The 72,089-nt window shown below is 44.5% G+C and overlaps 1 pseudogene; it reads left to right on the plus strand.

Moving 5' to 3' along the window:
- Positions 1–6,459: 6,459 nt before the first annotated feature.
- Positions 6,460–36,954, plus strand: LOC143383225 (PHD finger protein 23 pseudogene; annotated as a pseudogene).
- The last annotated feature ends 35,135 nt before the right edge of the window (positions 36,955–72,089 follow it).

Consider the following 72,089-nt stretch of genomic DNA (forward strand, 5'->3'; position numbering starts at 1 on the left):
TATGAGGAGGGAGGGAAGACTTTGGAATATTCAGTCTGCTCCACTCATGATAGATCAGTCTTTTAAGTCATTGATTTGCTGCTCGGCCAGGTCCTGTGGGAAAGGAGGCTGGAGAGGCAGTAGAGTCTGTTTCTACATAAGCCTTCAAGATGAGTCCTGCCAGAGCAAGACAGAGAACAGGGGACGCAGCAGAAAACCCACTGGGGAGAGTGGAGCAGGTTGCCCGCCATGGCTTTGGGAAGAGAGGAGCTGAGATGGGCTTGGAGATCCTGGGACCTGGGACTATTGGCCAGTATCTGCATCAATGTGCCAGCTCCTCCCTCTCCCAGAGAGCAAGTCAGGCTGGTAAAAACATGGTTGGGGAAGGGTCCCTGCAGGTAAACAGGCCAGCTGTACCAGGGGCAGTTCTTGCTGATAGGCCTGCTTGGCCCAACCATCACCAGACACAGGACTTCAGACCAAGGCCAGCAGGGGTCCTAGGACTTCAAGTCAGGGCCTCGGAGGTGGGCTGAGCTCTGGGCAGCCAGCAGAACAGGTTCTTCCTGATGTGCCTGAAAACCTCATCCAGCCCAGTCACTGAGGCCCTGAAAACTACTTTAACTCACTTCAAGCTTCAGGCTTTATTTGAGATAAGTTGTTCAATGGGGAGGAAGTGGAGGGAAAGGTGGTGATGGGAATTTCTACAAATTCACAGAATGGCTGGGTGAGCATGGTTCCCCTGGGCTAGTGGGAGACCACACTTCTTTCTACCAACCCTCACCCCATCTCTTCAGAGGACCTGGCAGAGGGACATTCATTATAGCATCCCAGCTTCCTTGGTGACACTGACCAAGAAGTCAACAATGTCTCCATCAGCAGCCAAGGAACACCAAGGTGCCTCTCTTAAACAATTGTGGCAAACCTGGGGTGAGAAAGTCACCTCTCCCCACCGTCCGGACCATGTAACCAAGAATCTGCCCCCTGCCCCCAGCCCCAAACTGCAGCAGACAAATCAACTCAAGCATGAGTTCAGGAGGAAAATGTATAATAGATTTCAAAGCCCAACTTAGGACTCCTGGATTTCACATAGATGATCCTAGCACAGGACAAAAGCAGAGAGAAAACAACTCAACTCCATAACTTTGCCGATGGAGAAACTGAGGCTTTGGATTCATGAAGGTATTATTAACTTTCCTCAGATATTAACTTTCCTCATAATGAAAAAATAAAGTAAAAACTTGTCTCTGGGACAGATACTATGCTAGGACCAGGGCAGTTGCCAGCTCCTACTGTACCTTTGAAAGAGCAAACAAAAAGGACCAGATGGATACAGATGGGACAGGATGCATGGCTTGGTAGGCAGAGCTGGGCTGGATCTCAGCCCCCATTTGCCCCTCAGCCAGTCCACGTGTGCAGAGTGTGACAAGCACAACCATGCATGGCAGGCCTGCTTAGTACTGTCCTTATGGAGTAGACACTATCTATGACATAAATTAATAGGAAAAAATAGGATTAGACAGAGTAGCTTACCCAGTTTTACATAACTGATGTCCATACAAGTCTCCAGGATCTGTGGTCTGAGACAGGATAGCACAGTGGTCATCTCCAATTCCCCCTTTTGCTATGAAATTTACCAAGTGGGTTTCTTGATTTAGGAGCAGCTGTACTTGGCAAGCCCCTGACCAGAAGCACAGGACCAGGGCTGGGAAAGAGAACTGGCTGAAGCAAGCACCGCCATGTTGGCCATTGCCAACTGGTCACCCTCCTCAGTTGTAGTCCCCGTCCAGCAAAAAGGCCACTGAACCGGGGTCACTCTGGTGAATTTGGGTTGGCACGAAATAATCAGACACATCCAAAATGTACCTTCTTCACGGGCAACTCAGGATGGCTTCTCTGCCTCAGGTGTAAGCTCCCACAAGGGAGGCAAGAGAAAAACTCAGGAAGCAGGCAAGAGAGAAGGCAAGGGCATGTTCTGAATCCCAATTTATTGAAGGGAGCCATTCGATGGAATATTATATCCAAAAAAGGGCCAGGGGCAGTATTACACCAATCAGGTGGGTGGAACTCATCCCCATCCGGTGACGCCCGATCCCAGAGCTGCCCCTCTCCTAGCCCAGAAGAGGTGAGTCCACATGCATCCCAGCGGGTGCAGTGCCACCTCAGTCCCTCTTTACTCAAGACTCAAAGATGTGTGCATAACTCCTGTTCAGGTGGCCTCTGACACTCAGTCCCCATAAGGCAAAGGCCACCCCATCCCACAGCCACATTCTAGGTTCCACACCCAAGAACCCCCTCGTGACTCTCTGCATAGCCAGGCTTTCTCACTGCCAGGTAACTGCCAAGGGAAGCTGGCCCGCTGCCTTCCCTGACACCCGGGAACTGACCCGTTACCCCTGGAGGAACCAAACTGTCCTCACTGCCCTATCACGCAACTCTCCATGCCGCTAAGCCTTAGCCCGTGCTCTCGCCTCTGCCTGTCACCCTTTGTCTCTAGGTCCTCCTTTACTTGCCTGGGTTCCCTGCATCCTCTGAGACCCAGCACAGGAAGTGCCCCTCTGGAAAACCCACCCTGATATCCCTCCTTGTGCTCTCAGTGCCTGCACTGCCGGACAAATGTCTTTTCCTTCATAAACCAATAAAAGGAAGGTACCATTTTCTATTTTATTAACAGGAAGAAGCACATATAGCTCTTGTGTTCCCCATGCTGTAGAGTAGGTGCTCAATAAACATGTTGAATGAATGAGTGAATGAGTACATGAATAGGAATGCTTACTAAGCACACAGTGAGGAAGGGGTTTGGTGATTTGTAATGTGCTAACTCATTGATGAGAATAGCTACAGCCAGCAGTGGGTGCTCAATAAAACTTAGTTTGAATACATCTAACAGGCCAGCTGGGACTCCCAGATGGTGGAGGACATCCTGATGGCACTTCCAGCCATCTGGACTGTGAACACTAATGGCACATCCATCAATTCAGCCATGTCTCTGGGCCTCAGCCCAGGGGAGTTCAAGCACCCACAGCCTATGGTCCTGCAAGAGTAATGACGAGGGAGGAAGAGTGATAAAAAGAGGACAATGAGATCACTAAGCAGCCCTTGAGCCATGTGCCAGGGCTATGGGAAGTCCCTTGTTTTAGTCAGCTTTTTTGACACTGTGACCAAAAGACCTGACAAGAAAGCTTCTTGGGCTCCCAGTTTCAGGGGTCTCAGTGCATAAATGGCCAGCTCCTTAGCTGTGGGCCCAGGTGAGGCAGAATATCATGGCAGAAGGGTGTGATGGAGGAAGGAAGCTCAGGTCATGGCAATCAGGAAGCAGAGAGCGAGCTGCGCTGACCAGGGATGCACTATGTACCCTAAAGGCACACCCTCTGTGACCCACTCCTCCAGCAATACCCTACCTGCCCCTGTTACCACCCAGTTAATCCCTGTCAGGGATGAACACTGCTGGAACTTCAGACAGGGCCAGCAGGAAAGTGCTCCCCCAAATCTGCAGGGTTTATCAGAAACCAACAGCATGTGCCGAAGGCCAGGGTTGGGAGAAAGAGCTGTTTTTCTCCCAGTGACTTCCAGGTACTTCTGAGAGGGGCCATTATAATGATCCATAACTGGAGGGACCCTCAGGGACACTGGCTCCTCTTAAGGACAAAAATATTAAGCCATCAGTCTAATTTAAACATCTTCCCATCAAGAATCTCGCATTGGAGGTGAAGAATTGTGAGTCCACATCATCCACAGCTTAAGGACTGTGGACAAGGAGCCCCAGGAAAGGGTCGCTGATGGAGGTGCTCAGGGAGGCTCTTAGGTGAAGTGCATGATTGGCAGAGGGACTGCAAGAAGGATGCCACAACCCTGTCATCAGGGGCCCTGAGCTGCAGCCCCACTCCAGGGAAAGGTGGCAAGGAGGCAAGAGTTCCTTCTCTTATGCTCTGGTCACCCAATGGCCTGGTGGTGCTGGTGCCGAACTCCATGGTGCTGGCTCCTTTGCATTCACTTCCTCCCACATCTGAGATTTTTTTGGACCCCAATTCTCATCTTCACACAAGGAAGCGGCCACTTCAGAGACCAGCACCTGAGCTAAGGGAGGCTAATACTTGCCCTAAATCACACACCTTGGGGATCAGCATTTGAACCCTTGCATTTGTCCCCAAGGCTCATTATCTTTCCTTGGCCTCACACCAGCTCTTCACCCTGATGATTCTCTGCCCCTGGTGGTGGAGCCTCATCGCTCCAGCCCAGGGTGAGTGGAGAGACTGCAAATCACCAAGCATTTTGTCACTCCATCCCATTGTCATCCATCGACCTGTTTTTGTTTCCTCTATGAGGCCCCAACATCTGCATTGGGCACCAGGAGGGGAAGAGAGATGCTGGAATCTCAGAGGCAACTCCAGATTGTTGATAGGTTCAAGAATCCTCACCCCTGATTCTTGGAGCAGTACTGTGAGTTTTCTGAGAACGGCATGTCTGTGCCATCAAGAAACAAGCTCAGAAAGAGGTCAAGGGCAGCGTGCTTTCTCCACAACTGTAGAAGCTGAGCCTGGAGGTGATGCAGATGAGACTGAGGTCACGACCAGTGGAACTGGGTCCCAACCTATTTTTCTTGCTTCCTCTACTGCCACTCAAATTTGGAATGTTTTGTTGCTACTGTCATAGACTGAACTCTGTCCCCTCCAAATCCGCATTTGAAATCCTAATCCCTAATATATTTGGGAACAGGGCTTTTAAGGGGGCAGCTGAGTTTAAATAAGGTCAGAAAGGCGGGGCCTTATCTAATAGGAATGGGGTCCTTATGAAAAAAAAAGAGACACCGAGCTCATTCTCTAGCTCACTCGCTCTCTCTGTCTCTCTCCACATAAACAGAGGAAAAGCCACGTGAGGACACAGTGCAAAGATAGTCATGTATGAGCCAAGAAGAGAGACTTTGCCAGAACCCTGATCGCACCTTGATCTTGGCCTTCCAGCCTCCAGAACTCTGAGAAATTTAAATGTCGGTTGTTTCAGTCACCTGATCTGTTGTGTGGCATCTTGCTGCGGCAGCCACAGCTAGTTAATAGATCTGCTTTCAAGGATGGCTCTTCCGTTGGCTGCTGGGGTCTTTTACATCCCTCATCTCTGTTTCCCTGGATCATGGCCAGCTTCCCTTACCGACTCGTCTTGCTGATGAGGCTCTTACTAACACCTGGTCTCACCTCCCAGGGGTCCTCTCTGCTTTGAGGATCAGTTCTGGAGCTGAGGGAAGGAGGCGGCCTAAGGCAGCCTCAGGTCTGGCTGCTTGTGGCAGGAGCAGGAAAATCTCTCATGAAGAGCAAGAATGTTAAGTGGGACCCAGGACACTTATAGCCAGAGTGGTGCAGTGAGGCTGGTCTCAGACTGCAGTGACATTGCCACCAAGGTGAGACCACCTCCTATTGCAGTAGTCGACACACCCAGGGATCATGGGCCTCCTGGTATCTTCTAGGCCACATGATCTAATGGAAATAGCATGAACCTGAAAGTCTGCTCTGAGTTCAAATTCTGATTTGGTCACTTGCTGAGAGACCAGTAGTCAACAGGGCTATTCACCAACAACTTGGCACTTTCCCTCCAGGGATGCGGTAGGATTGATCCTCCTACCTCCTGGGCGTTGACCAGGGTTCTATGTCTCTCCTCAGTTAGTGAAAGGAGAACTTTAAGGGTCAATGCTTGAATTACCACATTTTTTTTCCTACCTGGAATGGTAATTGTCAAAGATGGCAGCTGCTACCTTAGCCTGAGTTCCGAAATGAAGAAAATGAAGAGCAGAGCCTAGGGCTGTCCCATAACAGATATACAGAGCAAACAATAAATAAACATTTGTGAAATGCAACTATTTTTCTTAGGCACACCTGCATGGAGCACATGTAATAAATCTTAACAGATTGACAGCTCCATCCCTAGAAGGAGTGTTCCTAGTGACTACAAATCTCCACGGAACCCCAACCTCAGAATTTCCAGCCTGGCTTTTGAGCACCTTAACAATGCAAATAGCCCTTCAGCGCTGTTAGAACATAGATCTCAATGAATGATTTCCAATAACACAGTGCTTGCCAGGAAAGGAAACATCCACCCTGTTGCCTATGCATAATATAGGTTAATATTTCAGGATGCATTAAATGTGTAAATGTTTAGAGTGTGGCAAAGTTCCGGTCGTGAGCTGGGTCACTCTGCAGAAAAGTCAAGATGCTGAAGGGAAGGGAGTATTTTTAGACTTGGACCCAACTTGACACTACCCGTAAGTGCTTTATGTCAGTGGGCACCGTGCACAGTCCTGCTACTGACTTGCCAGGCAGGAAATAATATGTTGGTTTCAGACAGATGTTCCCAACCCTTAGTGGAAGCAGATGACTTCAAGATGGGCTGGCTGCTCTGTGGCTTCTTTGGAGACAGTTGAAATTAAGATGGTATCTGGGGCGTGACAAAGCACCAAATCTGCCAAAGATGTGCCGAAATCACTAAGGAACGGAGATGGGTCAGATTGGCCACATACTGAAATCAAAGGCATGTGCAGGAAACCGGAACGTGTTGTTGGCCTTTGGAGGAGACGAGATGATCAAGGCAAGCTGGGGAAGAGAAGAAAATGCTACCGGGCAGTACCCTGCAAATAAATGTGGAATTGAACCATATGAAATTGGTGATATTTGACCAAAAATGTGGCCCTTTGATATGGTTCAATTTATATATATATATATATATATATATATATATATATATATATATATATCTCCACATCTCGATCAGCACCCCCTGCCACATTAGGGCCAAGCAGCCACCAAGGAATTTTTTTAATATGTGACCATGGTCCATGACACAGAACACCAGCCATGTAAACTGTGGAGTTTCTATGATAGAATTAAACCCAAGTATTTTTGCCACACTAGGAAGAACTAAAAAAATATAGAAAGTATATTTGTACCTCCTGAGCATAGACCAATTAAAACCCCCACCCAGCTGGCTGACCTCAGCAGTTGGTGGCAATTTATACCACCCTGGTCCCAGCACCTTAGCAATGAGGTAGGGAGCACAGAAGCCCCCCACTCCCAACCAAACTGCTCGTGTTTGAGTCCTGAGAGTTTTTTCTTTGTTTGTTTGTTTATTTGTTTGTTTTGGTACTGGGAATTTAACCCATGAGTGCTTAACCACTGAGATACATCTCCAGCCCATTTTATATTTTATTTAGAGACAGGGTCTCACTAAGTTGCTTAGGGCCTTGCTAACTTGCTGAGGCTGGTTTTGAACTTGCAATCCTCCTGCCTCAACCTTCCAAGCCACTGGGATTAAGCTGTAGCGTGTTTATTACTGCCCATCCCCCTCCCCCCAAACAAAGTCCCTATCTTAATTCCTTGAACCTGTGAATATTACCTCATGTGGCAAAAGAGTGACAATTACACCTTCTAAAGCCAAAGAGTGATCAAGAGCCTCGAAAAAAGGAGCTCATTCTGGATTATTTAGAAAGTCCCTAAATCCAACTCAACTATTTTCATAAGAGATAGACGCAGAGAAGACACCACCCATGAACAGACACAGGCAATGTGACCCAAAGGCAGAGACAGAGTGACACAGTCACGAGCCAAGGTGGGCTGGCACCCCCCAGCAGCTCACAGAGGCTAGGGTCAGGTGCCCCTCAGTGCCTTCGGAAGGAACCCAGCCCTGCCTACACCTGTGTTTCAGACCTCTGTCCTCCAGAATTGTGGGAAAATAAATGCTGCTGTTTTAAATCACCAAGTTTTGTGATCATTTGTTACAGCAGTCATCAGAAACAAATATATAAACCCTCTGCCTCCGTTTCCTCGCCTGTAAGATAATAGTAACCTCATAAGGAAACGCACATGAAGGGCTTTAATGAGATACTAGTACACACTAAGCTCTCAGGAAATGGAAGATGCAATAAGCTAAATGCAGCAAACAGGGAATCACATGCAACCTGAGCAAATGGAGATGATGGCCCACTGTGTCTGCCCCTGAAGCCTAAGAGATGCAGCAGGTGGGGTGGCCCTTGTAGAAGGCCTGTCCCCCTCACCCCAGTGGTGGCCCCTCAAGTCACTACTGGGAGTTAAGAGTCTGAGGTAACTTTCAAACCACCACCAGAAAAACTGCTTTGGTTTAAAAAATATATATGAAATTATTCTGAAAGAGTTCGTTTTCTTTACAGAACTGTGTTGGACACAATTTAAGCAATTGAAAACCTGGCATTTTGAGCTTGTTCAACCACTGGAAAAAGTATCTTTCAAAAAGATAGTTTTTTAAAAAATGGGACACAGGGGAAGAAAATGGTTATTAAAAATGCTTAAGAGCCTTCCTGAACTTCAAATGGGCTCTTCACAACAATAATACTGATGATTTAAGGGAAAAATGAATCAAGACTCTATTGATTAAACGTTCCTTAAATTATATGTGGGTTTTAAAATGTGTGACAGTATGCAAAGCACGTTGGAGGTAAAATGTTGGGGGAAAAAAAATCACTCCAGACATTTAAAGAATTTGGAGTGTAGCTGCTTCCCAGCTCCAGCCCCAGGAGCCTGGGAAGGGAGTAGAAGGACCCTGAACTCACCCATGACCCAGGCCAGTAGTCCAGTCCCAGAGCCCTGGATGCTAAGTAGTGGTATCTGTTTCTTGCTGTCCTGGCTCTGGCCTCCCTAACCCCCACCCTGGCTCTGCCTCCACACCCTCAGCATGTGGTCCATTCCAGAAACACTACCTGAGCACCTACTGGGTCCACACCCTGCACTCGGGTGGGTGGGAAATGCAGCGCACAGTCTAAGGCGGCCACAGATGTGAGAAGACTCAGGGGATCAAGAGCCAGGACATGAAGGAGCACAGGATGGCACCTCCCCTCCAGGGAGATGGGCTGGGGGCTTCCTAGAGGAAAGAAAATCTCCCAGGAGACTGAAGGCCCAGTCAGCAATGCAAGATGCAGAGAGGATGTAACAGGAGAGAAAAATTCAGAAAGGAGTTGGGGATACGGCACCTGCAAGGCCCGACGGCCAGAGGCAAGGGGCATTCAGGACTATAAATGAGTACAGGAAGCCCATCTCTGGGCCTCCCCTCTGGGCCACCTGCTCATCCTCCTCCTCTCAGTGACCTCTACTCCTGATTCTGCTCTCACTGTGACTTTAGAGCCTCTTGGATTCTTGAGTTGGAGACTCCTCCTGCCTCCTCTCCCCTGGAATCCTATTGGCAGCCCCATCCCTCACTTGACCTGCAGGGGGCTCTGGGAGACATGATGTTCTGGGGTTCACATGGAAACTTCTCAGAATGGAGGACAAGAGAGCATGTCCCCAGCAACCTGGCCCTCCCTGGTTGGTTCCATTGTGGCTGCTTCTAGCATATTGCTCTTCGTACTCCAAGCTGGGTCCATACACAGGTCGTGTCCATTTTCCCCACCTCTCCATTCCTCCAACCCATGCCCAGCTGGGGCCTCTCCCCACAATCTCTGTACCTCCTGCAACCTGACCGATGTAAGCATCAAAGGAGGCAGACAGCCTGAGCACAAATCACTGGGAGCTGCTAGGAGGTAAGGTAGACGCCTGGGGACAGGGTCTCCCATCCTCCATGGGACTCACTCTGAGTAAGAACCACCCTTCTTTGTCCCTGGAAGCAGTCTCTGGTGGGTCAGGAGCATCCTGGTGCAAGGTGTCTGCAGTTCCCTCTCTCAAGGGCAATGCACCATGCATGGCCTGGATCCCACTTTAACCTCTCCAATTGTGAGTCACACAAGAGCACAGGCCCTAACATGTGGTGCTTAATCGATGCAATGAAGGAACATAGGAACACACGCCTGTCCTGATTACTATGCAATTGGCTCATTCATTATTGCCTCAAAGCTCAGCGTGACCTGGAAGAACAGAGACTCTTCCAAAGCAAATGCCCCAAAGCTACACAGCATCAAGAAGCAAAACAAGAACCCAGGGCTCTGGGCTCCCCCCAACACACACACCCCATCTCTGGGCCTCACGTTCCCTATTTCACTGCTGACTCTCCACCTATAATCACAGCACCCAGCAAGGCACAGAGAGGGAGAAATAGAAGGAAAAAAGATTAGCAGAGAAGAAAAAGTTCCCAGCACTTGAGAAGTTGGCTACCGGTACTCAAGAATTATATATTTGGTTTTAAGATATCGTTCCCCCCTCTTCTCTTTCCACAAAGTGGTACATGGCCCATTTATATATTTAATTAGAATGGATTAAAATTAATAACATCTTGAGTGGTTCCTGACCCTTCTTGAGATAATTGGAGACACCCTGGGGTGATAGGAAACCAGGAGGAAGAATTGCTGATCTAACCAACCACGGCCGAACTTTCTCATGTGTGTGTAATCAGTGCATCTCCTAATCACCCTCTGTACATTTTCTAACAAAGACAGGTAGCCTTCTGATTTGGAATCATGTCCTGTTCCCTGGGCGCCAGGGCTGAAGGCATGCCCTGGGCAGGCAAACGGACTGAAATCTGCACTGTCTGCATTCGCCCCGCCTGCATGCTCTCCTGGACATTTGAACAGGTTTTTTTAGACAGATTTGTATTGCGTTATATGCCTCCATGTGTACAGATATAAAAGAACATTATCGAGTCCCCCTTATGTGCCAAGGACTGGGCTAAACATAGTCACACCCGTTGACTCATTCATTTTTCTATAACAATGCCCTGGGGGCAGGAGGGGACAGTGTTACCCTCTCCCATTGGACAGTAAAGGGAACCAGAGGAGGGACCAGGAGCTGAATGTAGGATCAAAACCCAGCCCTTGGGGGGTCAAGGACCCCCTAGGCGTTGCTGTAAGAGCACTGTCATCCCTTTAGCCAACTCATGGGATCACTAATGCTCTTCACTGACACTGGTTCCCAGCACAGCAACCTACTGGCCTCATACCAGGCACGGGAAGGGGCTCCCACATTGTCAGATCAACCCTGTGCTCTCAGACCCAAGGAATGAAGGATCAAGAGCTGAAGTCATGAACATTCCAAATAGAAAGTAGAACCAGTACCTGATTCAGATCCTGCCCTGCCACCTCCTGGGCGGGAGAGAGATGTGTGACCTTGGATAAGCCATTGGAAGAGCACCAAGTGACCTCTTCTACACACGTAAAATGAGCAGATTAATACCTGTCGTCTGGGCTTGAATGATAACAACACAGCCATCCTTGAGTGAGAGCCTGAGATAGTCACTGTTCCTCCAATGACGAATTCGAGGTTCGGGGTCATACAGTCACACTGAGAAACCTATCTGCATCCATGACTCCTCTTGACCGCTCACAGTGCAGGGACATCAGATCTCCAGGTGCACAGTGAGGACAATGATTCTTAAATAAGGAAGGAAAGCACTTACCTTTTTTCTTGGGGGTCATTATCAGAGGCCAATTCTGGGGCTCTCTCCTTTTCTATTTGGGCAAAATGACCTCATCATCCTGAAATCTGCCTCTCCCTCCTGCCGCCCATCGCTCGGAGGGCAGGTGAACACACATACTTTGGGGCAGGGGCAGCCTTTCTGGGTCAAATTAGGTCAGGCCAGATCAGCCGGTGCTGGAGCTGCCACGGAGTTAGGTAATCAACTCAAGGCTGGTTCAGCCTGGAGCCATTTAATTTTGGGGAGGCGAGATTTAGCTGACTTGAAAGAAGGGGGAAGCAAGCTTGCAGAAAGAGATTGATTTCAGCGAAACACAAATTCATACTCACTAAATGCCTTAACACTTCGGAATCAATTAAAATGAGATGGGAAAAAAGGCACAGAGAAATAGAGGGTGACAGCAGGTCCCACTGCAAGGAAAAAAAAAAAAAAAAAAAGAGGGCAGAAAGGAAAGAGGCTTCCTTGGGAGCAGAAGAGAAGGACCCTAATCCAGGGACACCCCTCAGGAAGGAGGGGGATATTCTGGGGCCCTGAGCGGTTTCCTTTTGCTGGTGAAGGGGATGGTTGAGCAATGGAATCTGACTATGGGTCAGAGGCTTTCAAAATTCAGTGTCAGAATCAGCTGTGCAGGCAGCAAACTAAACACATAGATTCTGGGCACACTTCCTTGGGTTTCAATTCTTTAAGTCTGTGGGAGACCTGCAAATCTGCCCATCCAACCATCCCCAGGATCCAAGGCAGGCGGTCTGGGATCACACTGAGAAGCAAGGACAAGACCACAGATTTTATGTTGGGGCCCTCCTTCCTGCCCCTGGGCACCATGGCAACAGCAATTACCGATATTGCTCTTCCCTGGGATTGCGGCAGGAAACCTGGAGACAGGCAGCAAAAATACCCCCCTTGCATTAGCCTCTCCAGAATAGATAAGACCTTTGGGGTATATATTTAAGAAGAAAATTCAAAAGAACCTTGGAGTTGAAGCCTTGGGACTCCATCAGATTTTGGGGATGGACTGACCACTTCCCCCCAGGAATGGCTCAGCAGGGCTGGACCTCTTTGGTAGACCATTTGGCAGTTTCCTACAAAACTAAATGTAGCCATCATATCCTTTGATTTTTACCCAAAGGAGTTGAAAATGTATATGCACACAAAAACCTGTACACAGATGTTTACAGCAACTTTATTTATAAGTGCCAAAACTTTGAAACCACCAGGATGTCCTTCAGTAGGTGAATGGATAAATAAACCGTGGTATATCCAGACAATGGAATTTTATTCAACACTAAAAAGAAATGAGCTATCAAGCCATGAAAAGATAGGGAGGGAACTTAAACACGTATTGCTAAGTGGAAGAAGCCAATCTAAAAAGGCTACATGCTGCATAATTCCCACTATATGACATTGTGTAAAAGACAAAACTAGAGAGGCAGTCAAAGATTAGCAGTTACCAGGGATTGGAGATAGAAAGATGCATAGGTGGAAGGATGCATTTAAAGGCAGTGAAACTATTCTGTATGACGCTATAATGGCAGACACCACTGTATAAAAGTATAAATGTCATTATACATTCTTCTAAAGCCACAGAATGCACAAGACCAAGAGTGAGCCATAATGGAAAGTACGGTCTTTAGGGGATAATGATATGTCAATGTAGGTTCATCAGTTATGACGAATGTGCCTCTCTTGTTGATAGACAGGGTAGGCTGAGTGTGTGGTGGCAGGGTGGCAGGGGTACATGGGAATTCTCTTTAACTTCTGCTCAATTTTCCTATGAACCTGAAACCACTCTAAAAAATAAAATCTATTAAAAAAAAAAAAAAGAAAGCCTGAGATCGCCTCTTGTCCCATGAAATATGAAATGTGCTCAAGAAGCTGAGGGTAAAACGTGGGTAAGAAGTAAAGCTGCTGAGGAGAGAGCAGGAGTAAATCGAGGCTTGATGGCCAGGTGCCCAGGTTCTAATGGGCCTGTGAAGTGGGGTGGGGAAGGGGGATTGAAAAATGGGAAGGGGAGTCCAGGCTCCCTTTCTTCCTGATCATCCTGCAAACAGAAGCAAGATCTCAAGAAAGGAGGAATCTCTCTGTGCTCTTTGAAATTCTCAAAGATCCCTTAATCCCTCCCAAAGAAAACAGTTCAAACAGGTGCATAAACTGGCAAGTTAAACAGGAAGCGGCAGCATCATTATTCTCAGGGCGAGGGCTCCTAATGCTCCCCTAATGCAGGATCTCCCTGCCTGCTCCTAATAAGGAGCTTCTCTCCTTCATGAGAGTCCTATAAAATACATAAATATTCCTCAAGGAACCGAGAGAGCTCCTAACAGTCTTTAATAGCTATCATAAAATGAAGGATAAAATGTGTGAAAGGAGATTGGTCATGATAATAGTGGGAGATATGAGGGCAGTGAATTTCCTAACCCCTCCCAGGCTCAGCTTCAGAGCAGAAAGACGCTGCCTAGCATCAGAAGCCTGTCCTGCAGAGGAGACTGGGGAGGGGGCATCCAGTCTCTGCTCCAAGGATCCTGAACAGTTGGACTCGAAAAGCTGAGGGCCAGAGAGAGGAGAAACTTGCCTAAAGTTATATAGAAAATGGCAGCCTGCAGTGCAGAACCACCGAGATCCCATGGCCCAGATGGGGTAGATCCTAGGAACTAGCACTGCTCATTTATCCCCTGGGTGATTGAGATTAAAAACTACTGAGTACTAACCAAGATGGTGATGGCCCTGACTATGCAGATCCCCAACCTCTGTGGGGCCAGATCCAGCTTGTGGATGGGGACTGCAGCCTGAGCCCTACCCACAGACTGAACAGGGAATTCAGGCAGCCTTAACCAAGCAAATGACAAAGCCAGGGTGCAGAGCTCAGAGTCCACAGACCAGGAACAAGGGCAGGCTCCAGAGTTCTGTTTTCCAGAATGGGTGCTAGGCTAGGTTTGTAGCAAGCATCTCTGGGCCCCAGAACATGGGGGATGACTGAGCTAATAGACAGGAAGCCCCTGGTTCATGTTTTGGCAGGCAATAGGAGCTCCATCCACAGCAGTTCCTGGCAGGTGTAGCATTGAATATCTACAGGGTGCTGCACCCGGCAGGCACTGCTATCTGTTGAACTCCTGTTACATGCCAGGACATGACCTGGGGGCTTTTCATACGTAACCACATCTGTCTCCACAGCACTCAGCTTAAATCTACCAAGCTGACCCACACCTATGTGCGTCACCTAAAGTGATGAATAATCCACACCATACAGCCTCCATCCAAAGCACTCGTTCCTGCTCCCCACCAAGGTCTAGGGCCCATTGGTCCCCAGAATTTGGCCCAAATTACATGCCTCCTTTGTATTGATGACAGTAAAATGGCTTCTGACATCTGACCATCATGACTTTGAGGACCTAAGGTTCTCTGCCCCTCCCAAATATGCTCAGGGATCCCCATCCCAGCACCTGTCTGACTCCCTGCAGTCCCAGCACAGCTTATCTTGTTTGTATTGTCATGAGGCCTAAGAAGTCACATTGCACTTTCCTCTGCCCATCCAGGGGGGATGAGCAAAGCTGTGGGAGGCTTCACAAATGCAAGTCAGTGGGGGGTTGATGCAACAGGGGGCTTCACTGCACACTGTTCAGACCCAAACAGATATGGGGCCACCACCACAGAGCAAGGTTTTGCTTAAAAGTTTTCTCCCAGGCTAGGTGGGGGACACCTGGCAAGGTTTTGTGCAGATAGCCTAAGATTTGGTATGATCTAGTGTTGTCTAAAGGTCCTCAGCAGCACACTAAGGAAGGAAGAAAAAATAATGTAGAAGAATCAGAATAAGAAAGCAAAACTATCATCATTTCTAACAAATGGTCCTCATGAGGAACCCAAGAGAATCTACAATCATGAGAATGAATAAAATGTTATCAAAGCTATTCAACATAGAGCAATGTAAAAAAAAATCAATTGTATTTACTTTACCATGAAATAGTATAAGTGAAATAGATAGCCTTTATAATAGCAACAAAACACATAAACGACCTAGAAGAGTCTAAAAATGCTGAAGGCCTTTGTAAAAGAGATAAGAACGATTTACTAAAGGACAATGAAGTCCAAAATATATAAAGAAATAGACCTTGTTCATAGGAAGGAAGACTTAATGTCTTAAAAATATGAACTTGAGGAGAATTGACCTATATATTCCTTGTTGGTCTAAAAAATTTCCCACTAGGTAACTGTGTGTACTTGACAAGCTGGTTTGCAAATAAATAAATAATAAATGCGTGTGTTTTGTGTAAACATATATAAATGGCTTGCTCAACATACGACATGTAAATTGAAACTGCACTGTCAATTCTCTTTCAAATGTTTTCCAAAAATATTTTGGGGAAAAGTACTTTTGCTCATGAGAGCTCCAAATAATTTTAATGCCATGGAGGCGGACTCCTCCAGAAGATTTATAAGGTTAAGTAAAGCAATGTAATCACAAATTTGAGTTGGAACTACAAGAACCCATGAGATGATAGATAGATAGATAGATAGATAGATAGATAGATAGATAGATAGATAGATAGATAGATGGCAGATAGATACAGATAGATTTTTTTTTCCTAGTTCTCTCCCCTGAAATTTTCCAGAAGCAATGGCTAAGCCAACAGCAGTAAGGACTCCTAATACCCAGATTGCAGTTCCTCTAAAAAGCATTTTAAACTAATAGAAACCAGGGCTTCTTGGCTGTTAGTCCGATTCCAAATATGAGGTAAGGAATGTCCAGATGGGCCTGAAACATCTTGTCCTTTCAGACTTCAAAAGATGCTCACAAAGACTACCTGATCTGATTGTGTAAAAACATTTCAGGACCTAACTTTAAGAAGTTCCCATTGACCAATAAATTGGGCAATTTGAATATCAATGGGAATAATGGATTAAACACAGCTAATAGATTTAGCTCTTGAATTCATGATATTGAACAAAACTATTCATTGTCTTTGAAGGGTGCTGAGGCTCCAAGTAACTATTTTGAAAATAGGAAAATAATGGAAAAGAATCAAGTATTGACTTGTTTTTATTTTATAACTTTTACCTTAAGGTAACTAAATAGTTAATTTACAGAATTATTCTTCATGGAATAATTATAATTTATCACCAAGAATGAATTACTGAATTAGAATACCACCATTTGTAATTTCTAAACTAAAGAGATCTAGGTCAGATGGCCTATAGCTATTTACACAGAGAAGATAACTGAATATTTTGTGACCCTGAGAGATGTGCACATCATTACCTGTGAAGCCATTTGCCTCTTCTGCTCCTCAAAATGAACTTAAAAATGATAAAATCCCAAACTATCTATGTACAAGGAATATAGTAAACCAAGGAGCATGTTAAATGATGCTATGGTGATTTAACAGCAAAGTCAGACCATGCCAAACTTTTGGGATATACCTCCCTCGAATCTTGATTTAACAAACATTTGCAAATATGAGTTTGAGACGTTTGCTTTGTTAATTGGATACTGTGTTTTAGATATGATAATGACATTGTGTGCATTTTTTGAAGTGTTCCTAAATCCTAAATATGTACACAAGAAGCAAAATAGTCAAAATACCACACAAGGCAATGGCAGGGGAAGGGGGGCTGCCAATCATCAAAAATAATTGGAGAGTGACAGTGCTACAGAAGACAAAGTGATATCAGAGAGGGTTGAACAAACTGATAATGGAGCAAAGTAACAGACTGAAAAACAGATTCATTATATATACATACAATTCTTTTCGACAGAGCTAATTTTTCAGGTGAGTGGAAGACAGTAGAACTAATCCATATTTGGTGCTGAGACAATTGAATTGATTATCTACAATGATTTCATTCAAGAAAAGAAGAAAAGATCAATAAATTCAACTCCACTAAAATTAAATTTCTATTTCAAGACAACTGAAAAAAAAAAGGTAAGATGGTAGATCAAACAAGTACTGATATTTGCCACAAATATGAGATCAAATTATTGGAGTCCAGAATATGTATTTAATTCCCAAACATCAAAAAAAAAAAAATTCCCAAACATCAGTAAAAGACACAATCCAAATAAAAACTATAGAAAAGACCAGAGTAGAGTCAAGCGTGGAATCCCAGCAGCTCAGGAGGCTGAAGAAGGAAGATCGCAAGTTCAAAGCCAGCCTCAGCAACTTAGCAAAGCCTTATCTCAAAATACAAAATAAAAATGGCTGGAGATGTGGCTCAGTGGATAAACATCCCTGGGTTCAATTCCTGGTACCAGAGGGGAAAAAATTAAAAAGACTTAAATCTTGTCATTTCAGACTTGAAGAGTCTTAAGAAAGGAACTAGAATAGCTAATAAATTTTTGAAAAGATACTAAATAATGAAGTTTTTCTTGTTTGTTGTTTGTACCAGGAATTGGACTCAGGGGCACTCAACCACTGAGTCACATCCCCAGCCCTTTTTATATTTTATTTAGAGACAGGGTCTCACTGAGTTGCTTATGGCCTAGCTAAGTTGCTGAGGCTGGCTTTGAACTCATGATCCTCCTGCCTCAACCTCCAGAGCCTCTGAGATTACAGGCATGCACCACCGCACTGAGCTAGATAATGAAATTTTTTAATTGAAGATAGAATGTGCTGTATAGAGAGAATATAGAGATAACATTCTCAATTAAAATATCTGACAACACAAAGTACTGGTAAAGATTATGTTAATCAAAAATCATATACAGTACCAGGGAGAGGATAAATTGATTCAATCACCTTGGAAAGCAATTTGGCATTTATTCAGTTTAAGTGTTCCATGGGGCCTGGTAATCCTGCTCTTAGGTAAATACCACATTTGTATCCAGATATGTATACAATAATGTTTATAGCACATTTTTTCCATAAAAACCTGGAAACAGTGCAAATTCATTAATACAGAAATAAATTGTGGTATTGTCACAAAATGGCATAGTACGAGACAGTGAAGGACAGTATACAGATCCTCATGAATGAATTTCACAAACTCAATGGTAAGAGATAAAAGCAAGTTGCATAAAAATATGTATAGTATAATTTTTATAAAATTAGGGCAAAACAAAAAAAATGAGCAATGTATTACCTAGGATATATTCATATGCACATAGAGTACTGTTCTAGAAAATAGGTGAATCCAGAAATCCAGAAAATCCACAGGTGTGTGGAAGGGAGGCAGAGCTTCAGTGGTATTGGTCTTAAAATATCTTTTTATGTCAAGTTTTGAATTCACAAGCACTTCTTGTATTATTACATTTAACAATTTACGTATTTTACGTATTTGCTTTTGAAGTAAGACATGGTCCAAGCTTAAATAACAGTCTGACTCCCTTAAGATGGGCCTGAGTCGGCTTCCTGCCTGGAAGTCAGACTTGGCCCTAGAGGAGATGGAGATGCCATTCTCAGGACCCACAGCACAGCTGGAAGGACCAGCATCCAAGTAGATTCGTGCTGATGAGGCAAACAGACATTCCCGAACATGTGAGGTTAGAGAGGAAGAATTTTTCCTGGGCTGGAAGGAATATCTGAGGTTAAGTTTCCATTCGTTCCTAAGATGTGGCACCGCCTTTGCAAGAGAAACCGCAGAGTCCCTGTTCCCAGCACAGCTGGATGACCTATTTCAGATTTATGAGGAATGTCTGCTTTCACAAACCCTCTACCCTGCTTCAAATGTTGGTACCTCCAGGTACACATGTCACTGTTGGGGAGTGGCTCTGAGAGACACCCAATTCTACAACTATTTTTGACTCCAAAGCACTTTTCTGGGTTGCTGGGGTTATAGAGATCAGCAAGATGAAGCCTTTGCTCTTTATCACGCCAAATAGGCATAGGGAATGAAGCATCAACACCTATGGGGCAGTGGCAGCCATTCTTTCTGGCAAAGGTCCTGTTCCTGGACCTGATATCACAATGAGGCAAGAAAAGGTGGGTCATAGAAACCCAATGTGCTGATGGTCACCAGTTGCATTTTTAAATCTTATAAGGATGACACCCAGAGCATTTTTTTCTCCAGCTTCTCCTACTTTTCTTATGACATTTTGCAAAAAAAGGGGAGGGGATAAAAAAATGGGGGTTCAAACAATCCTTCATAGGTGGTGTCTACAATGGTAGGTCAAGTGCAAGAATGACGATGATGGAGGAAGGAGCGAGTAACAGAGCTGGAGGTGGAATCAGGAACTGGCCATCCTTGAGTCTCTTCCCATCTGACACTCTGTAGCAGCTTCAGTTTGTACTCACACAACCAGGCAGATGGAGTCGGGAGGATGTGGGTGCAATTTTTTGTGCTGAAACCCATTTTTTTTTTCCTAGGCCAGATCCCTCCAGCTGGGGGTAGCAGAGTCCCATTTAAGCGGGGAAGTTGTAGCAGGAGGTAGGGCATGCAGCTGGCAAACCTCAGTGGCTAACTGTACAGGTTCGAGGGCTGGGCCCCTGTCACCATGACTGAGGCTGAGATGAGTAAGTGGCCTAGAGTTCAAGAAATAGGGGATGCCATGAGAATTTGAGGAAGCACATTGGACATATTCAATGTCACCATAGGACATCAGATAGGCTCAAAAGTAGGCAACTGTGAAGACAGAGTGCAGATGGGAATGAAAACTTGATGATTGATTGAAATGTGTGAGGAGTTCCTGAGGCCCAGCTCCCCCTCTCTCCACAGAGGCAGATGCTGCCCTTTCCCCAGTCTGGCAGAAAATTTAGGAATTGCTGCTCTCTGGGGACAAGCAACCAATGGACTCGTAATCCACAGGAATAATTTTAGGGCTTTGGTGATGCACCACTCTAAAATCAGGAGAAACAAGTAAAAGTTGACATCTAGATAGGGAGATTGTAGGATTATGTACAGACCAGCTTGGCACCCCAGGCAGAGTTCAGAAAAGTCCCCACTGGATAAACTTATCAGGCTAGGGAAAGATCTATAGACACTGACATTGGTGAAGGGTAAAGACATTTACCTGGGTCACAGCTCCATCTCTGGACAGCAAAGCCCCTTGTTACCAGCTCTTTCCAACCTCCCTAAAATCCCTGAGCATCAGATGGACATTTCCCCTAAATGTGTGTGCAGACAACTAAGAATCACCAAGAATTTGAGGAAAGTCCATTAAAGCAAAGCAAACAAAAATCATTTAAAAAGAAAAAAATTAAAATGCAGAAGCAAGAAGAAAAAACATCACAATTTCAATATTCTTGGAGTAAAAAGTAAAAAAAAAATATTGCATCTACAAAAGAGAAATTTACTTTTTGAAAAATATAAATTAATAAATTTGTAAAATATAACAAAAGGTTAGGGAATGGGAGAGAAATGTAAGAAGATTAGAGAATCTGTGCAGGAAAACAATATTTGAATTCTACATGCTCTAGAAAGTAAAAATAGAAAAAGGTAGAGAAAACTATTGAAGAAATAAAAGTCCCCCATGTGACATGCATTTCCAGATTGAAAGAGTTCATTGAAAGCTCAGCTCAGTGACAAGAAAGAAGATCAATACAATGCCACATTGCTATGAAATATCACTTTCACAGACAGAGAAATAAAAATACTGGAAAGTGGACCAAAAAGTGGGTCATATACAAAAGATCAGCAATTAAACTGTCATCAATAGCAGGTTGAAACCTAGATGATAACTCAAAATTCTGAAGCCCCCCTCAAAAGAATTAATGCACATGCAAACACACACACACACACACACACACACACACACACACACGCTTGGAGCCCAGACTCTACCTAGCTGATCATCAATCCAGTGTTGAAGTAGGGAAAAAAAAGATATTTCTAAGATGCATGGTCTTTAAACATATACTATCTATGCATGATTAGAGGAGAAGAAGCCATCTATCTAATGAGGAATGAACTGGAAAAGAAGAAAATGGTAAGATCCAAGAAATAGAAGGGTCCATACTGTAGATTGTGGGTTATTCCCAGACTGATGGTAAAGGAATCCCAGGTTGAGAACTAGCCACAGGCCTGGAGTTCAACCCAAAGCAGTAGGGCAGTAGGTGCCAAGAGCTGAGAAGTGACCTGGGGGTCTGACCTCACTGATAGGTATGGAAATACTAGGGACAGACGAGTAATAGATACATAGAAACCTACAAGTCTGGAAAGACTGGGGATGAACTAGTAATAGTTACAAAGGAATCCAGCAAATTATTTTATCTCTGGACTAAACACACAGTTGCACAAGAAAGAAAATATGATCATGAGACATTACACATCTCAGCCATGAATAATATTGACATGATCATGACAGTGCTGACGGGTTATTTAACCCAAAGGAGAGAGAAACACTGCAGGAGGGAGAAAGGACTCACGTGGTGAGGGGAGGGGTAAAAAAGGTAAGCATTCATCTCCCACAGTAGGGAGACAATAGGTGGTGTCTAATCCAGAACTGATAGAAAAGAGCAGTATCTGTGCAATTGCTAGAAATGCAAAGGTGAATGTAAAACAGGAAAAGCAAGCATTGAACACGGCTGCCTCCAGGGAGCAGGACCCAGGAGAGAGAAGAAATTGGTGGGGAGGCTGATATTTTTCATTAAGATCCTACTAGAACTAGTTGACATTTTAATCTATCCCTTTGATAAAAATTGAAATTCTATTTATGTTTTATACACACACTGACCTGCCTATATACACACTGACCTATATACACACACCTGCCTATCCACAACACACACACACACACACACACACACACACACACTCACACACAAACTACCTACCTAGACACACATTCACTACCAACCTGCCCACACACACACACACACACACACACACACACGTGAACACGCCTCCAGGCACACATATGTACATGCTATTTACCCACTTACTTATATACATAACACACACTTACATAATGCACACACACCCCTCCCTACACACACTCACACCACAGGGGCAAAGAAGGCTTACCGATCTCAGGCTCATGGCTGAGGATCTTCTAACAACAATAAAAAAGAAAGAAAGAAAGAAAACAGATTGACAGGGGAAAGCCTACAAATGTGTTTAATCTAAGTTTCAAGGGACCCAACAGCCTTCAGAAGTGAAGGCTTGAAGAAGCAGAGAAGCTTGCATATTTGTATCCTAGGCATGGAGGAGTGGGACAGGACAAAGGGGCGCGACACAGTGGTAATAAATTGGGGAAACTTGTGAGAACTGATTGTTCGGGTTCTCCGAGTCCTTCTGTCTGCAGAGGACAACCCTTTCTTCCCCATGACTTTCATGTGAGGGTCCTGCTTTGGAGTGAAGGTCGGAGAATTCTTTCTAGATGTGCTTCAGAGAAGGTGGGTAGTGGGTGCCGGAGAGACCTTCCTGCTTCCGCTGTCTCCTCAAACAGCAAGATGTCATATTTTGGGATGGTGTGTCCTGAGCCCCATCAAGATGTGTGTGAATGCACATGCACGTGCGCACACACACACACACACACACTCACACACAGTATGTTAAAGTGCTGCAACTCATCCTGAATGTGGTAAGGAACTCAGGAATGGCCCCTGTGAAAAAAACAGAGGGACAGGTTTCTGAAGAAGTGGAAACAGAAGTCCCCAGGCCATAGAGGAGCAGAAACTTGGCCTCATTCAGTCTGAACCAGAGTTGGCTCTGTGTGCCCAGGAGATGCCCGAAAAGTATTCAGAATGTTTTGGACCCTGCCTGCATCTCATCAGGGGCCTGCAAATACCACCTTGGGTTTCACTGTTGTCATTCTGAATGTTTCTCTCTTAATATCAGAAGGTTTTAGACCATAAAATCTAGCATTCTTTTATAATACAGAGCATCAGTCTCGCCCAAGTGGAGTGTATAAAATCTGGTAATGAGGTACGATAAATCTACTTTCTGTGCAGATCTGGGGTCTATAATCCCTACATTTAATTAACATGCCTGAAACAGTGCATAGCCGCTCGGTTTCAACCCAGTTCTCTCTGGAGTCCGCATCATTCCTCACTCTGCTCAACGCAGGCAGCGCTCACACCGGCTATGTGGGAGCCCAGCCAGGAGCTGAACCAGCTCAGCAAGAACCCCAAGTCCCAAGAGCAACAACCCTCTTCTCATTCTTGGCTTTGGATGGCTGCTGGGGAGTTTGGACTTCTCAGCCTCTGGACTAGGGAAAGGAAACCTGGAAACTATGTTCAGAAACCCACAGGAGCCCAAGTCAGGGCTGGGTGATTTCCTGTGTTTTGGGCAGCAGTGGCCCTCTGCAGGGCCCTCCCAGGGAGGAATATAGGGCACAGGAAAGGAAAACCAGGCCTTTCCTGGGGTGACAGGACACACGTCCTGCATTCTCCTGACCCTTCCTCTCTGGCTCCACTCACCCCTTGGTTCTTAGCCTCTCACATTACCGCTCTGGCAGGAGCTCTCTCCCTTTAGTGATGGCTGTCTGATGGACAGTCCATACTGGCTACCACACATCCAGGGAGTGTGACCAAGTGGGTTGGGGGTGGGACTTGGCCATCAGCCAGGAGAAATTCCTACAGAGCTGGCCAAATAGGAGGCCTGGGAAGTGAAGTGCGTCCAGGGGAGTTTGGAAGGTTCCGTAGACGCTGGCGAGGTAGGCTGTGCACCCTCCCCTTGGAGGCAGTCACCAGTCCACCCCAGCTCTGTGCCCCATATGGCAGAGAAAGAAAAGATTTCATATATGGTTTTGGGTTTAAGTTTTGGTGTTTTGTTTTGTTTTGTTTTACTTTAAGCAGAAGAGCACTTAATTTTTTAAAGTAAGAAAGTGCACCACAGTCCCTGTCATGATCATGGTCTGGGTTTTTTCTGTTCTTTCCCCCAGGTCCAGGGAGCTCATGGGTGTTCTTCCATATCCGTCTATTGGCAAGAAATGAAAAATGTCTTCCTTCTGGGGGTTCCTGCCAGGCTGAGAGGAGCACGCGGAGTCTCCTCCAGGGTGAAAGAAATAGGGAAGCCAATGATCCAACCACCAGCCCCAACCTGCCGAGAAGTCTCCAAATTCACCTGCTATGGTCTGAATGTCTGCATCCCTCGAAAATTCACAGGTTGAAATCCTAACCACCAAGGTGATGGTTTGGGAGATCAGAACTTTGGGAGGTGATACGGTCATGAGATCAGAATGTTTATGAATGGGATTAGTGGCCCCATGTAAGGAAGAGGGCCTGGGAGATCCCTCACCCCTCCCACCACAAGAGAACCTAGGAAGAAATGAACCACCTATGCTCCAAAAAGCAGTCCTCAGCAGACCTCAGCCATGCCAACATTCTGACCTTGGGCCTCTAGCCTCTGGAACTAAGGAATAAGTATCTTTGTTTAGAAGCCACCAGTCAATGGAGTTGGGATGGAGCAGAATGAGACACTGCAGTAGCTAAGCACGGGCCAGTGTTCCCTTCACAAGAGGCGTGAAGGCCTCAGAGCCATCTCTGAGGCCTGGCCCTATCACATGTAGCTGTCACCTATTCCTCTAACCCTCAGTGTCTTCCCCTCAAAATGTTTTTGTATATTTTTTCATGGAAGATTCAGCAGCACCTGGGGTGTGCAGTTGTTCTCCTCCCCTCACTGGAGAGCAGTTGCTACCTTCCCGCTGGGCCAGCCCCTCCCACAGTGCACGCCCTTGAACGTCTGCAGAAATCTTCATTCTGGGCAGGACTTCTTATTTTTGTAAGCAAGGATCACTTGGGACCTAGACTGCTGATGAGTCAGCTAGAGTCGGATCTTGGTCCTGACACTGACACACCATGTGTGGTCCTGGGCGGATTACTTCCTCTCTCTGGGCCTCAGTTTCCTCATTTTGAATGGGGGTGCTGGGTTCTCCATTTCCAAGGCTCCTTCCATTTGAGATTGCAAACCTACATCTCTCAATGGGAAGATTATTGGAAGCCAACAGTCCACATTGATCCGTGTATGAAAGTTAGATAAACTGTTTCCAGGACGTCTAGAGTTGGGAACCACTCTGCACACCCACTCACCAACATCTCAAGTAACAGAAAGACTCACAAAGCAACCAGGCATGGACTTTCAAGATGACCATGGGAAGCAGCCCGTGTTTATCAGAACCAGAACTTGACAGCAGCTCAGATGCAGTGTTGACCAATCCTGTCTTAACAGATCCTAGGGCTTGCTCAACCCACCCAGCCAAAGAGGGCCCCACCATTCCAGGAAGGAAGTCTAAGCCCCCTACCCTGCCCTGGTCCGTCAGTAAGACACACTCTGATCCATGTTTCAACCTTTTGATCCCAATTTCAAATAATTAAGGAGGGTTCTGTGGCTTCCTCTTAAACAGCTCAGTGTCTCAGATCAGAAGCGAGGCTCTGAGGCATGCTGGGAGCTCTGCCAGTTTGGGGGAGGGGTAGATAATTAAGGAAATCATGGTGAATTAAGCTTTCTGCAATGAAGCACAAACATCTTTTCACAAACAGAAACATCATGTTAGCTTATGTTTTGCCAAAGAAAAAGGCAGGGCCGATCCTCCGGGTTTTCAGCTTGGTAAAACACATCTGGCTACTGAACCAAATATTTAAGGGTCATTAAAAACCCAAACTCCTTTTGCCAAGAACTTTTCTCCTTTGTTATTCAAGTGCAGAGCAGTTATGGAAAATGTGTTCCATATGCTTTGTGCTGCGTTCCTATTTACTTCATCAAATCACGGCTTTGAAAGAGCTATTTGATGTCAAAGATGCGTTAAGATTTTATAGACTTTACCAAGGCAGCTTTTAAAGCTTCTCCCTTTGAACCCGAAACATTTGCCAAGAGTAAACAGAACCGAAACCACCAGGGGTCAAGGGCTTTGTTGGAAACAAAGACCTCAGCTTGATCAAGGGCTTTCAGAGGTTTGGGGCAGGCATGCACTTCTACCCATTTGCCAAGATGCTCCACAAAAGATCATGTTTCCCACGTAAGTTACATTAAAATAAATGCACTAATGTATTCATATTTTATTAATAATGTAACACCCTCACCCACCACCTCCCACCAAGATGCAGGGACACAAGACAGTCATGCACTTAAAATATTAACAGAACTTCAGAAAGTTGGAAAATGTATCTTGAAGCCATAAGTCGAAATTTATTTATAAATTTTTTCCAGCAAGGGTTTCTCAGCCTTGAGAGAAAAAGGAAGCAGACACAGACCTCGGAAAAGCAGGCAAGGCCAGAATTGACACACCCCGAGGACACAGAGCTAAGAGGACATTCTAAAGTAGCTCTCATTTAGCAGCTGGAGAAACTGAGGATTGATTCCAGGGCTAACCAATACCTGGATCAGGAGCCCCCAGATTCACCCATTTTGGGGTCTTTTTCCTCCTTCTCTTCACTGAATCTCTGCTTCTCCCAATGCCTCTCTCCTCACCAAATTCCTTCTCCACTCACCAAGAAGTTAACTCTAAAACTTAAATCAGGCCATGTCACTTCTCTGCATTCTTTCCCTAACTGTCCAACTTTTGACGGTGACTACTCGCCCAGAACAACTGGCCCTGCTAACCTACTCATCCCCCTGCTCACTCTGCTTCCCCCACTCTGCTGCCTTCCAACCCCTTGAGTCCATCAAGTGCATTTCTGCCCCAGGACCTTTGCAGGGACAGCCCTTTCTGTTGGGGTGCTCTTCCTTTCTCTGTAAAGTGCATCTTTTGGCTCTCAGCTTAAACTGTACCTCTCCAAAGTTCTCCTTCCTGGACATTCAGTGGACAGAAACCAGGAAGCCCTCCCTGACTCTGGTCAGCTAACATCTGACCTCCCACATAAGGCAGTTTCATGAGGCCATGCAAAGAAGTGCTATATATTATTTTCTGCTGTGACCTTAGAGCCCAGCACAGTGCCTGACTACAACAGGCACTCAGTAAACATAGTTTAGTAAGATTCTCCCAGCCCTGGGCTCCTTACATTGATGGGAAATTAAAACAAGAAGGAAGAGGAGGAGGAATAAAAGAAGAAAGAAGAGAAAAGAAAGAAAAAAGGGCCAGATTTATGTTGAGAACCCAACTCAGTCCTCTTGCTTTCTCTCTTTCTAGTGCAGCCCTCTCCTTAGCTGTTCAGGGGCTCTGCCTTCTTATAACTTCCTTTTTCACTCCTCTACCCCAGTTCTCAGGTCCCCCAATTACTCTTAGATTTCAGGATCTCCCAACAGTTCAGAATGCAACCCTTCTGAAGAAGTATGGAAATTTTATTGGGATCAGAACTTAAGATAACAATGACCCTTCATGGTGGAAACTGAGGCAGCCCTCTGGTGGGGTGGCTGCCCGTGTGAAGTCTGGGTCTTTCCTGAGACCTCGCATCACCGAGAACTGGAACTGATGAGATGGACTTCTGCAGGCACACGCACTCCCTATGACTTTAAGTGGCATCTTCATTTCCCACGTATCTCCCCAGATGTTCACATCAGTATTTTTAACATGTATTTTTGTGTTGAGGAAAATGAAGCTGCTGAGATCCAATGTGTGTGATCTCTCACCGCCAGCCTCGCTCTTCTCCAGGGAGTCTTGAAGGAGACAGCAGTCACCTGAGCCAAGAGACTGCAAAGAGGAGCAGAAGTCTATGGAGCAGGCATTTCTTCTTCTGTCCTTCCACAAACATGCCTAGAACCTAATATGGTCTTGCAGACCTTTTCCTGGGGACCCCATGGAGAACAAGGGAAGGCAGCATTAGGCAAATTACTGAAGAGCTTTTATTTACAGAGAATCATCTGTCTGGTGAAGGTCATGTGCAGGCATGCAAAAGGGGACCCTGTTTCAAACTGGCATGTTGGAAAAGACTTCCCAAAGGAGGCACATTTGAGGCAGAGTCTTGGCTGGGGAACGCACCCATGGAGTTGAATGGGTGCTGGTCAGGGAGAAGGGTGCATGCTCTAAGCCTGGCTCAGGCATGATTCTGTGCATGGGCTTCCTACTCTATTCTACCTGGCTCACCTTCCAAATCCTTCTGGCTGCACCTATCCTTCTGTTACTCCCCATACCACTGTCTCTGATGGAATTCCTTCGCTTTGCCTAGAATTGATATCCCAACAGCCCCACCCAGGGTCCCCAACCCGGGGATCATCTGTTCTCAGAAATAAACCCTCCCCTGGAAGCATAGTCCCAGGCATTTGGCAGCAAAAGAGCTGGAGCCGAGCTACCCAAAGGAAAGCATTAATTGCAAGAAAGATCTTACAAGAAGCTTCACATAGAGGCATTATGATCAGGTGAAGAGGGGGTGGTGGAGCAGGAGGAAGAGTGGGGGTCCAGCCCAATGTGATGGCAGGAGGGTGGAAGGAGGCATGGGGTGGGGGTGGCACTGCAGTGGGAGGACAGGGCAAGCAGACACAATTCCCAGGCTCTGTGGTGGCATCAAGCTCCTCTGTGCTCCCCTGTGGGTGCCACCTTCTTCCTCAGGAGCCATCAGGACTTTAGTTGAATTTTAAATTCAACTAAACGGAGACGAATACATTCAAAGGGACTCCAGGTCGAGCTCAACCATTTCCCTAGGGATAATTTTGGCAAAATGTTATGAATCAATTGTGTGCTGGAGGCAAGGAAAAGAGAGAAAAAAGATAAGGGAAGTCTCTGACCCCAGGCCTCAGAAACAGAATCTGTCTTTACACCTTTAGATGTTAGGGCAAAAAGAGTTGGTAAATAAGTCAGCAACCCCAAGCAGTCGATTCTAAACAGCAAACAGTCTGCTGAGAGGAGGGCCAAGGGAAAGGGGGCCCCAGGTAGTGAGGGACCATGGGGACCAACCAACACCAACCTGCATCCTACTCAGTCTTTCCACCATGGCAGGTGCTCAGGGCTGTTCAGGTGCATTAATACTGTCAGGAACAAGAAAAGGAGTAAAAGACTTATCATTAAGGGGGGAAAATAAAACCATGCCAAAACAGCATCTAACCATAATCAGACTCCAGTTTTGCCACTCTTGGCTCCTCCCCTGCTAATCTCTCAAGGGTTAAAAAAAAAAATCACTTCCCAGGTCCTGGGCTTCTGCCAACACATGCCAAGAAGCATATGGTATTAGCTGCAAATGACAGAGACAAGGCTCAAATACTAAAAAGATAAAAGTGATGAGTGATTTATTTGTAGACTTAACCAAAAATAATATTCCTAGAGCAGTAGATAAGGCATTTCCTCTCCTCAGCTGCCTTCTGGGGCTCAATCCCATTCTCTCTGCCTTCCCATGACACTACCTTCCCAGGAGGGAGAACGGCTGCATCCAGGATACTTATTTAGCATCTAGAGACAGAAAAGAAACTCTCTTCCTTCTCCAGTGGATGAAAACCTAGGGAAGAAATTGACTGGTTGATTTGGGTCATGTGTTACCCCTTGGACCATGCCTTTATGGCCCCCAGGGAAACAGTGCTCTGATTGGCTATGCTTGAACCAAAGGAAAACCTCAGCAAGAGAAGCTGGTTCCATGACTGCCAACACCACAAAAGTTACAAGAATGGGCCACTGGGTGCCCTCTCCAAAGAAAAGATTGTGCCATAATTATGTTGTTGTTGTTGTTGATGATGATGATGATGATGATGATGATGAGCAAGAAAGGCATGCTAGATGCCTCCATTTACCCACGTCCTCCATACTTGTGGAACCCTCTGTTACTGCTACAGACACGTTGACGAAAGGACAAAGCCACAATCACCCTCTAAATATCTTAAATATGCTTCCAACTGTTCTTCCCCTGGCAGGGAAGCCAAATGTCACAGCAAGGAAAATGTATGCATTGGTGTCAGGCAGATCAGAGTTCAAACATCAGCTTTCCAGCATGGTAGCCATACAATCTTAGGCAAGTTGGTTAAATTTCATGAGCTCCATCCCCTCATTTACAAAGCAAGCAGCAAGAGCCAATACCTCATATGCATTGAGGATTAAATGAGAAAAACATGTGAAGGACTTAGCACACAGCGTCTGACACAATGACATCAATAAACATTTGCTCAATGGGTGAATTAATTAATTTGAACTTCACAGGTCAGAGAGGACCTGGTTTGATTGCCCCAGTTCCATCACTCAGGAGCAGAATGAGTTTTGCCTTTCTAGTAGAAAATAGATGGGGGCACAGTTTAAAGTTCTAGGACATGAAAAGTCCAAGGGTCCAATGGCTAGCCATGTGCTGCGTAGAGAAAGGCAAGGTTCCCGAATGCATACCCACAGTGACTATATGGCACACTGGTCTTGGGCACAGCCAACAAGGAGCTTGACATTGTCCTAAGAATTTGATGCATTTGATCTTCATGTCAAACCTTTGTGCTCCTGGATGCTGTAAATACCCACTGTTCATAGACAAAGAAACAAACTCACAAGAAACAACAATCCTCCAAAAGAAAATAAGAATAAACTGAAGGAAGGAGAATACATGCTAGAATGGGGGCGAAAAGGCAAATATTTACCATGCCTCATTCTGAACCATGGTAAGCTGCCAAAAATTACCTGTCGCTCTTGCACAACAACAGGATGACAAAACTGCCTTCCACCTGCACAGAGGGAGACACCCCCTCCAGACGCCCCTGGACCTGAGCCTCACTCGGCATTCCAGGGGAGAGGAGGTGGCATTAGTGCCTCCTTTGACACTCAGAGAAATAAGCTTGGAAAGTTTAAGTAACCCCATTATGGCCACATAACTGCCTAATGGTGAAAGCCAGGGGCCAAACATGACTTGGTCTGATAGGGGAAAGATGGAACTCAAATGACCATGGTATTCATTTTATTATACATATATGGAAGATAACTGTCAGTTTTAATACAGTACAGACTCAAGAGTGTGGGAGAATCTTAAAGGGCAATAGGTAAACCCCCTGACCAACTTGGGAAACTTCTTTCAGCCCTTCCCCAGAAGGAGAGGAAGGAATAGGGTGCAGAATCAGGAATAGAGCCACCCCCTTAAACTATTCCCTCTGCAGAGAGGGAATTTAAAATTCTAGTAAGTTGTATCAAGACATATAAGTTATGGAATATGTACCCTTTGTTAACGAAATGCCCCATCCTGGGCACTGTGGAGCACACTCCTGTCATCACAGCTACTGGGGAGGCTGAGCAGGAGGATCACATGTTCCAGGCCAGCCTGGGCAACTTAGCAAAGCCCTGTCTCAAATAAAATAAAAAGAGGTGGGGGTAGCTCAGTGGTAGAGCACCTCTGAGTTCAATCCCTAGTACCCATACAAATAAATGTAAACAAAATGCTCCACAGCTTGAGATCTTGAAGTCTAAATTTTGGATCATCACCTATGAAAGGGATTTGGCTAACACATCATTTCCTACACCTTCATAGAGATTAAAATTTTCTTTATACATGATATAGAGAGAACACGTAATTTATTGTTCAGACTGGAACACTTTTAAGAGTAAATAGGGATATGACAAATCATTATGTCATGACCATAAGTGTGAACCAAGATAGTCACCCCAATTAGAGGAAACCATTAAAAATCATTCCTTCACACTGGATGTGGTGGTGTGTAACTATTATCCCATCAACTCAGAGGCTGAGGCAGGAGGATCGCCAAGCTGGAGACTAGCCTGGGCAGTTTAGCAAGACCCTATATCAAAATAAACCAAAATGAAAAGAGCTGAGGATGTAGCTCGGTGGTAAAGCACTTGTCTAGCACATGGAAGACTCTAGGTTCAATCCCAATGTTGAAAAAAAAAAAAAATTCACACAGTTAACATCAAATGTTTGAAATCTTGCTAAAAACATCTTTACACATGTTTCATCTGTGTCTTTTGACCATGCTTCTTCATAGGATTCCTTGACAGAAATTGTTCAGGGGAAAGTGCAGATAAACATACATTCCCAGTGAAGGTTTTCCTTGGTTGCTCATTTAGTTAAAATGGCTTTTAAACGTTATCTTTGGGTAATCTCAATTGGCTCCAGAACAAGCACACAGCAGGGGGCTAATCAAGATTTAGCAACCTGCGGCTAATTGCAATTTCTCTTGCTTTCCTTTCTAAATCATTTTCTTTGTGTGTCTTTGAATTTCAGTCTTCATTGTGGGGTCTGGCCTGCTCACAGGGCTCCACCCCAGCTTGTGGAACATCTGTCCTTCTCCTTCCCAGGCCAGGAGGACCCAGGTGGGTGGATAGTAGAGTAGTGGGATTTGGATATGACTGGGACTATAAAATCTGTCACCCATCCAGACTGAAAAAATAGAGCCTGTTAAGGCAGAATCCTACAAAAAGGATTCTTAGTTGGTAAGGATTTAGGATATTCATGACTGTCTTAACATTCTCCCACTGATTTCTCATAGGAAAACTTTTCCAGCTATAAGTCATTCAATCCCCAAACTCCTTTCCATGGATAGGATTTTTTTTTCTTTCCCCAAATATCTTTACCCTGTAAAGGCTTTTATTTTTTAATACAACAAAAGGAAAAGAAAATGAGCTCAGTATTACCGTGACCACCCCACAAAGGGCAAGCTCCGTTATTCAGCAGGCACAAAGCCTGTTGCAGGCACTGGGGATGAGCGAAATCCCTTCCACAGGGGATCAAGTCAGAACCACATTGACTTTTGCTAATACAAATTTGAATCCTGTAAATTCTTAGTTGTATGAAGAAAGGTTCCTTAAAACAGGATAACTAAAAACTGTGACTTGAGATTCTTCTGGAATCAATGGTCTTTCCCAATTTTTCAATGGGAAGCTAATTAGTTATATGAACTCTAGAAGTGGATATTTGTAGTAGGGTCCTATAAGATGAGTAGGTAGATGTCTAAGAGGTAGGAGTGAAGATCAGAAAGAGTGGGAAGCACTGGGCATGGTGGCCTATGCCCGTAATCCCAGTGGCTCAGGAGGCTGAGGCAGGGGGATCACGAGTTCAAAGCCAGCCTCGGCAACTTAGTGAGGCCTGAAGTAAGTGTCTCAAAATAAAAAACAAAAGGGCTGGGAATGTGCCTCAGTGGTAAAGCACCCCTAGGTTCAATCCTTAGTACCAAAATAAAGAAACAATTCCTAAAAATCCAGTGGCCAAAGTTTCTAGTTTAATACATGAGAGATTGAAATCAAAGGATGGATAGACCTTGTGTTTGCCAAGAACAAATGCAAACGGATGAATACAATCAAAATAGCAATCAGATTCCCTGGCTCTGGTCCAGTATTTTTCCCATTATACCATTTGATGTGAGGATCTTCCCAGATTTGAACGAGAAAGTGAAAGTTGGTCATTGTTGGCCAAGAAAACTCTTGTGTATATACACATACACACACACACAACTCCTCACCTGAGAAGACCAGCCACACTGGCTCCAGTAAAAGGATCAGCTGACCTCTGTAAGCAACATGAGAGAGAGAAAATATTAATAGTTATTTACATCATGCGATTTATCTTCCTGTTCCTCCAAAAACAGATATATCCACAACAGAATCCTGTTTTGCTGAGTGAGGCAATAGAGAAAAATATCAGTTGGTAAAGATAAAAGATTTCTCAATTGCTGGAAGTCAGGAATCAGCAAATTACAGCCTGTAGGCCAAATCCTGACCACTTCCTCGTTCTGTAAATAAAGACGAACTCTAGACAGGGCAGAGGGGTAGGAGGGGAAGGAGGGGGCAGGGGGTTAGCAATGATGGTGGAATGTGATGAACATCATTATCCAAAGTACATGTATGAAAACGTGAATTGTGAACAAACTTTATATACAAACAGATATGAAAAATTGTGCTCTATATGTTTAATAAGAATTGTAATGCATTTCACTGTCATGTATAAAATAAAATCAATTAAAAAAATAAAATAAAATTGAAAAAAAAAAAAGTTTTACTGAAACAGAGCTGCACGCACCCATTTACCTAATGACCATGGATGCTTACTTTGCTACAAGGACAAATGGAATACTTGTGACAGAGAAAATACAGCCCACAAAACCTAAAATATATGCTATCTAACCCTTTGCAGAAAAAGTCTGATGACTCCTACTCAAAAATAAAAGCATACAAAAATCAGAGAAGCCCAGGACAGAGAGGTAAAATGGAAGGAAATAGACTGAGATGGAAAGAAGAAAAAAGCACTTTATGGAGATACAGGGGAGCAGGGGTGAGGTGATTTGACAGTTGGGTTTTTAGAATTTTGCTGCCTAACACACCAAACTAGGTATTCCCTTGGTATTCCAAAGCTTCAGTTCAAAATACCTGCATTATTTTTCAAAATTTTGGAAATTATATTTGTGGCATCTATTGAGGTCAAGTTCTGTGAGATTTGTCTACAGACAGGAGGTCCTGGGTATGTCCAACAATGACTGAAGGAGGGACATCATATTTGGGTTAAAGGAACATAAGGGCTGGGCAGAGTGGGGCACGCCTGCCATCCCAGAGTGTCAGGAGGCTGGATCAGGAGGACTGCAAATTCAAAGCCAGCCTCAACAACTTAGCAAGGCCCTAAGCAACTTAGCAAGACCTTTCTCTAAATTAAATATAAAAAAAACAGGCTGGGGATGCGGTTTGGTGGTAAGTGCCCTGGGTTCAATCCTTGCTACCAAAAAAAAAAAAAAAAAACACCAAGGTTTTTAAGAAAGGCCTATGTAAATATAGAGAAATTAAGACTTCATCCCCTTTCCTCTTTCTCCTGTGCCACACGGTTCTAGTCTTCAGATGACTGAAAATGAGACTTGAATCCTTGGGTAGCTCAATGCAATGACAATGATGGTGATTTGAGAGTTGGCTATTATATCAGAGACTCTCTTTTCATTACCTCAGCAGGGACTCCTGTTATTTGGCCCACTTTACAGGTAGAGACAGAAATTGAGGCTCAGATTAAGCAAGAAGCAGATGTTAGTGTCAAGTCCAAGATATATTATAAACCTGGCCCCAAGGGACATTCTCATGATTTTGCCCCCTCCCCCATCTTCAGAGAATTCCAGACTATTAGTACCCCCAGAGATGCCAGCCAGGTGCCTACCTCGTGGTCAAAGCCTAACCAGTCCCCACAAACAACCTCCTCAAGAGTTCTGAAAGCACTGGAGGGCACTCCACTCCCAATGCCCCCCTTCTTTTCCAGAGAATTCTTCTGTTTCTTATAAGCTCTTCCTATCCACTCGTAATTCTCACTGCCTTTCTGTGGAGTGAGAATTACAGGATAACACACTCACCAAACATTAGGAGTTGGTGACAAAGGGCAATTCCAATGGAAATGCAGGACAAGCCATGACAAAGTACCCCACCCAATCTCAGGCAATTGCAAGACACCAGACAAACACGCCTTTTCAAATTTCCCAGTGAACCAGTCCAGAAAGCAAACCTACTCTAATAACTGAAGCAACGTGATTTTTTTCTTTCAGGAGAGACATAATTATTCCTCATTCTAATACAAGAAAGTCCATTCTCCCAAAAGTCTGTTTTAAGAATGTGCCGTGATATATACTGAACAGGAGCCTCAACAACATTTTAGAGTAAAATCTCCGAAAATTGTCATCAGGCACCCTTATTTACTCAACATGTTCTGCAATGCTGTGTTTATTCAACATCTAACAAATGCTTGTTAAGGATGGGGAAAACTGTGGGGAGTGCCGTGTGCAGGGGCAGATCTACCTCCAACACTTGAACTAGAGACTCAGCCACCAGAGAACCCTGGGAGAATAACCAAGGATTTCAACAAATCATACAGTTTTCTCTTGGCCTATCCTGGTTCCAAGGGACATTCTCGTGTTACATGTCCCATGCTGGTTATATGCCCCACCCCCACTGCAAAGAAGAAAGTGATTGGCCAGTCTCCAGCTCTCCATTGCAAGTGACTGTGTGACTGACAGTGATGGCTGAAAAGTGGCCCCCTTCGTCTTCCAACCACCCAGAACTTTGTTTAAGAAAGCAAAATTAGCGGGGCCCAGTGGTGCACACCTGTAATTCCAGCAGCTCAGGAACCTAAGGCAGGAGGATCATGAGTTCAAAGCCAGCCTCAGCAATAGAGAGGTGCTAAACAACTCAGTGAGACCATTTCTCTAAATAAAATACAAAATAGGGCTGGAGATGTGGCTCAGAGGTTGAGTGTCTCTGAGTTCAATCCCCAGTGCACCCTCCCCCCCAAAAAAGAAAGCAAGCGAATCAAAGAGAAAGGAAGCTCAGGCAGGCCCCACCCAGCCAGGACCCCCAAGGTTTCTCTGCCTGCAGGCTCTGACAGTGCCATCCTGCTGGAGAAAATGAAGCTCAAGGACTCTTTATTTGATTTGAGTGGGCCTAGAGTGGGCTCTTCACTGTCCCTCACATCTCTAACACAAACCTCCCAGTCCCCTGCTGCGCTCACCCCATACCCTTTCCCAGGGAATCTCTCTCAGCCTCAAAAGGACTGAAAGATGGAGCCAGGAGGTGGGGCTGGTTTGGACCTGCTTTGGAGGCCTCATCCAGGTCCTGAGCATGGGGAAGAGGTCTCAAATCAAGAACAGCAAACAAATGGAAGTTAGAAAAAGCAGAGCTGGGTGGAGGTGTAGACTCCATCTGCTGGCCCTCTCTGGGCACCCCAAGAGATACAGATTCCCAAGAGGAGAAGGAAGAGATGGCAGCAGTAGCAGGAGGAAACCCCAACCCTTGTGCTCCTCGGTGCACCCTGTAGGAGCCCCTCCCACGGGCAGTGAAGGCCAGGAGGCAGGCAGCACCCAAGAGCCCAGATGGAGATGTCAGCTCAGGGAAGGTGAGGTGCGGGCCATGGCTGAGGACATGCCGGTACAATCAGGTGATGACTCACGGTGTGTTACTGCCAAAAGCCCTTTACAGGGCCACCTATGGTTGAGTGTAGCCTGTGTGAGACATCTCTCCTTTGCTAAGATTAAGAATGCCATGCAAAGTGAAATAAACCAATCCTAAAAAACCAAAGGCCGAATGTTCTCTCTGCTATGCACACAATAAGGACGGGGTGGTGAGAGAAGAATAGAAGTTCAGTGGATTGGACAAAAGGGAATGAAGGGAAGAGGGGGATGTAAATAGGAAGACAACAGAATGAATTGAACAGAACTTTCCTGTGTTCACATGTGAATACGTGACAGTGAAACTCCACATCATGTACAACCTCAAGAGTGGATCCTAATTAGAATAAGTTATACTCCGTGGCCGTACACTATGTCAAAATACCCTCTACTGTCATGTATATCTAAGAAAACAAATTAAAAAATAGTGTAAAAAAGATTAAGGACACTAGCATCCCTGACTTTTTTTATTGTCAGAAATTCAAGGAACTGTGGCCAGATTTCCCACTATGAGGACAGCTTCCCCAATCTGGAGAGACCTGAGGTCTTTAGGTTGGACCTGAAAAATGATGACATAAGTAAGAACCAAGCCTCAGGGTCCTCGGCCTATTTGGCCTATTCCCCCTGGAGCTTGGACACTGTCCTACTTTAGGGCAGGAGTTCCCAAGGGAGACTCCTTTGGAATGGACCTGAGTATCTTCTACCCTGCCTATTGGACCTAGTGTAGTTGGGGAAGGAGGCCATCTGGATCTGTAGACACACAATCTCTCTCCCTTGGACCTGTCACCCCTCCCTTTCTGGGCCAGGGTTTGAAATGGGATGAAATGGGACAGTTGTCTACAAATACAGCACTCCTCCATCATCTGTTCTTCAACTTCACTCCCCACTTATTCTCTTCTACACTGATTGTATTTTTAATTTTGGACTTCTGCTTTCCCAGCAGCCCGAAGGTGCAGTCCCAGAGCCCGGCCCACTGAGGAAGGAAAACAGGATGGTTCTCAGCTCTTTGTTTTTAATGATATTGGCCAGCTGTTTGTACAGAGAGCCTGCGTGCTGTAAATAAAGCAGAGTGGGCTCTTGTGTTTAAAAGAAAAAAAAGGTGCTGAGTTCCTGTGGCAAACCAGGTGTCGTTCTAAGCATGAGGATCATGTTGATGAACAAGACAAGCATCACCCCTGCCCCCAGGAGATGGCACAGTCCAATGGTATCCAACCAAAGATCCAGTCAAAGGGTTCAAATTAGAGAGAGAGGAAAGCACAAATGTCACTCCTCCCAAGATGTTGCTCCTTCAGGAGATCTAACAGCATTGAAATCCCAAGTTTTAAATTGCTCAGCATTTGCAAATATACACTGTAATAAAAACATATCATACATACACATTCAAAATATATAGGTGTGTTTAAACTGTACCCCTCTTTCACTCCTGCCTTTCTCTAAGCTCCTGCACATTCTCAAGCCTGCTGGCCTCTGTGGGTTTCTGAGTGCTCACTGAGAGGCTGGATCGATGGATGGATCCTACCCCTCAATCTCTTCCAAATGCAGTGTATCCTTAAACTTCATTCTCATCATATAAAGAACATCTTTTTAAAGAGTAAAATTCCTCCTCACCTCCTCCGGAACAGATGCCAGGGGCCAGAAAATGCTCTGTAAGGATTTCCTCCCGATTTGAGATTCCCCAAGGGAGGGGAAAACAAAAAGGTCTTTTCAGGAATTTCAAGGTTAAAAAAATAAATAAATAAATGTAGAGGATTGGTCCTCAGTAATCTCTCTTTAGATCTAAGACTTTGAATTCTTCAGTTCTCAGGGAGATCAAATGAAATTCATTCCAGCCCACAGACCCCAGAAATCCCACAAGTCCCTGCATCACCAGGGATGGACATTTTATCAAAGCACAATACCCTGGAGATTTCGGGCTTCTCAGTTTTCGATCTGTTGATTCCTAATTGAGGAAAAAGGGAGGGAGGAACTGAAAGCTAAGAACCTATAGAAGAGATAAAAGTTCAAAGTGATCCCATGGGAGGAGACTTAACTTTACAGTCAGCCAGAGAATGTAAGAGAGAAAGAAAAGAAGAATAAGAAAGACAATAAAACTCACAAAGAACACACACTAGATGTGTGTGCACAGGAAGCGATGTGGGATCCCCTTCAAGTGGTGGAGCCCTGTTGTATCTGTTTTAAGTATCTAAAGCTTTCCCCGAAGGGGCACTACAATGTGAATTGGCGATTTCCGTAACTCCAGCTGTGCAGGGTCGAATTCCATGCATTAGAACTTTCTGCTCTGATAGCAATTGGGATGGCGGTTTTACTTCCCACCACACCCAAATCAAAGACTTATCAAGAAGGAAAGGGCAACCTAAAGAGCTTGCAATGGAGAATCCTGCCTCTGATTAGGTCAAAGCCAGCACCATCTCTGAAGAGCCCAGTCAGGCTGTGGCAGAAGTTACCATTCCCCAGGATGCAAGAGAAGGAAAGGGGACTAAGAAAATTATAATTAACAAAGAATCAACTTCTCACCAGATACTATTTGTATGGGCTATCTATCATTAATAACAAATTAACTTCAATATTCACCTGTTCAATAACATTTCTTGTCCATAGTTTTTGAAGGTCAGGCAAGCAAGCATGGCAAGCTGGGTGTCTCTGGCTCAGTGTGTCCTGCAGGGCTGCAGCAGGGGTATTGAGAGGGGCTGCAGTCACTGCAAGACTCGCCTGGGGATGTGTTTCCAAGTTCACTCTCGGAGTTGTTGGTAAGCCTCTCAAGTTTTTGGCAAGATACATCCTTTTCTTACCACATGGGTCTTATCACGGAAGAGTTCATAATAGGGCAAATGGTGTCCCTCAGAGCAAGCAAGTGGCAGAGCACAAGAGAACACCCATGAGAGAAGCCACAGGCTTTTTGTAGCTAATCTTGGAGATAACATCCTACTGCCTTTAGCATCTTCTGCTCATTAGAAGCAGGTCACCAGGCCCAGCCCACACTCCCAAAGAGGGGTCCCCACAAAGGCACAAACGCAGAAAGCCGGGATCACTGGGGGCCATCTGAGAAGCCACCAGCCACTCTGACCCAGGCTTCTTACTGAAAACAAACAAAATGTTTTGTGGAGAGTTGTTCATTTATTTTTTCTTTTCCTCCTAGTTGTGCAGACTTTGTAGCTGAGGCCCTGAAAATGTGGGGGAGAGAAGGACAATCTTGTGGCCTCAGGGTGGAGTCAGAGTTCACACACTTTCTGCAATGTCACATGGTGGGAAGCAGGAAAGGACAGATCCATCTTTCTCTCTCTTCCTTAGCAGTTTCTTGCTCATCTTGGAGGAAACTAGTATTTTTTTAAAGGGGCAAATTAATGCCTCCTGAGGCATGATAGTTTCCCACAGATCTGCTTTTTTGTTGCAGAAATTCTTTAAAGATGTTTTGCATGGAAGTCTAATAAACTAAACATCCAAAGTATAGATATCCTTGCTTTGGTTCGGGCACAGGCAGGGAGGGTGGGGCCAGGTGAGGCAGGGTATGAACTCAATTTCCTCTCTCTTTGAGCTGACAAGTAGGTTTGAACATCTACAAGTACAGCGGGGAATACTAAAAAATGTCCAAGAGTTCTGAACTTTAGAGTCAGAAAAATCATGACCTGCTAGCTCAGCGGGTTAGGCAAATAATTTCTCCAGTCATTTCTGGCTTTCCTCATCTGGAATAGTGTAACAGGAATAATACCTACTAACACTATGGGGATGGGGGATAAAAATTCCAGTGAGAGCTCTGGGTCTGGGCTAGTTGATGCTAATTTAAATTGCTAATTAATATTTTTAAACTGAAGCAGTATTAAGTACCAAAGCATTATAAGATTTGTCTTTGATAAAGAGGAAAAAAAGAACCTCATATACCAAATAATATGGATAGTATGAAATGTGGAAGTCATGAAGAAAATGTTCATTCTACACATGAAGGATGAGCAGAACGTCTGCTTTCTGCCCATGAAGGGGTCATTGGTGCCGACTTTCCTTCCCATAAAAATAACTACAAAACTGGGCAAGACACATGCACTATATAACTGCTTTGGAAGGTAGCATCAGGCAAGACAGTTCTGCTATAAGATGAGGCGGGCTGGTGGATAATGCATTGGGAGGGGTGACAAAAAACAGAGCTAAAGGTAATTGAGATGCTGGAACTTCAAGGACAGGGTGTTGGGAAAAAGGTCCTTAAGAAGAGAAATTCCAGAAGTTTGCACAGGAGTCCTCATAAGTCTTTAGCTGAACACTAAGCTCTAAAATATACACTGAGCAAGACTCCAGGAGGCTAAGGAACAGCCAGTAGGGACAAACAAACTGCTGTAGAAGGATGAGCTGAACTTCTGGAGCTCATGTAGGGTGGAGGGCCTCTGAGCCCCTCCAGGGAGAAGGAGACCCTATGCTTAATACACTGGGCATTTGATAGAGCAAAAGCACCAAGCCTGAGAAGAGGGCAGCCCTAGACCCACCCAAGGTCTTGTAAAGTATTCTTGAATGAATTATAGTTTCTTCCCTATATTCTTGTAGTACCCATGCAGATTGTCTGTACCTCACCTTGATGTTGGGCTTCCAGACCCTGCTGGTGTCCCTCAATGTATGCTACTGCATCCTGGATCTGGGTCCTGCACAAGTCCATGTGGGTGGATCTGGGTCACTGGGCTTGACCTCCTTGGTAGTCTTGGTAGTTAACTCTACAAGTTAACTTTCTACAGGAACAAAAGAGGACATTGTGGAATGAAGATTTCAAAATCTAGACATCCAAGAATTTAGCATCCATAAAGTCCAACATATGGGAAGAAAAGAAATCTTATGTGTGAAGAATCAGAAAATAAGGTGAACACCAGGAGAAAAATTAGCCAGTAGATAGAAAAGACAGAGAAAGGAATTTGTTTAAAATAGTTTGTAGACCCCAGACCACCCACACAAGCCCACGCAGGACCCAGGCTCACAGTGGGCCCAGTCCACCCCTCCACTGGCAGGGCAGACACCCACCAGAGCCCAGCCTCTGGCGCAGGACAACCCCTTCCAACCAGCAGACTACCAAGGGAGGTCAAGCCCAGCAGCTCAGATCTACCCATGCCAACTTGTGCAGGACCTAGGTCAAGGATGCGTATTAAGGGACACCAGCAGAATCTGGAAGCCCAACATCAAGGTGAGGTACAGACAATCTGCACAGGTACTACATGAATATAGGGAAGAAACTGTAATATCTCAGACCCACACTGTAAGAAAGGAAGACACATAGACAACATGAAAAAACAAAGGAGGAAAGTGCCCCAAACAAACCAGGACACTATAATAACAGAACTCATGGACAGCGAAGTTGATGAAATATCAGAGAAGGAGTTCAGAAGGCTCATAATTAAAATGATCTGTGAATTAAAGAATGACCGAAATGAGCAAATACAGGCAAAAATTGATCACTCCAACAATATGATAAGACAGCAAATACAGGTAGCAAAAGATTACTTCAAGAGAGAGATACAAAAAAAAAAATCAGTCAGAAATCCTTGAAATGAAGGATCCAATAAATCAAATTAAAAACTCAATAGAAAGCATAACCAACAGGCTACATCACTTGGAAGAAAGAACATCAGATAATGAAGACAAACTATATAATCTGGAAAATAAAGTAGATCACAAAGTGAAGATAGTAAGAAACCATGAACATAATATCCTCATTTTGTCTATTTCTTGGCCTCCATGAACACAGCACCAATCCTTTACCATGCCCTTCTGCCATGATGTTCTGCCTCACCTTGGGCCCAGAGCAATGGAGTTGGCCCACCATAGACTTTCTCTGAAACCATGAGCCAGAATTCTTCTCTCGTTTTTTCTTGTCAGGTATTTTGGTCAAAATGATGAGAACATGGCTAACATAGGGTTCTAGGGGAACTCTGTACTTTCTGCACAACTTTTAACTTGAAAATTTATGTCTACACAAAAAAAACTGCACATGAATGTTTTACTAATTAAAAATTTTATTAATTAAAAAAATGAAAATTCTAATCTTGAAAAATACACTTGAAATTTTGAAAATCTACTGAATAGATAAAGTAGCAAATTAAGTTCTGCAAAGCATGAGTAAATATTTAGATCAAACAATTAAAAAGTATCTGAACAGAAGCCCAAAGGGGAGAAAATGAATAGTCTCAACTATGAGGCAATATGAAGCCATGTAATATACATAAAGTTAGAGTCCCAGGAGAAGAGAAAGATTGGAGTAGAGGAAATAGTTTGACAAATTGTAAAAGAAAATTTCCAAATACGATGACAAATAATGAATCTCAGATTAAAGAACAGCAATAAGCCCTAAGAATGGGAAAGAAAACCATACTGTGACTCAAAATCAATATTTGGTTTTTATAAATATTAAAATCTTAAAATCAGCCAGAGAAGAGACACAGCATATGAGAGGAAGAAATACGATAATTCCCACTTAAAAAGTAATGCAACCCAGAAAACAACAGAATAACAATTTTAAAGTTTTAAAATAACAATATTGATATTCTACAATTTTATATTCAGAAAAAAATACTCTTCAAAATTACAAAGCTACAAAATTCTGAAAAAAAATTTAGAGCTAAAAAAATGCTATGAACATTAAAGGAGGTTCTTCAGGAAGTAGAAAAATAATATCAAATGGAAATTCAAATTTATGCAAAAGAATGAAGAGTTCCACAAACAGATTATATAAAAGTAAATAGAGAAGAATTTTTCTCTCAGTATTTAATTTTTGGAAAAGTCATCAGTGGTAGAACACTTGCCTGGCATGCATGAGGCCCTGAATTCAATCCCCAGAACCACAAAAAAATTCAAAAGATGACTAGTTATTTAATGCAAAATAGTAACAATATATTTTGTGTGCATAATATGTATAAAAGTAAAATGTAAGAAGACAATGCACAGAGGAAATAGGAAAAATAACATAAACCTGCTGTATGGTTCTTATGTTAACTATAAGGAGGTAGGATGTTATGAAAAGGGACGTTGTAATAAGTTAAGAATGGATATTGTAAGACTGAATAGTCACTAAAAGAATAGGGCAAAAAGGTACAGACTAAATAGGTTGCTAGAAAATGTCCCATTAATCCAAAATGAGGCAGGAAAAGAAGAACATAAGAATAAAATGGTAGACATAAATCAGTAAGAAACTCTGTGCATTTCTCTGTATTTATGTGAAATTTCAATCTTACAAAATTCTTAAGTTTTAGTTGTAGATTTAAAGTTCACATATTGGTTGGTAAAATGTGCCACATTCACAGAGTTTATCATCTGGTAAGATGATTTTTACAATGAAATAGAAATGCCAAGAACTCAGAAAAGAAAGCCAAACAATCTCAAAAAAAGAGTAAGGTAGGAGGGACTTTCCCTGCCAGGGTTCAAAACTTACTATAAAGCTAAAGTATTAAAATACTGCAACTGATAATAAAAGTACATGGATCAGTGGAACAGAAGAGGGTCCAGAAAGATCAACACTCACATAACCAATTGATTTTCAGTAAAGAATCTAACAATTCAATGGAGAAAAGGGACAGTTTTTTTAAAAATAAATGATAAAGGGGAAAAAATAGCTTTCTCCAAGGGGGAAAAAGCAAACTTCAAACACAAAAATCAATTCAACGTGGATCTTATATGAATATAAAATCTTAAAACAATACAACTGCCAGAGAATACCACAGGAGGATATGTTTAGAACCTTAAATAGACACAAATTTCTTAGACAGGAATGGGAAAATATAAATCCTAAGGAGAAATTTTGATAAATTAATCTTTATCAAAATTAAAAATTTTTAATGGAAAGACATCATTGGGTAAGACACAGACTAAGTAAAAATATTTCAAACCATATCTGACAAGCCTTTGGATCTAAAATATGTAAACAACTTCTTAATCCTTAATCATTTAAAAAAAATCTATTTTAAAATGAGTAAAAAAAAAAAAAAAAGACTATCAGGTAGTTCACAAAAGAAATATATGAATGGCAAATCTGCCCATGGAAAAGGAGCTCAGCAATATTAGTCATCAAGGAAATGAAAATTTTTTCAAAGAGAGAGAGAGATGCACACTCTGTAATGGTTGACATTTAAGAGACTGACAACATCAGATGTTGGTTAGGATGTGGAACAATGAGACTCTGGCACAGTAATGTCAGGGGTGCAAAATGGAATAACCCCTTTGGAAATCTACCTGACAGTTTCCCACAAAGTTAAACATTCACCTACCCCGTGACCCAGCAATCCCGCGGCTGTGTATTTACCCAAGGGGATTGAAAACATGTGCTTACAGTAAGACTTGGACAAGACTATTCCTAATAGACACAAATTGGAAATAACCCAAATGTCCTTCAACAAGTGAAGAGATAAACAATTAAGTTATAATCATACAACAGAATGTTACTCACCAATAAAGAAGAATGAATTACTGATGCATGCAGCCCCAGAAACCAACCTTAATATTAGGCTGAAAAAAAGCAGGATGCAATGAATACATCCTGAACAACTTGAGGCATATGGAGTTCTAGAATGGGCTAAATTAATTCCTGTTGAAAGAAATCAGAGCAGTATTTCTTCAAGGGGAAATGGGGTCTGCATGAATTAGAAGGAGCAAGGGGAATATTCTTGGGGGAGAGTTGATAAAAATGTTCTATGTCTCAACAGGAGGTACATCCCAGGGCCACGTGCATCTGTGAAAACTCATTAAATTGGACTTTTTAGATCTGTGCATTTCACTGTATAATAGCCACACGTCCATTTAAAAAACAAGGATATAATATATGCTAAAAAGAAATGTAGAGAAATATTAGAGCCTGAGAAACTATCAGGATGACATTAAGCAGTGATTAATAGCAGGTAGACACCAAATCATGTTGAAATATTTGTTTTCTTTAAAATTTTGGTATTTTGCAAATGAGTCATTTTTCAATGCTCTCTGAGATTGCTTGAAGCAACTCCTCCCCGTCCCTCTTTTTCAGTATGCTTCCTGGGAGAAATATGCTAATTTTCAAGTAAGTTCACAACACCGTCGTTAAGTCTGGACAGTTGGTTGGTCACACCATCAGGCTATACTCTGGTCTTTACCCACGTACCAGATGGCACCAGGGGCCAAGAATAATGGGAAAATTTTGGATGCTGAGCTGGCTGATGTGATCCCAAGCAATGAATATAATAAACTCTGCCTAGACCAGTCTCGACTCACCCTCTTTCCTTCTGCATTTTTTTAAGTTGTTGATGGACCTTTATTTTATTTATTTATATGCAGTGCTGAGAATCGAACCCAGGGCCTCACATGTGCTAGAAAAAATTGTTCTACCACTGAGCCACAATCCAGCCCCCTGCTTTTTATCTTCATGGATTGGGCCTTTGGCATTCTTTGGTCTTTAGTTTTCCTGAAACCATCTCCGGATGCTTTAAAATGCATGCAGTGTACCCGGAGACAATTAAGAAGCTTTCATCAACTTACTTGGTGGACAGAAAATTTAATCGAATTGTAGATCATGCGTTCAAAAAATAAATAAACAGAATGTGAAAGAATTTGAAAGCAGGGGAAACCATTTATCTTGGGGTTGAAAGGGGTGGTCTCATCTTTCCCTCTCTCGCCCTTTCCTTGGGCCTGGAGATTACCAAAGCAGGGGAAAAATTTTTTTAAATAATAATAATAAACACTTTATGACAGGGTTCAAGCCAGAGATGGGACAAATCACTTTTGTATAGGAATTTCCTAAAGGTGTAGCGTGTGGAGGCCCGTATCGGCAGAGAGAGAGGTAGGCTGATCTCTAAGATGATCCTTAGCGTGACCCAGGGCCCCACTGATCTCTGGCTGCTGCCCTGAATGCTGTAGCTGATGCTAAGTGATTGGGCCCAGAGTGACCAGCAAGAGCTAATGATGTGCAACTACAAGAATTTGAGTTTCAAAAGTTTACCTTCAAATGTCCCCACTTGCTGGGAAACTGGGACAAGTTAAATAGAGCAGATGAGTGACATCCCCTCCCCCCTCTTCCAAAAGGATGTAGACCCCCTCCTACCTACAGTCAGTGCATCGGCATTACTTAGGAGCTTGTTAGCAATTCAGGATCTCAGATCCCACACCAAACCTACCAACACAGAGCCTGCAACTCTACAAAATCCCTGTGTAATTCATGTGCACACTGAAATTAGAGAAATATCGGTGGGGAGGAGTCATTTGTTTTTATTTAGCAAACACCTAGATAGTGTTCATCGTGTGTCAGATATTGCTCCGTGTGTGTTTTACAAACACTTGACAAATTTGGTCCTTATAGCAATCTAGTGTGTCAGTATTATTGTCATATCCATTTCAATAAAGAAAAACTTGGGGCTTAGAGAAGTTAAGTGATGTAGCCAAGGTCACACAGCTAGTAATCTGCAGAGCTGCAGAGGCCAAACTCCATTATTCATACTCTTAACTACTGCATGATGTTGTTGAACAGTATCTTTCATAACTTCAATGAAAAATATAAGGTGAATTTTTTACCTTTTTCCAGGATAAAGTTGAATGTCTGGACTGTTAATTCTACTGTAATTTACTAAGGCACACAGACATACTGAATTTTTAAATGCATGCAGTGTACCAGGAGACAATTAAATTTTCTGTCCACCAAGTACGTTGATGAAAACTTCTTCAAAATGGTGTAAGGTTGGAATTTTTCAGTTAAGTGACTTCCCCAAAAGAATCCAAAGATGTTCCTCCTATAACCTGTAAACGGCATGCTGGCCTAATTTTCCCATTGAGGGTTAGAAAATCTGGACACTTACTCAGCTAGGCTTACTATTCTTAAATACCCATCTTTACAAACCTGGGGGGATTCTTGAACTAATAACATAATGACAGGAAATTAACAAATCCACAATATGGAAAGCATTAAAATAATTTCCTCTGTGATTTGTGTCAACAAATATCATCAAACTATCAGCAATAGTTAGCATCTCTGTTGTGTATCCTGATGATATTTCAAATCTTGCCCCAATAAGGAATTAGTGGAACCCTCAGGCACTTGTAGCTTAAGGAAATGATTCTAGAACAATATCAAGATGTCCGTGTCTCTGAGTATTCTGTCTCCTAGGAGTGCATAGTAGACCAATCTCTTCCTCTGAGAAGCTCGGTCAATCTTGATAAATGAATCAGTTAAACTTTTTGGTGTGAGATTTATTTACAAAACACATATAATACCTTCCTGGATTGAATTCTGTCTGTGATTCTCTGCAGGGGTAGATTTGGAGGCTAGAGTCAAGAAGCCATGCTGATTTTGGGCACCACAAGCACAACTCAGGATGTGTGCTACATGAAAACCTGTCCCTTGTTATGGAGGAAAGCTGACTCATGCTATTCTTCCTTCCTGTGTTACTGCATCAAATGTCCCCTGAGGATACAGTGATTAGGCTTTCCTACTCCCTCATTTGGGCAAAAGACTCAAACAGTATTTTGGGGGAGGGGGGTACTAGGGATAAAACGATTTTTACTCAACTGGATTTTTCACTAGAGAACCTATTTGTTCTTATCTAAAAACAAAGTTATGATCATAACCCTGGCCTTACTCCAAGTACGTTTCATCCTCAAATTGATATCTGCTGATAGTGTCTAAAATTCTCTGAAAAATGCTTTCTTGGAGGCAGCCTAGTATAAGGCAGTGATTTAAAGCTTTGCCTGAATATTAAAATGGACTTGAACACTTTTTTAAAACACCGATGCCCAGACTCCATTCTTATGATTCCTACTTAACTGGTTTGGGATGAAACATGAACTCAGGGCTTCTAAAACAATCACTGCCACTGTCAAGATAACATGTGCCACCGAACAGGAGGCAGAGGGCACAGTGATTGGCACAATTACTTACTGATAAGTGCCAATTGCCTCAGCCACCCATGCCATCCCAGTTTATGATGAGACAAAGGGAATACCTAAAATATGGTTCCACCTTGGGGGCAGCGAGGTCAGCAGAGCTCACTGGAGTGACTCATTAGAGGAGAAAATGACAGCAGAGGGAGCAGTAGCCAGCCACTGGCAGGAGACTGTGACACAGAAAGATTTCATTTTAATTCAGGGCAAGAGGTCAAGAGAATGAAGGAAGAAAATCCAGATTTAGTAAAGTCTGATCACCTGAACAAATTTCAAAAGCATCATGGCCAACACGTCTGCTGCCCAATGGACATTTGACTCAGGAAAAATTGGAAGGCAGAGGAGGTGGGAAACAGCCTCCATTTAGCTTATTATCTGTATTTAAATAGAAAGGTCAAGTCTGACGTTGGAGTCAGTGGGAAGGGGAGCCAATGGAAGTTAGGGAAACTTCTGGAAAGGGAATATATGAACCACAGCTCTTGGCCAACACCCTGGCCTGGCTACACATGTCTTAGTCCAGAAAAAACAGGTAGGGTTAAGGCGGGAACTAACACTTAACAAGCAACTCATCACTTTATATAGTTTCAACAATCAACACTGTTAGGTAGACATCCATTCATCTGTTCAATATACAGTCATTGAGCACCTGGTATGTGTCAAGTCTGTGTTAAGAATACTCTGATGTACTAAGTGAAGCACTCAAGCTAAGTAACCTGTAGAAGAAGGGTAAATCACAAAGCTAGATGTCAATCTGAGGTCTCACTCCAAATAGCATACAGAAATGAGAAAATCCCCAAAGCTGGGAATTGAGATGTGATTCCCTGTTTGCAGCTCTTCTGTCTGATACTCCCTCCCTACCAACTCGAGCAGGCTTCCTCCTGCCTTACTTCAAACTGAACTTTAAGCACCAGCTTGCATATCTACTTCCTCTGGAGGACTTTCCCGGCCCTACATGAGCTGGCTTTCCATTTGCAGACCTCTGGCAGATTGTACAAGCATCTTTCCTGGGAAAAAAATTTCATTATATTATATTGATTGACTTGTCTGTATTCCCTGGTGGACTAAGAAATCCCCAAAATCAGGGGTTAGTAGTGATTCATATCTCTAACCATATTGTAGAAATAAATGCTTGGTGCTGGATGGAGAATGGAAATAGAAGAAAGGAATGGAGTGGGGAAAGAAGGAAGGGACAGAGGCAGGAAGGAGGAAGGAAGTAAAGAGGGAGGGAGAGGGAAAGGAAGGAAGATTTTCAGCAAAGTTTCAGGAAAGTCTTCCTAAAAGAGGTGAGAGACTATGCTGGTCTAAGAGTCAAATCAATGTGAGAGGAATTAAATGGTGGCTTTTCTGCTGGGACACCAGTCTCAGGAAAGTCACAAGGAAAGGACTGGGGCTTGGGTGGAGAGACCATCAGGGCCACTGCCAAACTTGGCAGGAAGGTTTCAGGCTGAGCTAAGGAAGGAAGGAAGAGTCCAAGGTCCATGGAAACCTTGCAGGACTGACAACCACTTAGCCATAGGACAGGTGTTAAGCACCTACTATGAGCCAGGCTTCGGCTCAGCAGAGTGAATGAGAGGAGCCCAGCCCTTTCTCACAGAGCTCACAGTCTCACAGACCAAACCTGTTCAGAGAGACAAAAAGGAATCAATTAAGGTCCTCACCCAGGCAGTGATGCAATTTCAGGGGAGTTTGAGGGCCATTTGTCTTGCTCAGAGTGAAGGATGAGCTGGAATGAGGAAGAGAAGGAGGAAAGGAGGGACGGGGAGGCAGGAGGGAGAGAAGGTGGAAAATGACAAGGAACATAAACTTGTGTTCCAGATTATTCAGTCAGGTGTGTGTCTTGTTCACCAGTATATCCCAGGCACCAGTATATCCCAGTATATCCATGGCAACTGGCCATGACAGGTGCTCAAGAAGTCTTGATGGGATGGGGTGGAATGGAATGAGAGGGGTGGGATGGGGTGGGGTAGGATGGGCTGGGATATGGGGTGGGGTGGGATGGGATGGGATGGGACGGGATGGAGTGGGGGGGTGGGATGAGATAGATAGGATCGAAGTGAGTTGCAGGAGGCCCTAGACTGGGTGTCAAGGTCTCTGCTATCCAGTTCCTCCTGGCTCTGCCATTGACCAGCCAACAGACAAACACTTTGAGTAGTTCCCCTGTTCTTTGATTCCTCCTCTATTGAAATGGTGAGATTCCAACTTATACATTAGTTTTCCAGATAATTCAAATAGTTTATAGGGTCAGATCAAAGACAGCATGGGCAGTTCATCTGGGACAACATTTGGTTAAGGAGATTCCAGCAGCTCTCTTGCCGGTGATATGTCTAAGACCCTTGAACATAGCTGTATCATTCTGGAAGTGCCAAGAGAGAGGTAGAGTGTGTTCGATTTTCTCAAATTAACTTGGCTACAGAACCCCGCTTCTCAACTTTTTATTTTTTTCATGTTCCATCTTATAGAACTAATTTCAGCTAGAACAGGAACTTGATAAATACCACTTTAGCTAGTACACCATCTTGATAAATACCAAGGGTCTCCTGGACTAATCCAGGTATAACCACCTGTGACCTCACCCACCTTCACCAAGGCAAGGATGCCCATGGATTTGTGATTGGTGAATAGCCTGATGTAGCCAGTGTGGAGAGTCTAGTGGAAGAAGAGGGGGCTCCTGTTTATGAGATCTGACAAAGTGTGGTCAGTAGGAGATTTAAAGGTTCAGGGAAGAAATCTGCTATTGTAATAGAAGATGAAACTTCTGATTCAATAAAAAAGAAGAAGAAGAAGAAGCCTCCATCCCCTTCCGTCCTCTGTGCGAGGCATTGATATTCTGACATGGTTTTTAATTTCCCATGCCTGGGATTAGGAATGTCAGGGAGGAATCCTTTGCCTGCCTTCTCTCAATACATCCCAGGGCTTTTATTTTGTTACCCATTTCCCTACATTGTGTGCTTTCTTTGAGAATCATAACCGTGTGAATATTTGACAATTGAATGGTACAAGCATCTTGAAACACACAGTTTTCCCCAGAGCTGCATTTCACACTGTAATCCGAGGCGATCTCAGTTGCCAGAAACACTCACGCCGTTAATGGATTTTGGAGGGAAGACGCTGGTAATGAGATTTTTCAAATGCGAATTGTTTTGCTTTCAAATGCAGGGTGAAATCCAGCGAAATATTACCTTAGACACGCTGGTGCAGTAAGTCCAGCCGGTAAAATGAATGCTTGCTGTGTGTCTCATGAAGGCCTTTTCTGTTTCTAACAAAAGGAAGAAGGGGATCGATCTTATTATTTCTGGTGGCATGGGTCCCTGAGCCCTGGAGTTGGAATCATTCTTCCGCATCTTGGGACACACTCAGGGACCTTCACATCCACAATCTTGAGAAGTTGATTTTGTTTTATTTATTCATTCAAAAAATATTTATCAAGGGCCTACTATGGGCCAAGGATTGTTTGGGGCACTAAGAGGTACAGCAGTGGACGAATCAACAAGGTCTGTTGTCACGGGGCTGGTGGGACATATCCACACAATAAACAACACAGACACTTAAAGGGGACATGATTATGGTGCTAGAGTCTTAGAGAAAAAAACGAAGCAAGCTGGAGGTTAAAGAATGGGATTTGAGTTAGGATCCCATATGGGGGCCTCTCCTTGGAAGCAACTTTTGAGCAGAGATCATCAAAGAAGGAGAAATTGAAGGCCAGTTACTGCTCCAGACCCCAGAAGCACCTGAAATGACCAAGCTAAGATGTGTCTGATTCCATATAGGATGCCCCTGCCGCGGCTTGCCTGTCCCCCTGGGAACCAGAGAGAATTGTCAGCATGAAGCAGGAAGTCAGAGGTGATACCAAAGCCAGAGGTAAGAGCTGCCAGGATCTGAAGGAGCCAATGTCAAGACTCCAAGAAGGGACACTGAGGTAGGGCCCCAGCGAACAGAGCACAAGGAAGATGGGCAGTGGGTCCCCGAATCCCATCAGTGGGGCCTCCTCTCCCTTACCTCACACTCAGCAAGTCAAAGCCAGGCTCACCCGGAGCCTCTGCCTGACTTCCCCAGCTCCGTGCATGGTCCATGATAAGTGTCCAGCCACGCAAGCCTGTCTCCGTTGGTCTCCTCTGTTCTTCACTTCCCATACCTCAGGACCTGTTTGGGAGAAGAGGCAAGTGTGAACAGCCTGACCTGCCAGGAAGTCCTGCTCCACAGATAACCTCCTTCTTTGATAAGTACTAAGTTCATTCTCTGGCAGCTAGATTAAAGGAACTGATTGCCAGTGAGCAAATCATGTCACAAGAACAGAAACATCAGCCTGCTCTCATCTGCACATAAGCCACAGTAGAAGGGACAACAGAGTCCTTCCAGAAGGCCCATTTGAAGCACTGCTTTTCAAGGATGAAAGGTTCAGTGAAGGGCTCTGGGATTTGCTCCCAGCTGGTCTGATGGCCTCTGCACAGGAGAAGGGCTTGTGGTTCTGGGTACCAAATTTACATTACGTACATTATTCTGCCTCCGCCTCTGACTGTGAGCTTTCCCAGAGACAGGAAGGTGAGAGTCCTCCACTGTCTCCTGCTCTCAGCACCCCCTCAGGCACACTGAGGCTGCTCCAGTGGGAGTGACATGATGGGAGGCGGAATGAATCTTAATTCTTCAGGCTAAATGTCTTAGCAGAAGTTTATGGTGCATGGCCCCCGCCCCCCCTTGATTTCAGCACGGCTGAGACAGACAGTTCCCCAAAGGGTACCAAAGTGCTCCTGCGAGTGACCTTGTAGAGGGTCTCCTAGGTGCCATACCATATTGACAAAGAGGGGTCAATGTCCCCAGGGGCAGGAATAGATCGATAAATCCTTAGCTTCCCCATTTTCTATGGGACAATTTTGAAGTGTGTTTTACATTGTTCTGTGTAAGATCCCAAGCAGACTGAGACCCAGCCCTCCTGGACCACTAGCTCATTAAAGAAGCAAAGTTTATCATCTATTTTCCCTTCCTGTCTTTGCTCTTTCTTTGTTTCCTAGATCACATCCCAAATAAACTGCCTGAACCTGAGTCCTGGTCTCCAGCTCTGATTTCAAGGAAACCCCACCAAAGACCTAATAGAGACTCTTCATTCTGTTCAACCCTCTTGTGGTCAGTGTTCAATTTCTTTGGTTTGTCTGATGTTTGAACCAACCTCTGAGAACTTCCAGGCACTGACCTCTCATCTTCACTCCTTAGTGGTCACCAGAAAATATCCCCGGGGCTTGTCCTCCACATCAGGAGTTTGTCCATCGTTTCTGACCTGTTGTCTTCTCAGAAGGGAAACTTGATGATTTAATACTTGACATAAATGACTTTGGGGATATTTGCCCCAGCCCTTACATCTGGAAATTTGGAGGCCACATCAAAATACTTATTGAACCATTCAGAGAGCACAATCTTCTCAAAATTACATCACAACCTCTTCTAAAGGGACTGGCAGAATAGAACCCAGAAGGGCGCCACTTTCAAATACGACTATTTGAGAAATGATAGCGATTGCTCCAGAAATAACTTCTCCACCCTGCTGCTGGGCTGCCTGGTTCACCCCAGATTCTCTGAAGCAACGGGATGCAGAGATCTGTGAGACACAGCCCTTCTTTCAACAGAAAAAGAAGCCTCGCTGAGGAATCCATCCGTTCTGTTTTCTGCAAGACTCAGCCTTTCATCTGGAAAGTGGTGAGTCCACAGCCACAGAAATGGCCCCACCGAAGGGCAGCAGCTGCTCCAGATGTTAGGTGTTAATGGAGCAGATGCCTCTTGGGAAGGAGTCGGAAAGTCAACCCACGAGAGGCACAGAAATGCGCTTTGCATTTGGGTGGGCTCAGTGGGGGGCATGCTGGAGCTCAGGGAAGGGGCCATCTGGGGAGGAAGGGGCTTGATGTGTCTGACACTGATGGTGCCATGGTCCCTGTGCCCATTTGGTGGATCATTTGCCAACATTCCCATGAATGCCAGTAACTTCCTCCATCTCTCTGCTTGAGGGATTTGGCTGCTGGGATGTGTTTGATCCACATTAAATGCAAGCCAGAGTCGGGGAGTTACTGCCTCGGATGAGACTCTCAACCAACGAAGGAGTTTATGGATAATTGCCCCAGTGTCCTTGGCCCTGGGTGGGAAGATCCTGGGTGTAGGGCACAGAGTCTTCAGAGGGTCCCAAGGAAGAATGAGCCCAGTTACCCACAGCAGTGCATCCATACTTAGCACCAGTTATTAGCTGTGCTGCCCTCCCAGTCTCACCCCATAACTCCCTCATAGGATCACATCCAAACTAAATCCTTTGTGCCCAGAATTTGTCATAGGATCTGCTTTTAAGGTGAATCAAGCTAACCTACAGGAGAAAGTGGTCCATTAGTTAAAAAAAAAAAAAAAAAAAAAAAAAAAACCTCCATAGCCCAAGATGTTCAAATGGCCTTATTTCTGGCACTTGGGGGGACAGCCAATCCCAACAATGTTGGGAAGGGGAAGGTGATAAGCCCCTGAGGGAAGGAATCAAGTGGCCTCCAGAGAGGCTGCCTTGCCAAATGTAAGCAGCCCTGTTCATAAAGTTGGGATGCACAAATGACTCCCAAGGGAAATATACATTTAGGTCCCGGCATTAGTTTCCTAGGACTGTCACAACCAAGTTCCATTAACTGGGTGGATTGTAGCAACAGAAGTTTACTTCCTCTCAGTCCCAAAGGCTAGACGTCTGAGGTTGAGGTGTCAGGGTTGGTTTCTGAGGTCTCCCACCTTGGCTGGTAGATGTCCGTCTTCTTCCTGTGTCTTTACATGTTCTTTCTTCTGGGTGTGCCTGTGTCCTAATCTCCTCTGCCTATAATGACACCAGTCATGTTGAATTAGGGCCACCCACTGAACCTTTCTTTATCTGAATTACCTCTTTAAGAGACTCTGTTTCCAAATATAGTCCCATTCTAAGCAACTAGGGGCTAGGACTTGAAAATATTGTTTTTGAAGTGGGAAAGCACAAATCAGCCCAAGTTGAAGAAAGAAGGACTCTGGTGCCGCCCATTTGCAATCCTCAAGGTGGGAGTTCTTGGTTAGGAAGCAAATAACAATGGGACTGAGAAGATGAGAGATAATGAGGCCTGAAATGAGCCTGTAAGAAATGAGGAGGTGGCAGGAGGCAGGGGTGTGGTGTCCAAACCACAGCAACTGTTTGACCTACCAGTGGATCTGATCTTATTTCTATGGAAATGAGCTCATTATGGTTCAATCTTTTTCCGGATTCTGGTTGATTCATGAAGTGGTCTCGAATATTGATAACCACTTCATATATCACTGACAAACACAGGAGCCAAATATCTGGTACTTGTGATCGCTGCCTGTCTTGACGAGCATTCCTACCATGATCTGGGGTGTTCCTCTCTCAGCAACCAGGTGTGCAGGCTAGAAAATTCTCATTTATATAGCAAAGTCTCCTCCTTTGGTAATTCCACAATGGCCATTGTTCAGATATTAAATCTCCCCCAAGCACTTAGTGAACATTAGTGACTGAATTCTGAAAGATCATTTTGAAACCATTGCCACATTAGGCATAAAGTGATCAGCCACCAGCTTCTGCAGTACTGTTTCTGGGGGGAAGGAAAAGGGTGTTGCTCAGAGGAGGCCATGGCAGCCATGTTTCCGCTCAAAGAGGAATCTGTCTCAGCACAGCTGCACACAAGAGACAGATATCTGTTCTCGGCAAAGAAAGAATACCTACCTCTCGGATAGACCACAGTCCTCTAAGAAAATAGAAATTGAAAAGATTGGACTGGAGAGAGACACAGAAATCTGCCACATCTCAGTTGTACATTACAGGAGAAAATATTATGGAGACACAAAAGATGGAGTCTCCAAACCTAAAATCCTCCTCAACACTTGAGAAGCAGAGGCTCCTTAAAACCAGAGGCAAACAAATAGGGACTCTAATTTGCTTGAAGCTTCATCTATTTATATAGAAGGTATCTGGGAGGTGTCCCATTTTCAGATGGGAAAACTAGAGTTCAGAAAGGGCAAGTAGCTTGTCCAAAGTCACCCAGTGGGTGACTTTGGAAGAGAGGGCTAGACTCCCACCAATTCCCTCAGTTTAGGTCGTCTTTTACCACATTCTGCCAACCTGGTAATCAACTACAGTGATGTCAAGGAGTGTTAAGGGCCATTTTGTACAAATGTCCATCTTCCAGATGAGAAGACCAAAGTTGAAAGGTCCAAGAGAGGATCAAAGTTGGAGCTAGAGGCTAGGTCTGGACTTCTTTTCCCTACAACTCCTTTTCTTTCTCTGTTGGTCCTGTCTTTCCTTTCTCACTTTTTTCAAAGGACCCCCTCAAGAGGAAATAGCCTCTCCAGGACTTCCTGGGAGTGAGTCTTTCCTCCAGAGTTCTCCTAATTCTTCCCCCTAGTGGCAGAGATTGGACAAGCAGCCTCTCTGTCATTCTTCTATTTAGCCAGAGGAATTGAATATCCTCTGCCTGCCCTTCACTGAGTCCACAAAGACTTGTGACTGTTCTGTGCCAGGCATGGAAGGAGAGCTGAAGACAAAGTAATAAGCTAAAGAACAAGAGCTGCAATAACACAATTGGAACTCTAACATGCATATTACTGAAGTGAGAGAGGGTGTTTGCAAAAGAGGGCTTTTGTTTTCAAAAGAGGCTCTTCTAGGTAGACAAGGTAGAAAAGAGAATTCCAAGGAGCTAGAATCACTTATGCAAAAGCAAATAGATCTAAGAAAAGGAACCTGAAAAGCACGGGGCACAGGAGGCGATGAGAAAAAAAAAAAAAAAAAAAAAACAATCCCCTGAGGAGCAGCTTGGGAAAGGCCTTGAATGCCCCAAACAGAGAGACTTCCTGGAAGTGATGGGGGCACTTGGAGGATTTTCAATGGAGGAGGGATGAGATCAGATGAAGTTCTTTGAAAGGCCGCTGGCTGGCCATGGGCACAACTGGAAACATGGCAGATACAGAGGTGAGTGCCCTCTTAAAAGGTTTTTGCAAAAGTCCCTCTGGCCTGTGCAGGACTCAGGGCCTGGGCTGGGAGGGGTGATGGTGAGGAGGGATGGACTGGCCAGGGAAAGGGAAATAGTTGGCGGGGGCTGGTGTCTGACAGCAGGAGCCCCAGCCCCTGCACCAGGCTGCCACTGCCCTCTGCACCTACCTGGGTGTGACCTCAGAGAGGGTGCTGTCCACTCCCGATCCTAAGAGAGATGCCACCTTCCTTCCCTTATCACCGTCTGTCCTCTCCCTGGTGACTGGCAGCTCGGCCTCCCTAGCTTTATTGCTTTCCTTCTCCATATCATATCAAGCATCTCTTCTTTGTGACTTCAAAGTATCTTCCAACTGTCCCCTGACTGACATCACTCTTCCTCCCACCAGCCTCTGCCTTCTACCAGCCAGCCACCTCCCATCGCCCCTCCTGGAACCACAAGAGATGCATTCTTTACACACAGCCTGCTCGCCAACCCGGCCCTTATCTCAGTCTGCTTTTCAGCTTAAAAGAAGTTTCTGAAAGCCCTCTTTGGAAAACAGCTTCTCTGACTGCAATAATACACAGGTTAGATTTTCAACCATTGTCTATTCAGACCAGGGGCTGCATTTGACTCACCCGATCAGGGTGGTTTGCATGCTGTCAACACCTCCCTGCTCGAATCTGTGTGCGCGTTTGATGGGAAATATCTTATCTGTAATCAGCTTTCTGGGTTATGGACCCAAATTTCCTCTGCAAAACATCAGGAGCAAGGCACAGGCACCTCCCCAAAGGAATGCTACTGCTCTTTGAAAACCTCAGAGACTGTTTCCTAGAGCAAGCTAGAGTTCAGCCGAGCCTGGTTTTAATCCAATACCCCATCCCATGACAAACTAAAAGTTTAAGTTTTGTTTTCAAAACAGTATAAGGTGACTATTAGTGTTAAGCAAAATAATAGAGATTATTCCAACAAATAACAATTGTAAGCTTATTCTGCCCCAGCTGTGAAAGGTACTGAGAGACTGTCTTCATGTGACTTATATCTGGGTGGAGGGCTGGGAGAAAAACTTAAAAAATAAATGATTTGCTATTTGATGTGATAAGTGCAATACTGTAAGTTTGGAAGGAACTCAGCTGACCACATAATGTCTGAGATGTTTTTTGTTCAAAACACAATGGTAGGCATTTTTAAAGTTACAAAATATATGTATAGTATAAATCTAATGCTAGTTAAGTTGAGGTAAAGAAAAGTGTGTAATGTTATAAGAAAATGATATGAAAATGCATTTAAAGAATCAGATTAGTGCACATAATATTCCCCTGCCAATAATAAATCTATCCAAAGCTGTAAGTCAAAAGGAACAAGGATGTTAAGGATAGCCAGTATATCATTTTCTAGAATAAATGGCCCAGGTAATTGAGATACATTCAACTAAAGGATAAAGTATGTAGTTATTTAAAGTAATTGTGGAGACCAGTCATTTGAACTCTCCTTGGGATCTAATTTCTAGTAAAATAAAGAACACAAAATGTTATGTTCAATAACTGCATGTGGTCTGGGCACTTAACGCCTTTGCTTTTAGTGGGTTATGCTTTTGAACATCAATAGTCTGAAAGGTCTTTCTCCCCCATGCTCCTGGTTAACTCCAGAATGACACTGTGAGATTAGTATTATAAACAAGGTAACGAAGGCTCAGGAAGACTCAAGGACATTAATGTATAGGAAACACACATGTACATCAAGGCACCCAGCTCTCTGAACTCCAACTTAGGTTCTTCTTACCTCTATCTGATAACTAGGTCTGATGACCAAGGAGGATTGGTCACCCCATAGGTGAGGGGAAGATTTCTGCACCATCTTCTGCTGCTGTGGAGAGGACCGCAATTCCTCATCAGAAAACCTGGGCTCAGCTTTGTTCCAAGACATGTGAGCCAGTCCGTGAGGATGAAGAGGATGCTTGTGGTCCAGCCAGAATGTTTGGTTTGAATGTGACATGTCCTCATGAGACAATGTAACAATGTTCAGAGATGAAATGGGTAGATTATAAAAGTGAAAACCTAATCATTGTGTTATCCCTTTTGATGGACTGATTAATTTGAAAGTGCTACTATACTAAGTGGTAGCTATAGGCAGGTAGGGTGTGGGAAGGAGATGTATCTCTCTCCTCCTCCTCTCCCTCCTCTTCCTCTCCCTCCTCTTCCTCTTCCTCCTCCCCCTCCTCCCCCTCCTCCTCCTCTTCCTCCCCCTCCTCTTCCTCCCCCTCCTCTTCCTCCCCCTCCTCTTCCTCCCCCTCCTCCCCCTCCTCCTCCTCCCCCTCCTCCTCCTCCTCCCCCTCCTCCCCCTCCCCCTCCTCCCCCTTCTCCCCCTCCTCCTCCCCCTCCCCCTCCTCCCCCTCCTCCTCCTCCCCCTCCTCCCCCTCCTCCTCCTCCTCTTCCTCATCTCCTCCTCCCCCTCCCCCTCCTCCTCTCCCTCCCCCTCCCCCTCCTCCTCCTCCCCCTCCTCCCCCTCCTCCTCCTCTTCCTCATTCTCCTCCTCCCCCTCCCCCTCCTCCTCTTCCTCATTCTCCTCCTCACCCTCCCCCTCCTCCTCTTCCTCATCCTCCTCCCCCTCCTCCCCCTCCCCCTCCTCCCCCTCCTCCCCCTCCTCTTCCTCCTCTTCCTCCTCCCCCTCCCCCTCTTCCTCTCCCTCCCCCTCTGCCTCCCCCTCCCCCTCCTCCTCCTCCCCCTCCTCCCCCTCCCCCTCCTCCCTCTCCTCCCCCTCCCCCTCCTCCCCCTCCTCCTCCTCCCCCTCCTCCCCCTCCTCCTCCTCCTCTTCCTCATTCTCCTCCTCCCCCTCCCCCTCCTCCTCTCCCTCCCCCTCCCCCTCTTCCTCATTCTCCTCCTCCCCCTCCTCCTCCTCTTCCTCATTCTCCTCCTCCCCCTCCCCCTCCTCCTCTTCCTCATTCTCCTCCTCACCCTCCCCCTCCTCCTCTTCCTCATCCTCCTCCTCCTCCCCCTCCTCATCCTCCTCCTTCCCCTCCCCCTCCCCCTTCTCCCTTTCCTTCTCCTCGTCCTCCTCTTCCTCCTCCTCCCCCTCCTCATCCCCTTCCTTCCCCTCCCCCTCCCCCTCCTCCTCCTCTTCCTCCACCTCCCCCTCCTCCTCCTCTTCCTCCTGCTCCTCTTTATTCTCCTCATCCTCATCCTCATCTTCTTCTTCCTCCTCCCCCTCCTCTTCATCCTTCTCCCCCTCCTCTTCATCCTCCTCCCCCTCCTCTTCATCCTCCTCCCCCTCCTCTTCATCCTCCTCCCCCTCCTCTTTATCCTCCTCCTCCTCCTCCTCTTTATCCTCCTCCTCCTCCTCCTCCTCTTCCTCCTTCTCCTCCTTCTCCCCCCTCTCCTCCTCCTCCTCCTTCTCCTTCTCCCCCTCCTTCTTGGTTACCCTGAGGTGAGCATCTCTCCCTACCATCCTCTTCCGTCATGATGTCCTGCCTTACTTTAGGCCCGGAGCATTGGAGTCAGCCAACTGAACCTGGAGCATTGGAGTCGGTAGATTGAAGCTCTGAAACCGTCAGCCCAAATAAAAATGTATCTCCTCTTAGCTGTTCTTGTCAGGTATTTTGGTCACAGTGCTGAAAAACTGACTATCATGGCACCTAACTGGGAGTTATTGGTATTAAAAAGTGTATGTATAACTGATATGTGCAGATTTATCAACCTGTAATTGGGCTTAACACTGGGGGCTGGGACAGGAATAAAATGACCACCTTTAATGCCCCTTTGCTCAATAGCCACCAAGTGCAGACATTCAAGAATGTACACCTCATGCCTTCACCCACTGACGAACTCCTAGGTTGTTTCCACTTCTTGGTCATTAGTAAGTAACACTGCAACGAACATGAGAATACAAATATCTCTTAAGATTCTGATTTTAATTCTTTAGAATAAACAAATATTGTTTTCCACAGTGATTGCACATTTTACATTTCTACCAACAGTGTACTAGGGTTTTATATATATATATATAATTTTTTTTTGGTGGTGGGGGCTCTGTACTGGGGATTGAACTCAGGGTCCCTCAACCACTGAGCCACATTACAGCCCTATTTTGTATCTTATTTAGAGACAGGGTCTCACTGAGTTGCTTGGTGCCTCACAGTTGCTGAGGCTGGCTTTGAATTTATGATCCTCAGCCTCCCAGGCCACTGGGATATATCAGATATATATATTTGAGCTTTTCCAAAGAGATTCCAAAGAGGAAAATCCCACCGTGTGTGAAAATGTGGATGAACTTGGAGTTCACTGTGCTGAGTGAAATAAGCCAGGCACAGAGAGACAGATCCTACATGATGCCACTCACATGATGAATCTAAAATAGTCAAACCCAAGAAACAGTGCAATGGTAGTTTTCCCAGGATCAAGGTCAGTAGTAAATAAGGAATTGCTATTCAAACAGTATAAAGTGTCAGTTAAGCAAGGTGAGAAAGTTCAGGAGATGTGCTGTACAGAATGCCACAGTTAACAATACTGTGTTGTGTATTTAAAATTGTGCTAAAAGGCTAGAATCTCATGTTAAATGTTCTTTTCACAATTAAGAAAAAAAAAAGTACGCTCACCCAAGCTAAACTGTCTGAGTCAGTCTGGGTTCCCTTTTCACTTGCTGTGGTGACCTTGGGCCAATCACTCAACCTCTCTGTATCTCTATCTCTTCATGATAAAATATGAATAACAAAACTTGCCTGGTAGAATTATCGTGAAGTTCACTATTTTCTGATATTAATAAGCATACAGCAGTTCCAGGAATATACTAAGATGATTTTGTCTTAAGCACTTTATAGACACTTGTGACTTTTTACCCTCAAGACAGCTCTGAGTAGAGGGGACTATTATCTATTATCCCCATTTTATAAGTGAGGAAACCAGTATTTAAGATTTAGGTTGATTCATGGTACATGGGAAGAAGGAACCAGTGAATGGTGCAGACTGGGCTTTGTCAAAACAGGTGAAGGAAGAGATGCTGCTGCCTGTGTGTCCCTGGAAGGCTTCCTAGAGGAGTGGCCCAGAGTCTAGGTTTTAAAGAGCAGCAATGGTGGCAACCAGCCTTTTCCTTTGGTGGGGACAGAAGAACGGTGTTGAGAAGATGCATGGATGTCAAGAGTAAATCGATCAATGTCACAGAAGCCAAATCTGCCCAGGACCTTGAATACCTGGCCAAGGTGTCTGAAGACACTTCCTGATGATAGTGAGTCAGGAAAGGCAGTGGGCAGGAGCAGAGGGTCATCTGCTCACTTGGTCCAAAATGGTCCCCAGGAACCCAGTTTATTTGCCAGTTAGCACCCCTGACATGTCCGTGATCCTTTCCTCTGAAAAGGGCCCAGCAAGGCTGAGGAAGAAGCAAATGAGATGCAGGCCCACAGTCAAGGTAGCCCCTGCCACCTGGAGCCCCTCAGACTTTGTCCTCCAGTGGGGAGGGGCTCAGACTTGAATTTGGTGAGGGCCATGGTTGGGGGTGGGGGGACTGCTGGCACACTCCCAAGAATGTTAAAGTGCTTCTCCATGAATCACCCTTGAAGGAGCAAGAATTCCAAGATTTTGCTTTGTGTCTAGTCTCACGACTGGAATCTCAGCAAGCAGTATAGTGCCCAGCTCAGAGTGGGCACTCAAGAGTTTGTTCAACCAACACAGCTGAAATCCCTCTCATTCCTCTTATCACCAAGTGTTGTTAAACAGATCTCCTCCCTACCACCTGCCAAGGGACATTTCTTCTTTGGTGCACCTTCCTGTAATATCAGCAGTAAAGTGAAATAAGCCAATCCCCCTCCAAAAAAAAGAAAAAGAAAAAGAAATAAGCCAATCCCCCAAAAACCAAAGATGGAAATTTTTCTCTGATATGCAGATTCTAATTCACAATGTGGGAGGGCAGCTAGGGAAGCCTAGAATTGCTTTGGATTAGGGAGGGGGGGGCGGCTATGGGGATAGAAGGATAGTAGAATGAAATAGACATTATTACTTTATGTACATATAGTAATAATGTGACCAATGTGATTCTGCAACATGTATACTCAGAAAAATGAGAAACTATATCCCATTTATAGATGATATATCAAAGTGCATAAATGCATTCTACTGTCATGTATAACTAATTAAAACAAATTAAATATTTTTTTAAACTAGCATGGTTCATACTGAAGAAATTACAAGCCAAGTATCATAAAGCCAGTGAGTAGAGAAGTACGAGAGGACAGAGAGAATGTGAAGGGTTGGATGTTGGTGATGGCTGAACTACACTGTGGCTCTGTGCAGTGGGGCACCCACAATCCTCTCTCTTAGGCATGTTTTGGTCAATTTCCATTTTTATAAAAGCTTAAAAATACAAGCAAGGTCCAAATGAGATCTAAGAAGAGGATTCAGAGACAGGGATGGAGATGTAAAGTGTTTAAAGTTAGCTTTTTGTACCCAAAGAAAGAACAATGTTTCATTTAGAGCTTTTCAGCCTGGTACTTCAACACATTCAAGTTCCCTGAGCAACTAAATTGAAATGGAATCACCTGCCTTTATTATTTCCTGCCCAGTCAGAATGGATTTACATTTTAAGTGTATGCTCAATGTCATGTCTAAATGGGAACTGATTGAGACATCCAGGAAGGTGGCTGTATCCTCCCACTTTGTAGGGGATGATAGAGGGTTTGCCCTTTTAGACTCCTACAATCAAAGGGTTGGGGGGGGGGGGTCTTGCTCAGAAGCAGGGGATACAGCCCTGCCCTATCTGTGCCTCCTGGGAGCCTCAGGAAGGTCATTTCGCCTCTCTGAGGTTCGGCTTCCTACTCTGTAAGAAGAACTGATTGGAACCAAATTACCTTTCCAACTTCTCTCTGCTCAAAAATAACAAGGTTCTACTCTGGGAACCCTCTTCACCACTCTGCTTTGCAATATGCAAATCAGCCAAATTTGGTAATTGGACAGAGCTGATGGGAACAATTTAATACACTTTGATAACATTGCACAAAGTAATTGTTCAATTATTTCAAACGGTTCAGTTCAGGAAGTACAGCGGGGGGGGGGTCCATGGAAATTGCCTTCACATATTAATCTTCTCATCCAGTAGAAGCCAAATGAGAATGAAGGCTGTGTAGGGGGTATTTTTGTTTTAATTCTGATTAACTGTACTTTCATCTGAACATTTTAAAGCTGTGCTTTGGTCTTCCTCATATGGATGTTGACTGAGTCTTCTTATCAGGATTTTAATTAACACCAGGTAGAGAAGGGGAAACCAGGATGACATGCTATTACTTCTGTTTGATTTAAAGTCAACGCTGGGGACTCTTCTTCGATGAGCTGTTCAAATTGTCTTATCGCATGCATTCCGAGGATGGCTGTTTCATGTAAATGTCATTTCTGCTGTCCAAAATGTTACAACACACGCCAGCACAATAGAACTACTGTCTTGTTCGAAGAGACACGAGGGAGCCAGCCGGCTTTTGATCAAAGGCACGATTCGAACATCAAAGTACTACCTCTTCTGTTAAATTCAGGAATCGAGAAAGTGAGTCAAGGAATGGAGACCCTGGCTTTAGCAATGGTCTAGACGCCTATCCCAGGAAGTACCTGAATTTTCAAGGCTTAATCCGTCTACTAGAACCGGGCAGGAAAGGGGCAGCTCAATGCCCTGAAGGTCCAGGTATCTTTATTGAATCCCCTAGTCAGCATGCTTCAACCTGTAGTCAGTTTGCAGACAGGATCTGTTTCCCTGCATATTTTTCTAGGAATTGAAGACTTGAGCTACTATGACTCTGGCCAGGTACACACACACACACACACACACACACACACACACACACACACAGCAGCTAAGAGGCCTTTGGAATATGGTAGACTTGGTTTAAATCCAGCTGTGCCCCTTGCTTTGTGACTTCACATGACTTGCTTGGCCCCTCCAGTTCTCTTTTTTTCCATCTCTAACTGGAAATAGTACTATCTGACAACGTAGATACATATGTGTGTGTGTGTGTGTGTGTGTGTGTGTGTGTGTGTGTGTGTGTACTATTGCACATTCATACAACAGAATGCTCCAGAATAATAAAAATAAACTCTTGACAAACGCGGACAAGTAAGTGAACGTCAACAGCATTCTGTGGAAGGAAAGAAGACAGACACTAAAAAATACCTCTTGGTATTATTCCATTCATATGAAGTCTTAGATCATAAGACACCGACTACCTGGGCAGGGTCCCCAGAGAACTTACTGAAGGGGTGGAAATGTTGTCCATCTTGATGAGGGTGGTGGTCACATGAGCGTTCCCATGTGAAGAGTCACCAAAGTAGACTCTATGAACCTCAATTTTTAAAACTGCATCAAAAACATCATAACATCTCATAGGTAGAATTGCTGTGAAGATGAAATGAAGACAGCTCATGGAAGGCATGTGTCGTGATAGCTGAGCAAATTACCAGTGAATGATGGCCGTCGTTATTGTTTATGTTGTCTTCATCATTACTGTTATCATTTCAGTAGAGTTACAACTAACCCAGAGACTGGGGTCCAAAGTTCAATGCATAAGGCAAAAATATCTGCTAAAATTGTCCCCTAAAGATCCTTTAAAACGTCTGTAAATGACAGTCTGTCTCGTTTATTACGTGTTGCCCTGCTCGGTCAAAGATGTTACTGTGTATAATGAATCCAGTCATGAGCTACCTGCAACAGAGTCTGTGTGAAGAAGTACACCTGTGTGGACATCAGGATCACAACTGGGGGCACAAACTGTAAGAAATTGTGGGTACCAAGCCCTATGGCAATGGCCAACCAGCATTCTGTCCATCTCTCACTCGTGCCTGGAAATGTGCTCATTGAAAATGGCAGGTAGATCATGCAAATAACCCTTCTCTCCCCTCTCTTTCTGTCATAGAACTTACATGAGTTAATTGAGTCTAAGATGCAATTTCACTGACCTCTTTTTCTAGGTTTCCATCCCCAGTACTGAAATACTGATACAATCTATCTGATTTGGCTCAGGAGTTTTGCCAGGTCTCCTAAAGGGAAGAAATCAGATGTTAACATCATAATCAGGCTCTATATTATTTTACTTGAAAGAATAGTAATCATTAAAATAACTGATAAATTCAATATATTTCATATTTTCAGCTGTCTTTTCTCAGTGACTAGTTTTCCTTTAAGCTTTGTAGAATCTTGGGTACTGTTGCATACTAGATACCCAGATCTGGGAGACCTCAGGGACACTTGTATCTTGGATGCTAGCGATCATGACGACAGATCCAACAAGTAACTGCCCACCACCATGCCCTCAAGCACTCTGCTACATAATGGATCCCACAGAGAACCACAGAGAAGCCACATTATTACCAGGGAAGACTGGCTTTAGAATGCAGACTATCAGGAGCTGCCCCTGCGAATAGGAACCAAGTAGTGGGCAGAGCCTGTTGCTGGAGGTGCTCATACCCTGTAACACTGGTGGGCTGCTACTCTTCTCTTCACACTGTACTCGACATCCCATTAACCCACTTGCAGAGCCACAAGGGAGGACTGGACAGGTGTTAAATTACCTTTCGTCACCCCACAGGTGTGCGAGATGTGCTGCAAAAGCACATGTCACGTCTCCTGAAGCAAGAAGCTCTGCCAGGGATTTTCTCTGAGCACAGGGATCTGGAGACTATATCACTTTTGACTTAGAAATGACCTGGATCAAGGACCTGGCTTTTTAAGCATCACAGGATGATAAAAATATTCCCTGACAGCATATCCATGAGAGATAGAAGACACTGAAGTGAGCTCTGGAGTTAGAAGAATGAATGTCATCCATTCTCTTATCCAGAAGCTACTTATCACACACAACAACATGCCCAGACTAGCATTAGGGGCAATGGGAGAATCAAAAAGCAATAATGATCATAAAAATAATCTGAAATCAATCACATCTACTCTCTAGGTGTTTAAGGCCTGGGTGAAAAGAAATAACATGTGAACATGAGAAAGTTTAAGGCTATGCAATTATTTTTCACAAACTACACTGGGTGTCGATCATGGCCCAATTCCCTGTGCTCCCCCAGAGAACTGGAAGTCTGATGGAGTCATGGGCTTTAGAGAAGCACATCCTAACAGAGGAGCTAAACAAACAAAGTCACAATGCAGAGTGACTGGGTAATAAAGGTGGGTAGGGAACCTGCAGCAGCCCAGAGAAGTAAGCAGTAATCTATGCCCAGGTGTGCCCAGGACTTGAGTTCTGCTGTGTTGGTCAAGTAGGGTTTAGTCAGGGAGGTAAAGTAAGCAAAGACATACTGGGCACAAGGAACAGCGTAGGCAGTGGCAGGGTGGCTGGTCCCCTGCAGTGCTACGGGTGAAAGCCCAAGTGGGAGTCTTGCCTTGAGCAAGGTTTAGAGCTTGAACTGTGGCTGGTGAGTAAGGAATAATGGAAAGGTGTGGAATGGAGGGCAGGAGGAATAGGCTCCTGCAGCTGCCTAGGCAGGAGGTGGGACAGCCTGGTTAAGGGAGTGCCCTTGGAGAAGAAGGAACAGAGCTCTCCCAGGCAGCTTCCAGGTGGCAGTTTGAGTGGAAGAAGTCTTGATCCTGATTTCTCATGGAAGGCTGATTCCTTACAGATGTTCTCACCATCAGTTCCCCAAACCCCTGGATATGTGTTCAATCCTTTCCCTGTGTCTTAGTCCACTCAGGCTGCTACAACAAAACTTCATAGACTGCTTGACTTGTAAACAACAGAGTTATTTCCGAGTGTTCTGGAGACTTGGAAGTCCATGATCAAGGTGCCAGCAGATTCAGTGTCTGTGAGGACCATCTCCCATAACCTCACATTTCAGAAAAGGGGCAAACAAGCTCCCTCGGGCCTCTCTTATAAGAATGATGATCCCATTTATGAGGGCTTCACCCTCATGATCCATCATCTCCAAAAGGCCCCCACTTCCTACTACCATTGCTTTGGGGGTTAGGATTTCAACCCATGAATTTTTGGTAACTGCAAACATTCAGACCATCAGCCTTCCCATGTCAATCAAAATGGCAGGCTTTAAACCCCACCTGCAGTAGTCAATGGATCTGTCATCCAAGATGCCTTTGGAGGGGCATCATGGAAGGGGAATGTCCCTGAAGACAATCCACAAACAGCTCTCCCCAAAGCCTAGGCAACCTACCCTTCCTAGAAAGGGGTCTGTGCGTCTACCACAAGGTGGAGGTGTCATCTCTGTCATGCAACAAGGGTGGAGATTGAAACCCAGAGCAAGGTGTCAGCTGGATGCTGTTTTATGAAATATGTGTTTTTCTGAGTTCATCAAACTCATAGGAGTATTCTTTCTGCTTCACGTATGCACACAAACAAAGCACACACTCTTCATGTCATTAATAAAGAATCGTAGTAGAAAAGAAAGGTACTAGGGGAGGGAACAGGAGAGGGAAAGGGGAAATACTGGGGAATGATATTGGCCAAATTATGTTTTTATATTGTGTGCATGTACGAAACCTAACAACAAATCCCACCTTTTAAAGCTCCAATGGGAAAAAAAAAAAAAAAGAAACTACCTTCCTGTTGCAAGCCTCTCAAACCTAAAGTAGTGACAAATGTCACATACTAAGTATTTCAATACGCATGAGCACAGGAGGAGGTAGTACTCCAGTTCTTGATAGAGTCCACCTACCTGGGATGGTTCAGGAATCCATCCAAAAGGCAAGCCCATGACCTCCTTGGTTCTTCAAAGCCTCTTCCACCAATTATTACACACTTACTATATGCTGGGTACTTTAGGTGTTGTGTTGCTCAGTCCTCGCAAAAAAAAAAAAAAAAAAACTGGAAAGAAAAGAATACTGACTGCATTTTACAAATGGCGACCTCTCAGCTGGTGGTGAAGTTGTAATAGGAACCTAGATCTATGGGAGCCCAAAACCCATGCTCTTCTGACAATACACATCCTTCCTCGTTCAGAAGCAATTGTTCTGATGTTTTCTAATGCCTGCTTTGCTCATCCACTCAATCAGGAAATAAGTATTGAGTATCTCCTCTGTGCAGGTCTCAAATAGGTACTTCCTCTAAAGAGGTCAGCACTAAATATATCATTAAAAAAAACAAAAATTTCTAGTGCTCTGAAGGTGCTGTGCACAGTGTTCACCAAAGAAATAGAACCAACAGAATACATACACACACACACATACAAACAGATACATACACACATATATGCAAGATTTATCATGTATTATTATGCACTTAAAGAAATGTATTTTGTAACATTTATTTTCATATATATGTGTATGTATGTATGTATGTATGTATGTATATATATAAATGTGTGTGTGTATATGTATATATATGAAGAGATTTGTCATATGGAATCAGTTCATGTAATGATGGAGGCTAAGAACCCTAAGATCTGCAGTGGGCAAGCCAGAGACCCAGGAGAGCCAATCATATAGTTTCAGTCAGAATTCAAGTTCAAAGGCAAGAGAAGAATGATGTTCTGACTAGAAGAAAGTCAGGCAGGGACAGAGAATTCCCCCTACTCTGACTTTTTGTTCCATTCAGGCTTTCAATGAATTGAATAAAGCCCACCCACGTTGGGGCAGGCAATCTGCTGTACTCATCTGCTGACTGAAATGCTAATATCCAGAAACACCCTCACAGACACCCCCAGAGTAATGTTTAAGGAAATATATGGATACCTGTGACATAATCAAGTTAACCGTAAAATTAACCATCAGAGACTGGAATTGAATTTAGGTGCAGTTTGCCATTTATTAGAGTAGATAAAACAAAGGGCCTGCCTGTGGCCTCGCATTGAGTCAATGGCAAAGCTAAGAAAGAAACTCAGGCCTGCTGGTTCCAAGAGCCCAGGGCTCTTCCTGGGACAGACGAGAGGCCATGTTGGTAGGTCTCACCTGCCACCTCACCATGGCTACCTCTAAACATGCTGCCCCACTCCATCCCTCAGGCTCCCCTTCTCTGTCTGATCATAGACGCCCTCTCATCTCTGCGCCGCCTGGGCAGGCCCTCTCCAGTCTGCCCCTTGAATTGGCTCACGGGTAGCTCTCGTTCCATTCTGGGAAGATCAGGATAACTACTATCCATCAAACACACAGGGCCCAGACCCTGTAGGAAGCCTGCACAACAACCCCATTTGGGGGAGCCAATAAATCCCAGACCTGTGAGAGAGGGTCCAAGGCCAGGGCATTCCATGAGAAGCCACTCAGAAGACATTTCACTTTCTACAACTTTGCCATCATGGCCCCCAAACACACTTGGACTTCCCCATCTGACTATTGAAACACGGGGTGGTCTATCATAAGCAGACTCCCCTGGCTCCCTGGAACAAAGAACCTCCCAAGACCAGTGGAGGGTCTCTTAAAATAAGAGCAAGACTTTGATATCCAATGGATGGTGAAAGTTAACAGGAGAGGAGAGACAGGGGGAAAGAAGGAAAGGCAAGGAAGATAAAGGTAAGAGAGGACAGCACAGCATTCATTCCCTCCGTATGAGGACCCAGCATTCTTCTCCTCCAGAGGATGCAGCATCAAGGTGCCATATTGGAAGCAGAGGCCAGGCCCTTGCCAGATACTGAACCTGTCAGGGCCTTGATCTCCCAGCCTCCAACACTGTGAGCAACAAATTTATGTTCTTTATATATTACCCAATCTCAGGTGTTTTGTGATAGTAGCACAAACAGATTAAGTTGGGGTGGATGGTGACTTAGATGCGGTAGGTGAGAGGATTCAATTAGTGAAGAGTCAATCTCTGCCAGTTAACTGAATATTGCTCTCAGGAAAAACAAAGGATAGGAACATGCTTCAGGATAGGGCAGTATGTCCACCCTTAATGCCCAGAAGAGGCAACAGTTATGTAAATACCCACTATAGAATGTAATGGGGTTTGAACTTCACCCTACAAGCACAATGGAGAGATCATTAACACTTTAACCAAGGGAATGACAGGAACAAACTTGTGTTTTCGAAAGATTGCAATGTAGAGTCTGCTAAGGAGGCAGGTTGGTCCCAGCAGAGCCTAGTGGTTAGGAACACTGGCACTGAAGTCAGACTCGGCAATGTTCTGATTCCAGCTCCTCCTCTTATCCGTGATGTGATTCTGAGCAAATTATTTAACCTCTCCAGACCTTTGTTTCTCATACGTAAAATGAGGCTATCAATATTCTACCTATATCAGTGGCTTGAAATCAGTTGAGATCCTTTTAAGGGTCTGTCTCACATAAAAGTCTTTAACAAATTGTTTCTTTGGCTTCCTGAATTTCTTCCTAAGTCATAACTGTACAGACACAAATTGGAGCGGCTGCCTCTCAATGACTGTCCAAGGCCAAGCCGGGGTCTGTAATTCTTTAGGGAGCCTCCCCTTCCCTATAGCTCTGCCCCGAGCTATTGTCTTTCCACCCAACTCTCACCCCCTCACCACAGTGATTGGTCCAGGCCTTGGACTTG

The sequence above is a fragment of the Callospermophilus lateralis genome, chromosome 18, assembly GCF_048772815.1.
Source record: "Callospermophilus lateralis isolate mCalLat2 chromosome 18, mCalLat2.hap1, whole genome shotgun sequence".
NCBI lineage: Eukaryota > Metazoa > Chordata > Mammalia > Rodentia > Sciuridae > Callospermophilus > Callospermophilus lateralis.